At 43.8% G+C, this 64,270-nt stretch overlaps 2 protein-coding genes across 4 annotated transcripts in view; both read left to right on the top strand.

Moving 5' to 3' along the window:
* The first annotated feature begins 23,125 nt into the window (after nt 1–23,125).
* LOC135197895 (uncharacterized) lies at nt 23,126–42,078 on the top strand. The gene is made up of 3 exons (XM_064225113.1): nt 23,126–23,211; nt 23,477–23,588; nt 40,772–42,078. The coding sequence occupies exons 2-3, from the start codon at nt 23,477–23,479 to the stop codon at nt 41,218–41,220; spliced, it is 561 nt and encodes a 186-aa protein (XP_064081183.1). The 5' UTR covers nt 23,126–23,211; the 3' UTR covers nt 41,221–42,078.
* Nucleotides 42,079–58,676: 16,598 nt separating this feature from the next.
* The window catches only part of LOC135197894 (uncharacterized), a 12,045-nt gene continuing 6,451 nt past the window's right edge, over nt 58,677–64,270 (top strand). Inside the window, exon 1 of one of the 3 annotated variants that reach the window (XM_064225110.1) lies at nt 58,677–58,764. The gene's annotated coding sequence lies outside the window, so the exon portion shown is untranslated. Of the gene's footprint in view, nt 58,851–63,026 lie in introns of those variants that run through there. The other 2 variants (XM_064225111.1, XM_064225112.1) reach the window with 2 other exon arrangements.

Genomic DNA, 64,270 nt, shown 5'->3' with positions numbered 1-64,270 from the left:
CCAGTGCTTCCTATTCTTTCCTCTATTAACAGTTACAGCCAATTATAATCTTGCTAAATTCCTTATACCTATTCTGGAACCATTAACCAAAGGCCCTTACACCTTAACGTGTTCTACCGACTTTAAGAAGGACATTATCAAACAGGACTCCGACTTATTCATGGTTAGCCTGGACGTTGAATCCCTGTTCACCAATGTCCCTGTCGGGGAAACCCTTCAGATTATTTCAAATCAGTTTTTTCCTGTTGACGATGTCTTATTTCATAATTTCAACAAGAATGTTTGTTAAAAGTTTTTACAGCTGGCCGTGCTGGAGACAGCCTTCATTTTCAATGGTGTTTTGTATAAAGCGGTGAAAGGAATGGCCATGGAAAATCCTTTGGGACCTACGTTCGCCAACATTTTTATGAACTCTCTGGAAGAGCACATAATGGACAGCTGCCCCTTATCCTTCCTCCCTTTATTTTATAAAAGTTATGTTGATGACATGTTTGTCTTATTTAAACGAGATTTTGATACAAACTCTTCTTGAAATTTATTAATACCCAGCACTCTAACATAATATTTACGCTAGAAAAAGTCTAACAGCAAACTTTCATTTTTGGACTTTCTTGTTTCCAGGAACTCAACAGGATTCTACACTGGTATATATCGCAAAGGTAGGTTTACGGGTCTGGGTATGAATTTTTATAGCTCTTTGTTATTTCAGTTTTGAATTAAATGCTGTTCTACCCTTCTCCCCAGGGCTTTTACTCTCTTATCTAATTGGCTGACTTTTCATGACGAAATAACTCTTTCAAGTTATTTCAGGAACAACTGTTTTCTATTAAAAGTATTCCTCAAACAGTTAAATAATATGTTGAATAAAAAGATGACGCCACTTACTCTATATTACACTGTCCCTAAGATGCATTTGTACGTGGCGTTCCTCTAAATACAAGATGACTCTTGCAGAAAGAAATTTCTAAACATCATCCAAAATGAATTACTGGCCTTCAACCTGAAACTCATTCGGAAGAATCCCCGAACAGTTTGCTCTCTCTTCAAGTTTAAAGACAGGCTCAGTCCTCTAATTACATCCAACGTTACATATAAATGCAAGTGCCCCAGATGTAGTCAGGGGATCTATGTCGGATGTACGAAGAAGTTATTGTGAGTACGCATTGATGCTCATAGAGGAGTCAGATTCAGAACCGGGAGCAGATTGTCCAGCCCTGAAGACTTTAATATCAGAAACCATTCCAAAATATGTAAAACTTTAATAGGCAATAAAGACTTCTCAATGATAGGACAGATACAAAAAGAAAACGATTTAACAATAGTTGAATCTATTATTATCAAATTGACCGTACCACCGTTAAACTCCCAAACATCGTCCACACAATTGTTTATTGCTTGATTGTCTTGTCGAGCTGTTTTTTTCTGTGTCTGCATGTTTATTATAATATTTCTCTCTCTCTCTCTCTCTCTCTCTCTCTCTCTCTCTCTCTCTCTCTCTCTCTCTCTCTCTCTCTCTCTCTCTCTCTCTCTGTGTGTGTGTGTGTGTGTATGTTGTCACCAGCCAGTTGATTCTTTTAGTAAATGTTTTAGTCATTGTGTTCTGAATGCTTTAATTTAATTATATTTTGTAATTATGATTTTATTAGTTGTTACCGAAGTTCAAATTGTACCGAAAGTGTTTGTAGTACAATACTGCGTTTTATAAGGAGTGTTTGGATAGTCTAATGGAGCGAAGAATTTCCTTTAAAAAACGCCGTAAGGAAATTCTGAAATTGCAAGTGAAAGTCGCTGAATGAAGCTGTGTCTATTGATTTTTATGTACTGAAAAATGAAGGAAAAGGGGAGATGACCAAATTTTGTAGCAACATACTGGAAGAGCACAAAAGGAAAGTTTCGAACTTGGGTGTGGACGCTGAGTGAACATCAAGCGACCCTTGTAAAGACCTTCTGTACCCACTGATCACGATCTTGTATCTCATCTAGATTGTAAAGACCTGTGTCAAGACCTTCGTTACCCACTAATTAAAATCTTGTATCTCATCTACCTAAGAAGCAAAAATCACATGTATATTTTTGTATGTAGGTTTCTGGCCTTTCTGCCGATATATAATTCATCAATGTATGTCCTTTATGCCCTTTGTTATTACAATTTTACTGACTGCTAAGAAACAAATTCTTCTCTGTGCGAGTCGCGGGACCCGCTAAATCTAAAACAACACAATCAATCTTTTTTTACGGTCTGCTCTAGGAGCAAGAGCCCGTGCTGGCACAAGGCCAGCTAAATCTAAAACAACAACTAATAAATCGATTACGGGCTGCTCTATGAGTAAGAGCCCTTGCTGGCATAAGGCCAGCTTAATCTCCAACAACGTAATAAATCTTTATAGGCTGCTCTGGGAGCAAGAGCTCGTGTTGGCATCAGGCCAGCTAAATCTAAAACAACATAATAAATCTCTCATGGGAGAGTTCGATATAAGTAAGTTCCTGCTCACCTACGAAGAGTTTTATGGATTTATATATAGAGCTACCTACTGTCCCTCTTTGGACGGAAGAGCAAACGATATCTGCAATCTGCCACGAAGTCCAAGATATATATGTATATATCATATATATATATATATATATATATATATATATATATATATATATATTACACACACACACATAGAAATTAGTCTCCAAAACGGTATCCTCTCACCGATTTATCGCTATAGAACCAGAACCACCTGTAATCAATTGTTAAATATTGGGTTGGCAACTATGCACTTTTTCCACTACTAAACAACCTTCTTTTCCCCTCCGTTTTCGGCCACCTCACGTATAACGACAGAAAATTTTCAACTGTCACTCAAACTACCGCTTAAACTGTTGCTAACTTCTGTTTAGCTGTTTCTAAAACAGATCATTTTTCATTTTTCTTTCATCGTTTTTCTTTTCTAGCTTCAAGTAATGAAAAATGGTACTTTAACTCCATAGAGTTTTGCTTTTTTCCGTTTTTCTGCGACGATAATTATTTCATTTCCTTACTGGCTATCTCTAACTCGCCAGTACTCGCTGCTATCGATCTCTTTCTGCTACCGATAGGTACCGTAGTGTTTAAAGGGGTTTGTAACCTTGCCTGTTCACCTTTCATTTCACTTTGCAAACATATCATTTCACATGCATATTCATTATGATCATGACAAAGGCTCACCAGATATCCTTAAAACTCACCTCTCACGGGCTGCTCTCTGAGCAAGAGCCCATGCTGGGATAAGGCCAGCCTAATCTCCAACAACATAATAAATCGTCAGTACCCAGTTCTGTTTCATTGAGACCTCACACGTACCCTTCGAGGGTAGTTTTTAATTTTTCTAGTTACGAATTATGAGAGAGGAATTTTTACTTTTTTTGTCTAAATTTTGCTTGCCAGTAATTAACAGACTTAAATTCACATGATATTTCTTTTCTTTTGACTCTCTTGTTAACAGATTGAAACAAGTTTATTTTATCTAGCGGTTATAGGAGACAAATTAGTCAATAACTTAATTTTTTCCAAAATTCCAAGTCTGTGCTGTGCCTGATTTTTACTAGACGATATTAATTTACTAAAGAGTTTAGGAAATAATTGTTTTCTGGTCATTAGCAAACTTGACAAAGGAAATGGCCTAGTCATTCAAAACAGTGGATTATAGTTAAATAATTATAACTACTGTAGTGTTTCATTATTTTTATTTATTTCCCCTTATGGCTAATGCCTTCTTTGTACTTTAAGTGAGACTAAGTTATCATGTAGTGTTTTTTTCATTTTGAATTTTGCTTCGTATGGTTAACGCCTCTCGCGTACTTAAAGTGAGACTCTCTATAATTATTGTTCTATGGACGTATTATAACCAGAGCCACACATAACCCAGAATGGGTTAGTGCCTCTTCCGTATTTTAATTTTTAAGCGAGACTCTCTATGTTTGTTTACAAATAAAGTTTCCACCGCGTAGGTTGCCATGTCAACCGCGCAGGGTTTGTTTCGAACAGTTTGCTGAGATAAGGCTCTACCGGATTGAACTTGCAGACCGGGTAAACAATAATATTTAAAACGCATAAAGCATAATGGGCCTGCGTAAAATAAGCGATGGTTCATATATGTACACAAATACGAGTGTTCCAGATGAAATCCTACTAATGTTATTGAGGGACAATACTGGATTTTCTGTCAAGGTAAGGATTAGCTAACTCGACTAAGGGTAACCTATAGAATTGGTGTAGACATGTCCTACACTGCTTCTTAATAATATAACCTTAACCACTTTATTTATTTATTTCTAATTATCCTAATCGATGTCTTCTAAAACTGATGAAAAGTGTTCATTTATGAGACCTTTTTGGTCATTTCCTTTTAACATTCTTGTTAACCTTACCTACTGCAGCCCCAAGTATCAAAGGGCAATGAGTCCCCCCCCCCTCATCCTCCACATCGTAAAGCCTTAGTTATTGGGGAGAGGGAATGATCGGAAGTGAATGAACACTACTGATAGTAACTAACCTAACCTGACTTAGGACATGGGTCCAACTTTGTGCAACTTGCTCCCTCTGGAAGGTAGGCTACCTAGCCTATCCCTAGGTATGTTTTTTGGCACAGGATATTGGTACGGCAGCTGTATCCCTTATTGCAATAGATATTGGTACGGCAGTGAACTGCGCATGCGTCAATTTCAGACTTCATGCCGCACAAATAACATAGTGTATGTCAGATTCTGTCATGGTGCCGTATTGCGCTATTGACTTACTGAAGGTACGGCAGTTTGCTTATCATGCAGCAGTTAACGTACACTGTTGCTAAGAGCTATAGGTATGGCACTAGAAGATCAGCAACAGTAGTAATAATAGTCGAACTGAATTGTTTCGCTGAAAATGTTCAATTCAAAATGTCCAAGTGAAGCACCATACTGTCATCACCAAAGCACCAAAACATTTTGACAGTAAATGAAAATATAAAAAAATCACAATAATACTTAAACATACCTAGATTTTGACTATATATAGATGAAAAATAAAACTAAACTAATCTATCTGCGTGCTTAAAATCTTCTTTAAATCTCCTCTGAACAGTGTAATAATACATAAGTCTTTGCCGAAAAGCAGATGTTTTCAGGTTTCAATGAGCTGAAAAAAGCAATAGACGTCTACAAAGAGTCAAACTTTCAGAAATTGTATAACCGTTGGTTACGAACGATCGAATAAGTCATGAAAAGAGCTCCGAAGAGGAGATTCAAAGAAGACTTGAAGTACACACAAATCGTGCTCTACTGTATTCATGGTAGTAAGAAAAACTACCAAGGTCGATCCTCTGGTAAACGGCCTAATCAATCGTAAGTAATCATTCAAATCAGGTCTATATTAACAGCATGTTTCCCATATTGGACCCACTACTGACTGCTGCAATTTTACTAGCTAAGCTTCAAATCTTCTTTGAATCTCCTCTTCGTAGCTCTTTTTAGGGCCGATTCAATCGTTCGTGACCTACAGATAAACAATTTCTGGAAGTTTGACTCTTTGTAGACGTCTATATTGCCTTTTTCAGCTTGTTGAAACCTGAAAACATCCGTTTTCCTGCGAAAACTGATGTATTATCACACGGTTTACGTTGCTAGATTGTCATTTCCTTGCTGTCACTGATATGCCAGAGGCGGTAGACAAGGGTTCGCGCATGCGCAATTCACAGCCGTACCAATACCTATCGGAATCAGGGATACGGCTGCCGTACCAATATCCAGTTCGATGTTTTTTTCAATAAACCTTTACAATGGAAATGAAAATCAAATTACTTTATCTTTTATGTAGGATTAGTTGGTAATTCCCAAATATGTTTTTTCATTGCCTGTAGTCTGTCAAGCATAGTACTTTGTCAAAAGAGGGTGTGGCAAAGGATAAGCAACATTGCCAAACATGCTTTCCTTATTTAGCAAATTTACTGAATATTTGAATGTAAAAGAGGAATTTGTTTGAAAAATCTGTGAAATTATAATTGAGGGCTGTATAGTAGTATTAATATATACGTTGCCAGAAGTAGCCTATGGGAATATTAGGAATTAAGACAATGAGATACATTCCTTACATGTTGCCAAATCTGCATTTACCATAAGGGGATGGTGAGGAGAAAAGGTTATATGGGTTTGGGTTAATATCTCGGGGTCACTCCTTTTCATTAAAGGACCCTGTAGTTTACAGTCATGGCAAACTTTGCCAATATGTAAAATAGGTATAAGAAAAAACCAAAAACCTTAATTATTAGAAGAAGACCAACAAACCTAACAATCAAGAAAAATTACATAGGTTATGTAAAAAAAAAAGTAGAATTATGAAAGAGAGAGTTAACTGGAATTTGGGACTTGTGGCATCTTCTGAGAGTGAGAGAGGTGTTTCACCATCTTCCCAGCACAGATGTGACTCTTCCCTTCAGTACATGATCGTGTTCCAGTCCGTGTTGATCTTCCCTCACATCAGAGTTCTTAGGCTGGTTCTTAGTCTCATCGACCTGTTTGAGTTCGTTGCATGATGAGATGGCTCCAGTTTAGGGGGAGAAGATGAATACAGCCATGTACATGTTTCGTCGCACTCCGTGTACATGATGGAGATCCTACTCTCGCTGTTCATCTTTCAGAGTCAAGTTTGAAACTTCTAGGCAAAAAAGTGATCTCCTCGACTTCCTTACTTGGTTCATTTTACATATCACGGCTGTGTTCATGATTCGTCGGACGTCCGTGTATGTGATGAAGGTCCTACTCTCGCTGTTCATCATCCAGAGTAAAGGGTCAAGAGACTTCTAGGCAAGGGTGGTCTTCTCCCTGATGTTCAATGGTAGATCGTTGTTCTACATCACATGGACGTTTGCATGTTATTACTCATCCATGGACTTGGTTTATCATATGACTAAGTACCTGACCCATCGCATGTCCATGTACATGATTCATCACACATCCAACTGTGTGATTCATCCCACGTCCATATGCATGATTCATCTCACGTTCATGTATGAGGTTCATCACATGTCCACATACTTTGTTCGTTGCACTGTCGCATTCCAGTGTCTTCCTTAGAACTTTGATGTTGTTCTCTGATAGATATCCTGCCCAGTTTTGAACTCAAGCAGTCAATTTCCCTGAGGAACTTGACTAGGAAGACACTTTTTTCCTGGTAGCTTTAGCAACAGCAAAAAGAACCAGTGAGATTTATGCCCTGAATAAAAGAGTTGGAAATGCAGTATGTTCTTTTTTCCTTGGTTCTTGGTAAAGATCAAGACACCATCTAAAGCCTGGCCTCACTCATTTACCATTAAAAGCTTGACTGAGATATTGGGTCTAGATGAAAAAAAAAAAAAGGATTCTCTGCCCTTTAATTGCTCTTAAGCATTACCTACATAGAACGAAGGGAATTCGTGGGACTTTGAACAATCTTTGGTGTTCAGTGAAGAACCCTAACATTTTCCTCAGAGACATATCAGCAACACACTCCTTATTAGAAAAGTTTTTTACTTTGTGCAGAGGTCAAGCTCATGAAATAAGGGCATGCTGTGATAAGCATGGGAACATCTTTTGAAGATAAGACATTTACAGATGAAGACCCTTTTATCAACGGGTTTATTGCTAACCACTACATAAAACATTTTAATTCAAAACTGACATTGTGTGAACCCTAATGCTCTGCTTCCTCTTCATAGCCAATGTCCCTCTGGATGTTTCAGACTATGGCACCTATGCAGCGCAGGCAGGAGCAACATTGCAAGTTTAAAGATCAAGGAGGTTGGTGCAACTGTCCGTTGAATTTGAAATAAACTATCAACACATGAACCAGCACTTCCATGATGGATTATTATCTTCTCAGGCTGGCCCCCAATTTTAAATACCCTTCATAAGAAAAATTCCTCTCCTTTAAGAATTTTCTTAGCATAAGGTATGGTATGCAGGTGACTTAATCCATCAGTCAGTTGAATTCAGCCAAAGATCCATGGCAATACCTACAGAGAGGTCTAACTATGGTGGCTAATGTAGGCTAGTCATTCTTTTCCTCACCACAGTCTCATTTAGGTACACAGTCTGTGTCAGTGAGTTAAGTAATCCCCTCTGTGCAGCAAGTATCTTTGTCCATTGTTAATTTGATACATCTTTGTGTCATCACAACCCTCAATATTGGAGGTTTGAACATTTTTTTAGAGGAAAATGCAGTCTCATTATATAAATAGCATCTAAATCCTCTGTTACCTTCCATACTTTTCATAGAACTACAGTAATGTTAACTGATCTGTTCACCATTTCTCAATTGTTTTACTGTGTTACAGGATTGGTATTCAGTTGCTTATTATAAATAATTATCCATTTTGTTCAATACTAAGAGATTGAAGTCTTGTTGTGTGGTCTGATAAAATAGTATTATAATTAACTTATTTGTTCTTTACTTGCTTATGTCTGGAGTGTTTCTTAATTCAGTTCTATCTGTGTATATTGGTATGGGTATCAGGTTATTTATCTGCATTTTTGTGACTTATGGAGTGACTAAGTTTGTGAACTGTTTATTTAAATGTTTGTTTAAAGACTGCAAACTTCCACCAAGGCTGAGCAATCCATCCTGTAAAATGCCCCTTCCCCTCTAAAATGACATTCCTATCTACCACTCCAATCACATGTTGTGAGTCACAAGGCCTATCTTGGGTAAAATACTTTTCTCTTTTTTTCATATAACTGTTGCACAATCCTGGTAACAAACCCAGTCAAACAAACCTCCTTGTGAAAATTTGACAATTTTGTACATGATGTGTGCTCAGAATTATTATTTGTTCATTCGCGAACAAACCCTCGGTCTTAACAATAGGATCATTTCTAGCGCCTAGCTGGATCCGGTTAAAAAGCAAATGAAAGCAAGGAATCTTGTGATATCTGGCAACGCATGCGTAGATTGGGTGAAGAGTGGTCAAACGCCGATCATCTACGCCAGTCTTTTCTTAACCGCCTGGACGAGAGTTGGGTTTTTCCCTCTCTTGGCCTTTTCCCGGTTCTTACCCATTTCGTTTCCTTTAGTGTGTGTGTGTTTTTACCTGGTATTATGGCTTCTGCTCCTTCTCGACATCAGCGTTTGTGCCCCGGAGTTCCTGGGTTCCCGTGTTCTCGGTTTTTGGCTTCGTCAGCGACAGACCCTCACATCACATGCAGTAGGTGTCATTCGAAATTTTGTACAATTACGAATCCCTGTACGGAATGCCGGGCATGGCCTATGGAGCAGTGGAGGAAGTTTTATGGTAAGAGCAACATCAGAGAGTCTCCACTCTTCCTACTTGGGAGGGCTTTGCTCCTATTCCCGATGTTTCATCTTCCGCAGTAGTCAACCCCCATAGTAGCGTTGTCCCTGCATCTCCTTCCTTTTCTTCCCTTGATTCATCGATGGAAGTATCAGGAGGTCGCCAGGGTATTTTGTAATATAGCCCTCTCTTCCTTGGGAGCTTTTTCAGTTCCCGAGAAGGGTGAGGTTTTTTTCATCATTCTCTTCTTCTTCCAGAGTCGGAGGCGTCCAAAAATGGCGGCAATTTGGAAGAGGCTTGGGCTAGGGGGGTACCCCATCCTTGGAGGGGTTGCTAGCCCATTTTGTGGAGGCTCGCACCCCCCCTTCCCGGTCCAGCCAGGCCATCCCCTCTCCTCCCGTCCTCATCTCTGCAGGTGGGAGCAGTCGGCCATCTTGTATTGCTCCACCGGAGTCTGCCCTCGCCTTGTCTCAGAGTGACGCTGCAGTGTCAGCCCCGTTGTTGTCATCACGGAGCCCATCTTCGTGTATTCCTCCGCCAGTGGCGTCTCTTTCCCCCTCGCTCAGAGGGGAAGCCGTGACGTCACCACCGCTTGTGACGTCACTCTCAGTCGCCTCCTCCGATCCGCCTCACTTAGCCGCGACGTCATCTCTGCTGCCAGTTCCAAAACATCTCCCTTTGTTCCTTGTCTTTGGAGCCTTCTCTGGCACATCAGTCTGAGGTCATATGCCAGGCAGTGCTTCAGAGGCTGGACTCTGTTTTGGATGTGAAGTTGGCTGCCTTATCGGTTGGGAGGACTGGTAGGAAATGCGTTGCTTCATCCCCGCCTTCCAAGAAGAGTGCGCATAAGAAGCTAGTGCTGTCTTCCTCTCCCTCTTCCCCCTCTACACCTCGTAGGCGTATTAAGCGTTGGAAGGCTAAGGACTTTGCCCTTCCTTTGCTGCTGAGGGAGGAACAGCATGGACATGTTCCCGAGAATACTGTGGTTTGGGGCAGTGTTAGTGATGTGTGTTCTGCAGGGGTTGCTTCGCCGCTGAATCTCGTACGTGCAACCCCAACCCCCCCCCCCTTCCGTCCCTGCACATCGCGAGCATGTTGCAACCTCCCCCTGTCCGTGCACATGATGGTAGTGCTCTTCTTCTCCAAGGCCTATTCGTTGCCGTAAAGATCTGAAGGCACCTGTCAAGAGGTCGAAGGTAGTGAGCACAGAGGTGGTGCAGCCAGAGGGTTTGCCTGCCTCTCTAACTGGTACTTCCAAGACTTCCACTATAAGGGATTCTCCGTCAATCTCGAGTGCTCGAGTTTCCCCCCATCTCACGTACGTACGGTTGCCACGCCCATGTCTGTTCATGGACGTCTGGAGTCACCTGTTGAGGTAAGTGATGTGCCTAGTGTTATAGTGGGTCCGTCTTGGAGGCTGACGCTTGGACCCAGCGTAGATAGGTTAGTAGGGGTTTCAGACTTTTTGGCTACTAACCCTTCTGTGAATTTTGGTGAAGAAGCACGTTAGAAGAGCATACACATCCTTCTCGTCGTCAGTCGCCGGTGCCAGAGCAGGAGGAGGGAGACATGCAGGAGTTTCGGTCTTCCTTTTTGGAAGTTGTTGATCTCATTCATGGGTTCAATAATTTGGAAAGTAGGACTCAGGCTTGGTCGTCTTACACTCCTTCTTGCTTGGAAGCCTTGGTGGGAGCTACTAAGGACCCCAAATCATCTCTTCAGCCGCCGTTGTCGGGGCACGTTCAGTCGGTCTTGCAGAAGGTTAACGCCTCTGTTTCTGACCGGGACGGTTCATTTTGCTCTAGAGGCTCTACCAAACTACTACCCCCACCTCTCTCAAGACATAGGAAGTACTATGCTACGAGCTCTGCGTTTTTGTTGTCATGCCACCTTAACCCAAACGTCATTCGCCTGAAGCCGGGTTTGACTTTGGAACAGGTGAGGTCAATGGCTCCGTCCTTGTCTCCACAAGATGCCTTAGCTTTGGAATCTACGGCGGCCTCCATGTTGCAGACAGTTTCTTGGCTGGACCTCTGGTGTGTGGTGATTGCCAAGATAGCTTCTGACAGGTCCCCTGAAGGGTTGGTGAGTGCCTCCTCGCTTGCCAGTCTTTTGCAGTCCAGGGGCAAGGCGTTTTCTTATTTGGCTCACCTCAGTGCCAATTTATGGGCTAATCTCCTTCTGGTTAGGAGGGACACGGCTTTGTCTAGGATGGAGAGGTCACTCGACACCAAGTCTTTGCTGGCCTTGAGGAATGGTGATCTGTTGGAGTCGCAATTCTTGTTTCCACGGACAGAGCTCGAAAATGCGATAGACCGACGTCAGGCTGACACCAAGGACCGACTGGTGCACCAAGCCGTGTCTAAATCAGAGTCCCGCCCTTGGAGACGTCCGGCCCCTCCTCCTCCCCCAGTCCAGCAGCAGTCGAGGAGATTGTCGCCTGGTAAGCCATCGATGACCTCAAGTTTGGCAGGGCCTTCCCGATCGACACAGCCCAAGTCTCAGGATCAACGCCCCTTTCGCTCTCGTTCCTATAAACTAAGAAGAGGCCCCAGGGGCAAAGGTCAAGGGGGCCATCGGTAGGTTGGGCGCCTCTTCCTCCTCCTGCGCCACGAGTTGGGGGTTGCCTGGCTGGCCATTGGGCCAAGTGGCAGAGTTACAGGGTGGAGAAGTGGGTTGTAGATGTCCGTTCGAGTGGGAGATACCTGTTGCCATTAGACTTCTCTCCTCCTCTGTCGGACAAGCCGCAGCTCAGGAAGACGTATCCCCCAGATTCTCTTAAGTTCTTGGCTCTTCGGAGGAAGTGCAGAAAATGCTGGACAAGGATGCGATAGCAGAAGTAGTGCATCCGTTCCCGGGGTTTTACAGTCACATCTTCTTTGTGCCCAAGGGATCGGGAGGATGGAGGCCTGTGATCGACTTATCCACCTTGAATCGCTTCATCAGGAAGACACGGTTCAAGATGGAGACCCCGCGCTCGGTGTTGGCAGCCGTGAGGGAAGGCGACTTCATGCTGTCGATAGACTTGAAGGACGCATACATCCAAATCCTTGTTCATCCCACGTCCAGGAAGTTCCTTCGCTTCTCTCTGGCGGACAAGATCTTCGAGTTCAAAGTCTTGTGCTTCGGGTTGACCACAGCCCCTCAAGTGTTCACAAGGGTCTTTCTCTCTCGTGTCAAATTGGGCCCATGCTAATGGGATCCGTTTGCTGAGGTACCTCGACGATTGGTTGGTCTTTGGCGCAGTTTTCAGGGAGAAGCTGCTGCAAGACAGGGATCGTCTTCTTCGGTTTCTGTCTGGACCTGGGCATATTAGTCAACCAGGAAAAGTCGAAACCTCGTACCCACTCAAAGGATTCTCTACCTGGGCATGGTCATCGATACGACAGTGGCAAGTGCTGTCCCGTCAGATCAGAGATTGGAAGAACGTTTGCGGGCGGCTGTGGCGCGCAACTTCCTATCAAAGTCGCATCAGTGGGCTCATCAGTGGCAGGTTCTTCTGGGAGTGCTATCTTCCGTGGAGAAGCTGGTCCCTCATGGCCATCTTCTTCTTCGGTCTCTGCAATGGAGACTGGGGGAATTCGGGTCTCCGGCAGGGACTCTCCCCTGTTTATGGTCCCTACTGTCTTTGGAAGTGAGAGAAGACCTTCGTTGGTGATTGGGACGACCAGAATCTATTGAAGGGCATCCCTCTGCGTTCTCTCCCTCCGGACTTCCTTCTGTTCTCGGACACCTCCCTCGCAGGTTGGGGGCGCGCACTTAGGCAGCCCTCATCGCTTCAGGCATTTGGGGTTTGGGGAGGGACAAGCAGCAGCATATCAACATCTTGGAGTTGAAGGCAGCTTTTGTCCTGGGTCTGAAGGAGTTTCAGGGGATGGTAGAGGTCACTGTCGTTTCTCATGTCGGACAACACCACGGTGGTAGCCTACGTGAACAAACAGGGAGGCCTGGTTTCTCAGCATCTTCATGCCTTGACCGTCGAGCTTCACTAGTGGGCAATCAGCAATTCAGTAGAGCTCTCAGCCAGGTATATCCCAGGGAAATGGAACGTGGTCGCAGACAAACTCAGTCACCAGGATCAGATCTTAGGCACAGAGTGGTCCTTCAGCAAGTGGTGGCAGACAAGCTTTTCCAGATTTGGGGAGACCCATGCTGGACCTTTTTGCGACACGCTACAACAGGAAGCTGGAGGTGTTCTGTTCAGTGGTCCCAGATCCCTTGGCATTGGCAAAAGATGCATTCCAACATCCTGGGACAACCTGGAATGTATGCCTTCCTGTCCGTTTGTTTGATCCGTCAGGTTTTGAACAGGCTGTTTGGTTCACAGGGTCTCAGAAATGTCTTTGGTAGCCCCTCTGTGGCCTCAGGCAGAATGGTTTCCAGATCTGCTGTTGTTGTTGTCGGAGATTCCGAGGGAGATTCCCCTTGGTGACATCTCCTGTGTCAGCCCCATGCAGAAAAGGTTCCACCAGTCAGTAGAATCCCTGTCTCTCACGGTTGGAGGCTATCACTATCTCCTCCGAGAGAGAGGCCTTTTCTCAGAAATCAGCTGGGCACATGTCCAAGCAGTCTTAGGAAGCCCTCAACCTCCGCAGTTTACCAAGGCAAATGGGTGTTGTAAACGGGGTTTTTACGGGGTATCATTCACTTCCCTGCCAGATATATACTTAGCTATAGACTCCGTCGTCTCCGACAGAATTTCAAATTTCGCGGCACACGCTACAGGTAGGTCAGGTGATCACCTCCCTACCGCCCTGCCCTGGGTGGCAGGACTAGGAACCATCCCCGTTTTCTAATCAGATTCTTCTGTCGCCGGACCATCAACATTGTTGTTGGTTCTCTCGATTGGTTTTTCTTTTTCACCGGCAATTGATCTTCTTGACCGACTTTTGGTGACGTATCTGGATTGTTGGATTGGGCATACGTACGCTTTTGTGGACTGTTTGTGGACTTGATTTTGGATTTTCTTTAAATATGTCTGACTCTGGTATGGTGTGAGACGTTGTGTGAATGTAGGCTGTAAGGTGAGGTTGCCGAAAGCTTCGGTAGACCCGGCCTCACACGGTATGCAAGAGGTGCAGGGAGTATGAATGTTCTTTTACTAAACTTGTAAAGAATGTGAGAACTTGAGTGAGAACGAATGGAAGAATCTAACTAATTATTTGAAAAAGTTAGAAAGAGAGAGAGCGAGGAAGGCTTCTCTATAGAAGTTTTTAAGTAGTTCTATATCTGAACTAATTCCAAGCTTGGGATCTTCCCCAAGGGTAAGTATTGCTACTTCTCCTTCCATTGCAGCCCCTTCTCCTATTGCAGAACCTGTAGATCCAGCGAAAGAACTTGCAGATCTAAAAGCAGCCTTCAAAATAATGGAAAACAAAATGGCTGCCATACAAGGTAAGGCTAGTGATTTGTCATTAGACAGTGATATAAGTGTCCCCAGTGTAGTGGAGGGGGCATCTGGTCGGCTCAGCAACGCTCCTAGGTCTAGACCTCTTCAAAGCTCACATGCCCAGAGGAGAAGGAATGTCGAAAGCCGAAAGGAGGTTGTGGAGAATCCCCACCGATCAGGTGTCCCTTCGGCGGTTTCTGTGACACCCCAGACTGCCAAGGACAGCTATTGTAAAAGCGTCCTACGTGAGTGTTTCTCGTCGTCGGGATCTTCATCACCGAGACGTGATTGGAGAGATTCCGATCGATCTCGGCCTCTCAAGAGGAGTTGGAGGGCGCCGACTATTGACTCGAGCCCTGAAAACAAACTTCCCTGAGGAGTCTCCATCGGAGTTAAGAAAGGCGAGAAGAGCCATTCTTCCAACCAGAGTTTGAGAAAGGGAGGCAGGAGGTTGGTGGGCTATGGACTCCTCCCCTCCTCCTTCCCCTCCTCCCGAAGAGGATAAAGAGGAGGCTACAAAGAGGTTCATGATGGCGATGCAGGAGCAGATTTCGTCATTTGTAGGAGTCCTGTCAAAGGAGCCTCCTAGAAGGAAAGACACTTCCCTTCCTATTAAAAGATCCTCCAGACGTATGGAGGTATCTACCTCCAGGATCGATTACTCCTACCCGAGGTGAGGTTTCCTGTACGAACCTGGATGAAACAATCAGACGTCTGGCACCGGCCAGGAGTGAGGAGTCACCCAGGAGGCAGGAGCCAAGAGCCAGGAGTGAGGAGTCAACCAGGAGGCAGGAGCCAAGAGCCAAGAGTGTGGAGGCATCCAGGCAGAGGCAAGAGCCAGGAGGCTAGAGCCAGGAGGCAAGAGCCAGGAGGCAAGAGCCAAGAGGCAAGAGCCAGGAGGCAAGAGCCAGGAGGCAAGAGCCAGGAGGCAAGAGCCAGGAGGCAAGAGCCAGGAGGCAAGAGGCAGGAGTCAAGAGGCAGGAGCCAGGAGCCAGGAGGCAGGAGTCAAGAGGCAGGAGCCAGGAGTCCGGAGTCCGGAGTCAGGAGGCAGGAGTCCGGAGTCAGGGAGGGCAGGAGTCAGGAGTCAGGAGGCAGGGAGTCAGGAGCCAGGAGGCAGAGTCAGGAGGCAAGAGTTCAAGAGCCAGGAGTCAAGAGTCAGAGTCGGGCACTCGGTCCTGGAGGTTATGACTCTTCGCCAAATGGGAGCTCCTCTCCTTCAGAACATAGGAGGTCTTGGAAGGACTCTTCCTCAAAACGGGAACGTTCTCCTTCGTCGGATCGAGGGTTAGACGAGGTTGTCTGACGACGATCCTCCTGCTAATGAGGGACTTTCTAGTTACAAAGTCTTGGCCTCTTTACTACTACAAGAGTTTGGAGATTCCTCTTAGTCCTGCAGCTCCTCCTTCCTCCTCGTTCGCTCTTTTCGAGCTCAGCTACGGCTATATCGTCGGCCTTCTTGAAAATGAAGCCTGCGATATCAATGAAGAAGGCACTCCATTCTTTAGATTCTTGGATGGACAAGAAGAAGGAGTTAGGAAAGACGGTATTCTGCATGCCTCCTTCCAGATTGCACGGGAAGAGAGGTATTTGGTATGGGACAGGAGAGACTATGGGTCTTTCTTTACCCGCCTCTGCAGATGCCGACTTTGCCAGTTTAGTGGAGGCCTCTAGACGTCACTCCTTAGGATCGGTCAGAGCGACGTGGAGCACTTCAGAGTTGAACCACTTTCTAAAGGGACTTTTTGTCACTTTAGAGGTGTTCAATTTTCTGGATTGGTCGCTCGGAGTTCTGGCCAACAAATCTAACGATCCGGAGTTTGTCTGAAGAACCCAGAAATTCTCCATAGCGTGCTGTCCTGCATGGACAAGGCAGTACAGGACGGTTCAGGTGAAGTGGCTTCACTTTTCGGTGCTGGTCATCCTGAAAAAGAGATCAGTGTATGGTTCCCTTTTCTTTATCGAAAGGGGTTTCTCCGAGCCAGAGGACTGCCTTACTGTTCGCCCCGCTATCAGATCATCTGTTTCCTTCTCAGTTAGTCAAGGATATATCTCGCTCACTAACTGAGAAGGCGACACAAGACCTACTTACTCAAACGTCCAAGAAAGGACGACCGGTAGTGGCGACGGTTAAGAAGGAACCTCGTCCTACTCAGCAGCCCTTTCGTGGAGGTGCAACGGCTCGTCACCTGCCAGAAAGAAGAGCTCTGAAAGAGAGGAAGGTCTTCATTTAGACCATTCAAGAGATCTAAGTGACTTGTTGCTCCTCCAAGCACCAGTGGGCGCCAGACTCCTGAATAAATTTGCAGGAGTATGGGAACAAAGGGGAGCCGACCCTTGGGTCAGTGTCGGTCCTGAAGAAGGGATATGTAATCCCCTTCGACGACAAACCGCCCCTAACATCTACGCCTCGGGAACTGTCAGCGAGGTACAGAGACCCGTTAATGCGAAAGACTCTCCTTCAGATGGTGGAGCAAATGTGGGAAAAAGAGGCCATCGAACTGGTACAAGATCCACACTCCACCCCGGGATTTTACAATCGCCTTTTTCTAGTACCAAAGGCATCGGGGGGGTGGAGGGGCCATGTTCTGGACGTAAGCGCTCTGAATCGCTTCGTACAGAAAAAGAAGTTTTGTTTCGTATGGAAACGTCCGCCTCTGTCATGTCGGCGCTTCGCCCAGGAGATTGGATGGTCTCTCTGGACCTGCAAGACGCCTATTTCCACGTTCCCATTCACCATCAGTCAAAGAAATATCTTCGCTTTGTGATAGGAGACAAGATCTTTCAATTCAGGCTCTGTGCTTCGGTCTGTCTACAGCCCCACAAGTATTCACCAACCTGATGGCGAATGTAGCAAGATGGCTTCACCTAGAGGGGATAAACATCTCCCTCTACTTGGACGACTGGCTGATCAGGGCCAAGTCGAAGAGTCAGTGCTTGGAGGAACTTGGAAGTAACAAGGAACATGATAGATTCGCTAGGGTTGCTCGTCAACCTCGAGAAGTCACAACTGATTCCCAGCCAGAACTTGGTCTATCTGGGGATTCAGATGGATTCTCGGGGTTTTCGGGTATATCCTTCGCAAGAAAGAATTACTCGAGGTTTTGTCGAGAATCTCAAGCTTCTTAGAGAGAAAGGACAGCTCAGCGAGGGATTACCTGAGCCTATTAGGGACCCTGTCCTCATTGGAAAAGTTCTTCCTCGCTAGGGAGACTTCACCTTCGCCCTCTTCAGTTTTTTCCTCAAAGAGGTGTGGAACTGGAAGACGGGTCAACTCTCGGACATCTTCCAACTTTCACAAGAAGTAAAAGATCATCTGAGGTGGTGGATCCCTCAGCTTCAAAAGAACGAAGGCTTATCGCTTGCTCTGCAGAACCCAGACCAAGTGTTGTTTACCGACGCTTCGGAGTCGGGATGGGGAGCGACGCTGGGAGCAAGGGAGGTGTCAGGCACCTGGACAAAAGGAACAGGTGTCCTGGCACATCAATTGCAAGGAACTTGTGGCCATACACCTAGCCTTAAAGTCCTTCGAAAGATAGTCAGAGACGGGGTAATACAGATCAACTCAGACAACACCACGGCTCTGGGCTTACATAAGAAAGCAAGGAGGCACGCACTCGTTCTCCCTCTATCAGTTGACAAAACACCTGTTAACCTGGACGGAAGAAAGAGGCATAACTCTTCCTCACAAGGTTTGTTTCAAGGGAATCAAAAATGTTGAGAGCGGACAGAACTGAGCAGGAGAAACCAGGTCCTTCCCACAGAATGGACTCTTCACGAAGAAGTGTGTCGAAGTCTTTGGTCCCTGTGGGGGAGACCTCACATAGACCTGTTTGCGACGTTCCTCTCCAAAAGAATAGAGACCTTTTGCTCTCTAGTAGAGGATCCGAGAGCCTTCACAATAGACGCGTTTCTCATGGATTGGTCGGGTGTGGACGCTTACGCCTTTCCCCCGTTCAAAATCCTGGGGGAAGTGCTCAGGAAGTTTGTAGCTTCGAAGAGCACGAAGTTGATACTCATAGCCCCAGTTTTGGCCAGCACAGGAATGGTTCACGGAGGTACTGGAGTGGATAGTGGACTTCCCCAGATCGCTTCCAAAACAGACACGATCTACTCAGACAACCCCACTTCGAGAGGTTTCATCACAACCTCCCAGGGCTCGCTCTGACTGCCTTTCGACTATCGAAAGACTTGTCAGAGCGAGAGGCTTTTCTCGCGAGGCTGCGGGCTCTATCGCTAGAGCCCGCAGAGCTTCGACGAGAAGAGTATACCAGTCGAAGTGGGAAGTCTTTAGGAGGTGGTGTAAGGTTCAGAAGCTGTCCTCCTCCAGTACCTCTATAGTGAATATTGCCGATTTCCTCCTCTTTCTGAGAAAGGAGTCACACCTATCTGTCTCGACAATAAAAGGATACCGAAGCATGCTGTCTTCGGTTTTCAGGAATCGAGGCCTAGACATTGCTAACGACAAAGATCTACACGATCTAATTAGATCTTTTGAGACGTCGAAAGCAGCTACTCCTAGAACACCTAGTTGGAATCTAGACGTGGTCTGAAATTCCTTTCATCGGGACAAATTCGAACCTTTACATCTGGCGTCATTCCGCGACGTCACTAGGAAATGCTTGTTCCTAGTGGCTCTCGCTACAGCCAAGAGGACGAGCGAATTACACGCTCTGGATCCACGGTGGGGTTCAAAGGAGATACTGCCATCTGTTCTTTCCAGACAATGTTTCTGGCAAAGAACGAAAACCCATCAAAACCTTGGCCCAGAAGTTTTGAGGTAAAAGGCCTATCTAACCTGGTAGGCAGAGAGATAGAGAGATCTCTCTGTCCAGTGAGAGCTCTTAAATTCTATTTAGAGAGGAAGAGACAGATGGGAGCTTGTCAACAAGGTCTTTGGTGTGCAGTGAAGAACCCCAAACGACTCATGTCCAAGAACGCCTTGGCTTTTCTTTGTGAGAAGCGTTATTACGGACGCTCACAAGAACTGCTCGGAGGAATCCTTCGGTCTTCTAAAAGTCAAGACGCATGAAGTAAGAGCAGTAGCAACGTCTTTGTTTTGGCGTTCCAAAAGAATATGTCTGAAGAATATCATCGAGACTACATATTGGAGGTGCAATTCAGTGTTTTTTGCATCTCATTATCTGAAGGACGTGAGAGTGACCTATGAGAAGTGCTTCTCGCTAGGTCCTGTTTTGTATCAGCAGATACAGTACTGGGTCTTGGAGCAAAGACTGATCCTTAATTTTGTGTTTTTTTTTTTTTATCGTACATAAACCCTCTTGTCAGATATGTGCTTGGTTTTCTAGTAGCAAGCTCACTACTGTCGCACGGGAGCAGAGTGTCATTGCTGGTAGGCGATCAAGGGTATGTATGACCTAGTAGGGGAGTACAAAAATTTTTTTTTTTTTTATATTTTGTAATGAAAGTGTAATTATGTTTCGAGTTTTGGTTTGTTTGTGAGGAGTTCGGGGATGACTCCTTACAATCTTAGAACTAACATGGATGTTAGGATCAGGTGATCGGGATCGGTTTTGTGCTCCTTGAACAAGGTGTATGTCATGTAAGTGGAAATATAGCACCAATGACAAAGGCCTTAGGCTCTGCCGAGTAAGTGGATAAGACCCCATTGGCAGACCCACAAGAACTCTTAGCCATAGATCATTATCTCGCTGAGGCTCTTGAGGCCTAAGCAGACTACAAGGCAGTAGCCGCGAAGTCTTCAGCCTAATAAGGTAGGAACCAAGGTTTATAAATACCTACAACATATGTTGTTTACCTGTCTATTCAGTAGTTAGCTGTCTCTTACCCACCACCAATGGGTGCTAATCAGCATAAGTAAATATCTCTGGCAGGGAAGCTTTGAATGTATAAAAAATGGATGTTGTCAGTTACAATAAAAGTTTTTCCTATACATACTTACCTGACAGATATATACGATTAATAGCCCACCCAGCCTCCCCGCAGGAGACAGGTGGAAGAGAAGAATTCTGATTAGAAAACGGGGATGGTTCCTAGTCCTGCCACCCAGGCCAGGGCGGTAGATCACCTGACCTACCTGTAGCGTGTGCCGCGAAATTTGAAATTCTGTCGGAGACGACGGAGTCTATAGCTAAGTATATATCTGTCAGGTAAGTATGTATAAAACTTTATTGTAACATGACAATATCATTTTTCTCCACTCGCGACCTCTATTCAGCAGATAGCAGACTTTTTAACCTTCCTTTGGCAAAGCACACTTACTAGCAGTTTTGCTTGTCATTTCGCCCCTTTTCCTTTTTTTTTTTTGATTGTTGGATCTGCCGGCCGTGCCCGGCCCCACACTTGCTCTGAGTTTGGTGTTTATGCCTGAAGGGTATCAACATTTTCCTCTTCCTGGGAACTTTCCCTCCTATTAAGGGGTTCGAGCAGTCGACTTCTCCTAGAGACCTCAAGCCTCCAACGTGGGATGTTTCCTTGGTGCTTAAGAGCTTGACTAAGTGTCCATATGAGACCTTGCGTCATCTCATCTGACAGGAACCTGACGCTCAAGACAGTTTTCCTTTTGGCTTTGGCATCTTCCAAAAGGGTAGGAGAGCTCCACGGTCTGAGTTATGAGGTGAAGCACACCAGGGGTTGGAAGTCAGTGTCCTTCGAATTTGTACCGGAATTCATTGCCAAGACCCAAAATACCTCGGTGCATGATGACAGGTTCGCTTCGTTTTCTATTCCCTCACTGACTGACCTTGTGGGTGGTGATGCTCAAGAGCTTTTGTTGTGCCCTGTTCAGGGCCTGCGTTTGCTATCTTAAAAGGACTCGGCACCTTAGACCAGGCTGCCGCAGACTTTTTGTCAGTACAGGCCGTACAAGAAAGAGGTGTCTAAGAATACTATCTCTTTTTGGATCCGGGAAGCCATCAGACAGGCATACTTGACTCTTGATGATTCCATCACCACGTCTGTGCAGGCTAGAGCGCATGACATTAGGGGTATTGGTCCCTCTCTGGCTTTCAAAAAGAACTTGGTTGTACTTAGAGCCCTGAGTGCTGGTACTTGGTTACGCCAGTCCACGTTTTTTTTTTTCACCTCCTTCTATCTTAAGGATGTTGCCTACATAATCTTTATGGACCCCGAAACGTTTTCCCTGGGTCCTCTGGTGCTGCCCAACGGGTTGTGTAACTCATAGTTGCCCTTAACGGGGCACCTTTGTATCTTACCTAAGATGATTGTGTGGATGAGAGAATAAGTGAGTTGGCTGGCCTCCTTCTTTCTCTTGTACCTTTCCTTCTTCCTTCGGGCGGTTTAAGGCATTTACACATCATTTGCTGGACTGGTCTGATACAGGTGAGTGAGGTAGTCATACTGGTAGTGTGGTCGTGCAGTATACAATATCTTACCCACTATTTAGTAGCATAGGCTCCACTCCTTGGCAAGGAGTCGGAAGTACTACAAACCCTAGTGCCTTGGTTTGTTATTGGACAGTCAAATTTTCTCTTTGTTTCCCTACATAATGGTTATCCCATATATTAGATATTAGTGTACTATCTAGCTTCTTAACGGGCTTCAGTACCTCTCCAAGAACTATTTCTTTTGAGAGCTGAACTGGCGGGTAGGCCCCCAGCCAGTCTAGGATGTCTTATGCCTCTCTCCAAGTACGAGGTCTATCCTATTGTTAAGACCAAGGGTTTGTTCGTGTATGAACAAATGACAAATTTTCTAAGACAATTTGTATTTTTCATAGCTACAAATTTGAGGTCTTAACGTTATATACTGCACCTCTAGCCGCGCCTCTTTTTGTTAAGTCATCCTGAGTTGGGGAAAGACTGGGCGTAGATGATCGGCGTTGACCCCTCTTCACCCGATCTACGCATGCATTGCCATATATCACAAGATTCCTTGCTTTCATCTGCTTTTTAACTGGATCCAGCTAGGCGCTAGAAATTATCCTATTGTTAAGACCTCAGGTTTGTAGCTATAAAAAATACAAATTGTCTTAGAAAATTTGTCATTTCTGGATATTAAAAGATAAAATAGTTTTCCTGTCACAAAGTTTTGAAGCTCTGACTGCTTGTACCCTTTTTTTCCTAGTTCCATAATTCAGTTGTGTAGACTAGTAAAGTGAATAGTGTTTATTAATGTACTTGTTACACTTTAGTACAGTAATATCTTATTCAAGAAAACCTGATGAAATTATGGATAATATACGTATGTTTTGTTGTAATTCCAAACAATATTAGTATTTATTTTCTGGATAGTGATATGTTTCTGCTATCTCATTTACCTACCTCATAATTTTGTTATCACTGGTTTTATGTAATTTCAGCTTGGAACAGGTAGTGATTCAGTAAAAAAGTGGTGTAAGAACCTCCAGAAAAGCCCTGATGAATATATGGCTTTATTGCACAAAGCTGTTGAGTCCTGCTCTGTAAACATATAAGTGACAGTGACGAAACGAGACAAAAGAATGAAGATGTTTTTTTTTTTTTTTTTTTTGAATTTCAGGAAGACTGTCTTATATGGAAACAGTTTTTCCCTGACAAAAATGTTTATGGTAAAAGAGGAAAATTTACATTAGAGAAGGTAAAGTAAATGCATTTATTCTGTTTCATTTAAAGAAAAATATTTGTTAAAAGTACATTATAGATATTGGTTATATTTTTTTATCACATTCGTTTGGGAATCATTCAGACAAGTTTGAGTGTGTAACTCATCTATTTGTGTCACTTACAGCTTGTAGTTTCTTTCCATGATACTAATTGGTAGGAAAAACTAAGAAAGTAATTTTATATCAACAGTACTGAAAAAATTATACCTTGTTTTTATTTGGGTACAATTCTTGTTCCAGATGAATTTTCAAGATGCTGTAGAAGAATTCTTGAACGGAGCAGTAAAGGACTCGGATGCAAAGTCAAGTAGAATACAAAAACTCACTGATGATTTGGGCAAAAAGTCTAAAGGTAATTTTAAACTGTAGTAGGTTAAAATTCATATGACATCTGTACTACTACGGTAATATGTATACTGATCTTGTTTTTATGATAACTTAGTACAGAATTATGAATACTTTGTCTACTCTTCAAGGTTTTGTTTTTATTTATTTCACAGAATTCCTTAATAAATGAGAAAGACATTACAGTACTATAATATTTTTATATTTATAGTACTTGGTATTTATTATGCATAATTTGATATTTTTTTAATATTCATGTATAAGCAAGAATAGGTACAATAATGAATAATTTTATAAGCCTTTCCTTAAGCATTGTGTGTTATTAACGCTAACTGCTGAATTGTATATGAACTCCCTGTGCAAGAAAATTCCACATTAGCTGTTTCACGCTCTTGTGCAGAAGGCTCAAGAGCCGTCTGTCAAGCTTCAACACACTCTACACTATTCAGGCCTTATCTTGCGCACACACTCATTCTTCCTGATGTTAATACCCTTTATTTTTTCAATAACTTTTCTGTGTTATCTCTTTCCTAACACTGAAGATTTACCACATGATTTTTTACTAACCTATCATTTTCCATTATATTTTAACCAAAATAAACGATCTCAAATGACTCTCCATCATTTTCACATTCTCTTAATATTTTTACTTCTTATATACATATATCTTCAGTTTTTACACTAATGTTCTACACAAAGTTCATCTTTACGTTTTCAAATTTTTATTTCATTTACTCTCAACCTCCATATTTTATTCACAGAAAAGGTAGTTGGTTCAATCATAGGAGGCGCTGTAAGACTTTTCACCATCTTTTGCACACTCCCTACTGACTCCCTACTTTACACATTTGGTGACTTCCATCTTTTATCCTGACATTGTTCATTACATATACTCTTTAATATGCATCATAACTTCATATCTTCATTGCCACTATATTCCAAATGATCTAATAATCCCACACTTCATTCATGACCCATTTTACCCATAACTCCCTGCGTACTTCTGTTGGCAGCATCCACTTTTTCTCCTGCTGCTGCCTTGCACACCTACATCTAACTGACAGCATCCACTCTTTTTTTTTCTTTTTTTTCTGCTGCCTAGTTGTTGTGCAGATGTCGCCTGGAAAAACTTCATATCATGCTGTTGTTGAAGCTTCTTTAGTATTTTCTGGTTTAATGGTTGATAACTACAGCTTATTTGTTGATTGTTCAGCTGGATTGTTGTAAGAATGCTGGTGCTACATAATTTTTTCTCTTAGAAAGAATTTACCAGTCTAAATGTCCTGGGCATGATTGAGCATGTGTTACATCTACTTTGCCTGTGACTAGTAATTGTCATTTTTTTTTTTTTGCTTCCTTCAGAAGCAAGGAATGCTTTCCATCCTTGGAGCTATGTCAGTTGTGTCTTGGTTGCTCGCCCAATGGAAGTATTATTAGTCAAGGAGGGAACCCCATAGGCCCAGAGAAGCCCAAACAGCTGCCATCTTGTTTGATTGAGAATCTGAAATAAAGAAAGCAGAAGGCATAGCCTCCTCCCTCACAGGCAAGGACATTGTATCCCGTGGGAGAGAGGGCTATATTAACATAATCTCGGCCTGTGCAATTGCCAATACTTCCAACGACAAATCAATGGAAGAAAAGGAAGGAGACTGTGGTACAACCAACACAGAGGGAATGTTCTGGAAGAAGGGGATGCTGAACTGTCCAAATGAGGAGGCGAAAAACCCTCCCAAGAAGGACAAGTAGATACTCTACGATGTCCCTCTTCTTGTAGAATGCCCTCCACTGCGACACAGGCCGGGAACAACATTCCCACGCAAAGGAATTAGTAACGGTACAAAAAATTAGATTGGACACTTACTGCATGTAGTATAGGGGTCTGTAATGACAGCGGCCAAAAACATGGAGCACAGAAATCCCTGAATGCCTGGGCACATGTGTTGACGAGGCCTAGAGGAATTGGAGGACTCCATGATAATCAACAAGGCACACACAAAAGCACATTAAAAACAAAGAAATCATGGGCAAACAAAGTAACCAGCTTTGGAAGGAGAGCGCAAAAGTCTCTCCTAGGCAGTCAAAGCGTCACAGGGTTCTATGCCTGGTCAGTGACCAGCTTCCACCTTGTATACACAAGTTGCCAGATGCCACAGATTCCTTGCTTTACAATCTTTAATTGTTTTTAACTGGTTTCCAGCTGGCGCAAGAAGATTATGATATTGTTAAGACCTCAGGTTTGTTAAGTATGAAAAATACAATTTTGTTCATGAAACTTACCTGACAGATATATATATAGCTGTATTTCTGACGTCCGACAGAATTTCAAAATTCGCGGCACACGTAGTGGGGCGGGCCAGGTGGTAGTACCCATTCCCGCCGCTGGGCGGCGGATATCAGGAACCATTCCCATTTTCTATTCATATTTTTTCTGTCGCCGGTGCTGCAAACATCTGTTTACAGTACCTCCGTCTAGGATTTTTTCATTATCTCGCATAATATTATCTGGATTGACTTTTGGTATCGACTTCTGGATTGTTGGATTGGCACGCGGAATAGTGGATTGGTTTTTGATTTTGGATTGGCTTTTCTAGATTTCAGTATGTCTGGATCAAGTTCGGGAAGTTACAGAGTGTGTGTGAGGAGTGAATGTAAGGTGAGGCTTCTTAAACCTTCAGTTTGATCCTCACCACAGTTTGTATGGATTGCAGGGGGCATGTTTTGGGCGTGGAGCTGATGAATCGGTGCAATGAATGTAAGGATTTGGATGATGATAAATGGAGGATGTATGAGACCTATCGGCGTAAATTAGAGCGCGATAGAGTCAGGAGGTCTTCCTCTAAGGGCAGCTCTACTAAAGGTAAGGATAGTAACATTTCTCCTCCTCTAACACCAGTAGATTTTGCCCAACCTAATCCTGTGTTGTTGCCTTCGGGCCCCAGTGCTGTGTCTGGAGAAGGTAACACCCACCCTTTCTCTGATTCTAGAGTCTATTCGTGCTCTCGAATCTAAAGTGTTGGCCCTAGAAACCGGCCAGTGAAAAGTTTGTGTCAGTGCCCCTAGTGTTGTGGAGGGGGCGTCAGATCGGCCCACCTAATGCCTCTAGGCCTAGACCTCTAATCGGACTCCCAGGACTCAGGGAGTGGGTATGTCGAAAGCCGCAGGAGGGTTACGGGGGCTCCCCACCGATCTGGCGTCCCTTCGGCAGGCCTTGTTGCTAAATCCCAGGCTGCCAAGGAGCGCGCACGAGCGCGTATCCTGAAAGATTGCTTTTCGTCCTCCGAAGCGTCCTCCCCGCGCAAGGGGTGGAGCGCTCGGAGAGACTCGCGTCCGTTGAAAAGGGACTTTTCGCTTTGAGGGGGGGGGGGACGCTTCACGTCCTATGTCTCCTCTTTCGTCAGAGGACGCTTATGACGCCTTTCCTCCCCAGAAGAGAGGAAGCGTTCTACGATGAGGACGTTAGTTTCCAGCACAGGCGTGTTCACCTGAGAGGCAGATAGCTGTACCTGCTAGAAGGAAGGAGGCGTCCCCTCGCCCCTCGCCTTCTCGCAGTCTCAGTCCTGCCCCTTCTTTTGCTCCTTCGTCACCTACGAAGGATATCCTTGTGTCCCTTCAGGACCAGATTACGTCGCTGATGGCTCAGAGGACTTGCCCAGCAGCAGTCGAGTCTAGGCGTAGGAAGGACGTTCGGCTGCCCGTCAAAGAGGACGAAGCGGCCTTCATTCTCTCTCAGCTCGCTCGTCTCTCTCTCCGCCTCCGGATCGTCAACGTTCTCGCTCTCCTAGCAGATCTTTACTCGCCTCAGGGAGAGGGGACGCTCGTCAGGACGCTCGGCGTGCGAAGCAGGACGCTTTGCGCTCCTCGGCAAGCAGCGGTTTGAGGACGCTCGGGCAGGACGCTCGGCGTGCTAGACAGGACGCTTTGAGCTCTGCTTCAAGACTCTTTGAAGGACGCTCGGGTCAGGACGCTCGGCGTGCGAAGCAGGACGCTTCTGGTCGATAGTGCAGGACCGCTTTTGGAGGACCTCTCACGGATACGCTCGCCGTGTGAAGCAGGACGCTTTTCGAGCGAAGCAGGACGCTTTGGAGCCTGCAAAGCAGGACGCTCGCTCTTCTAAGCAGGACGCTTTTGGCGCTGCTCTTCAGGAAGCTCGCTCTTCCTTTCGAAGGGGAGCTTCGGTTAAAACAGTTGACTTGACTTCTAAGGATGCTTCTCTTTCGGAAGATGTCCGTGCATCTAAAGAGCAACGTACGGCTGCTTCCGTACCTGTAAGGGATACCTCCAACCAACGGAAGTCTTTATTCAGGATTGAGCCTAAGGGACTTACTCCCTCTCCTGATAGGCGTTCTCCAGTTCCTCTTAGGGAGGAAGGGGAGCATAGTAGTCCGGGGAGTTCCGTAGAGGAAGAACAGCCGGTAGCTTCAGCTGTCTCGGACTACAAGGTTCTTGTTAGGCTGTTGCGTTCAGCATTCGGAGACAAGTTCCAGCCTACAGCACCTAGGTCTCCTCCCTCACAACTTTCGTCGTCCAAGACCGTAAAGACCCCTGAATTCGTCGAAATGAAAACGTCTCTGTCGACCAAGAGGGCGTTTAAGAAACTCCAAGACTTTATGTCCAGAAGGAAGGATCAGGGCAAGACCACTTTCGCCCATCCACCCTCTAGACTCGCAGGGAAAGGAGGAGTTTGGTATGAGACCAAGGAGGATGTCGGGATAAAGGTCCCTTCGTCCGCGTTGGGTGACTTCTCCAGTTTAGTGGACGCCCAGAGGAGGTCTTCCTTAGCGTCGGCTAAGGTGACCTGGACTCCAGTTGAGACTGACCACCACTTGAAGGGTCTTCTTCGTACCCTTAATGTTTTTAATTTCCTAGACTGGTGTCTGGGAGTTTTGGACCGTCAGTCTAGAAGTCCTGATTCTCTCAGTCTGGGGGAGCTGTCCAGCGTGTTGTCATGTATGGACAAGGCCGTCAGGGATGGTTCGGAGGAGCTAGTTTCGAATTTTGGAACTGCTTTCCTAAAGAAAAGAGCGTTGCTGTGCAATTTTACGGGCTAGGTGCGGATAATCTTCTCCAGCTCAGAAAGCGGATTTGCTCTTTGCGCCTCTTTCGGACCATCTCTTCCCCCAGGCTATGGTAAAGGATCTTGCACAGAGTTTGCAAGAGAAGGCGACCCAGGACCTCTTGGTTCAATCTTCAAGACGTCCAGCGGTTCCTTCCACGTCAACTTTCAGCAAACCCCCGAAGAAAGTCAAACCCTTTCGCGGGGCACCCCCCTCGAGAGCAGCTCCCCGAGGGAGAGGTTTTTCAAGAGGAAGAGCTTCATTCAAACCGAAAACCAGCAAGTGAAGATCTCGTCCTTCAGACACCAGTCGGGGCCAGACTGGAATTCTTTGCGGAGTCTTGGAGGCAGAGAGGAGCGGACCCTTGGACCTTGGACCCTCAAGATAGTATAACCGGGGGTGGGTACAAGATCCCTTTTCTTCATCCTCCCTCCTTGACTTCGACTCCCAGAGACCTCTCTCCTCATTATCAGGGAGAGAAGAAAAGGGTTCTTTTCGATCTCTTAGACCAGATGGTCGAAAAAGAGCGGTGGAACAAGTCCTGGACCTAGAGTCACCCGGGCTTCTACAACAGGATTTTCCTTGTGCCAAAGCAGTCAATCAGGTTGGCGCCCGGTCCTGGATGTGAGCAGGCTAAATCTTTTTGTAGAAAAGATAAAGTTCAGAATGGAGACGCCTCAGTCGGTGCTGGGAGCATTGAGACCTGGCGACTGGATGGTTGTCTCTAGACCTGCAGGACGCATACTTCCACGTCCCAGTCCACCCTCGTCAAGGAAGTACCTGAGATTCGTCTTGGACAACAGGGTTTGGCAGTTCAGAGCCCTTTGTTTTGGTCTCAGCACGGCCCCAATGGTTTTCACAATGATTATGAGGAATGTAGCGAAGTGGCTCCATTCGTCAGGAATCAGGATCTCCCTCTACCTCGACGATTGGCTGATCAGAGCGTTGTCGAGGCAGAAGTGTCTGAAGGACCTTCAGTTTACGCTAGCCCTAGCAAAGTCTCTGGGTCTGTTGGTCAACACCGAAAAGTCCCATCTGACCCCGACACAGTCCATCGTGTATCTGGGGATTCAGATGGATTCAGTGGCTTTTCGGGCGTTTCCATCCCAGGAACGTCAGCGACTGGGGTTAGAGAAAGTCGCAGCCTTCCTAGAGAGAGAAGCTTGTTCGGTAAGGGAGTGGATGAGTCTGCTGGGCACCATTTCCTCACTAGAAAAGTTTGTCTCGCTGGGAAGACTGCACCTCAGGCCTCTTCAATTCTTCCTTGCGGAAGAATGGAAGTCGAAAGGGGACCTAAATAAAAATGCGATCCTAAGGATCTCCAACGATGTAAGAGTTCACTTAAGATGGTGGCTCGACCCTCAGAAGTTACGAGAGGGCCTCTCCTTAAATCTTCTGAGCCCCCGACCTAGTGTTGTTCTCAGACGCTTCCACTTCCGGTTGGGGAGCAACACTAGGGGGGGAAGAAGTGTCAGGCTCCTGGAGAGGGGAACAGGTTAGCCTGGCACATCAATGTAAAGGAACTGGCAGCGATATTCCTGTCGCTGCAGTTCTTCGAAGAGAAACTGTCAAGCAAGGTTGTTCAAGTCAACTCGGACAGTACCACAGCCCTTGCGTATCTAAAGAATCAGGGAGGGACTCGCTCCAGATCCCTTTTTCTCCTGGCGAAGGAGTTCACTATGGGCAGACGCAAGGCACATCAAGATCCTGACAAGATTCGTGGCAGGGGTTCAGAATGTCAGGGCGGACCTTCTCAGCCGCCGGAATCAGCTGCTGCCAACAGAATGGACCTTGCACAGGAAGTCTGTCAAAAGTTTATGGAAATTGTGGGACGTCCCTCTAGTAGACCTGTTCGCTACATCGAGGACGAAGAGACTTCCTCCTGTATTGCTCCCCGGTTATGGACCCGGGGGCAATTGCAGTGGACGCGTTGCTCTGGAAACTGGACAGACCTGGATCTTTCTTTACGCCTTTCCCCCATTCAAGATCATGGGGGACGTAATGAGAAATAGTTCGCAGCGTCAGAAGGGACAAGGATGACTCTGATTGCTCCAATGTGGCCAGCAAGAGAGTGGTTCACAGAGGTCATGACGTTCCTTGTGGACTTCCAAGAACGTTGCCCTGGAGGAGAGATCTACTCAGACAGCTCACTTCAAAAGGTTTCACCAAAACCTCTCCGCTCTGGCCCTGACTGCGTTCAGACTATCGAAAAGCTGGCCAGAGCGAGAGGCTTTTCAAAGGCAGCTGCGAGAGCAATCGCTAATGCTCGAAGAGCCTCTTCAAGATCTGTCTACCAGTCTAAGTGGTCTTCCTTCAGGGCATGGTGCAAGAAGGAAGGAATTTCCTCTTCCACGACCTCTGTGAATCAGATAGCAGATTTCTTTCTCCATCTAAGAAATGGTGCAAAAATTGGCAGTTCCTACAATCAAAGGTTTATAGGAGTATGTGTCTGCCGTTTTTCGCCACAGAGGAATGGACCTTTCCGACAATAAGGATCTGCACGATCTCTTAAGGTCGTTTGAACTAACCTACCAAAATTCCACAAGCAAGACCGCCCTCATGGAATTTAGATGTGGTATTGAAACATCTGATGCTTAGTCCCTTTGAGCCTCTCATGAAGCTTCTCTAAGGACTTAACGAGGAAAACGCTTTTCCTAACTTCTCTGGCGACGGCGAAGAGAGTTAGTGAAATCCAAGCGTTCAGTAGCCTAGTGGGGTTTCAAGGAGACAGCGCTGTCTGCTCGTTGAACCCTTCTTTCTTGGCTAAGAACGAGAAACCCGTCTAATCCTTGGCCAAAGAGCTTCGATATCAAAGGAATATCGAGTCTCGTGGGTCAAGAACCAGAGAGAGCCCTGTGCCCTGTCAGGGCTCTCAAGTTCTATGTGAATAGGACTAGAGAGATAAGAGGTCCCTCAGGGAATCTCTGGTGCTCGGTGAAGACCGGATTTACCAATTGTCGAAGAATGCTGGTTGCTTTTCTTCTTGAGGGTGACGTCATTAAAGAGGCTCATTCATCTTGCCAGAAGACTGATATGAGCCTCTTTTTAAAGTGAAAGTCACGAGGTCAGAGCCGTAGCTACCTCTCTTGCCTTCCAAAGGAACATGTCTATCAGAGATATTCTTGATAGCACCTTCTGGAGGAGCAATTCCGTATTTCGCCTCACATTACCTCCGGGATGTGAGGACGATTTACGAAGAACTGTAGTTTCTTTGGGTACCTTACATTTCGGCAGACAACAGTTTTGGGGGCTTGAAATGGTAGACACTCTCTCCCTATCCCTTAGCTTAGTTAGGTTAGTTTTTTTGTGTTTTGTGGTTGATGGTGAGATCTTCTGTGAAAATCTCCCATTCCATAGTGTTAATATCAGGGGTTTTTTTTTGCGTTAGTTGGTCAGGTGGTGGTCGGTTGCTGTGTTACGGCCATATGTTTGCCTAGATGGTCCTTGTCACATTGTGGTCACGCCCCCGTTGACAGAGCATCCAGAGAGCACCAGCACTACAGGTCAACACCTGGCTGGCAACTCTGATAAAGCATAAGCAGGCTTTTGGTGCAGTAATTCACATAGTCTACTTTGCTATCAGGTAAGGAACCAATAAGATAATCTTTTTATTTTATTTTAAATTTCCTAAAAATCCTAGTCTGTCTCTACCCACCATCCGAAGGTGTGATTCAGCTATATATATCTGTCAGGTAAGTTTCATGAACAAAATGTTATTGTTATAATACAATTAAGTTTGTTCATACTTACCTGGGCAGATATATATACTTAGAGTGCCCACCCTCCTCCCCTCAGGAGACAAGGGCCATGAATAAATATGAATAGAAAATGGGAATGGTTCCTGATATCCGCCGCCCAGCGGCGGGAATGGGTACTACCACCTGGCCGCCCCACTACGTGTGCCGCGAATTTTGAAATTCTGTCGGACGTCAGAAATACAGCTATATATATATCTGCCAGGTAAGTATGAACAAACTTAATTGTATTATAACAATAACATATTTATTAAATATTTGTCATTTTAGTTGTGCAGAACTATCTTGATTCTCAGCCTGAGTTTGTTTGATGGTGCAGGTCACCCTGTGCACCATTTGGTGGTGCTCTAGGGACAAATAGTATATATTCCTGTTGTCCTTTATCAGGTAGCAGGCATGCTTGGCTGGTTCAACTTCCATTTCTAGTCATGAAATCAGTGAAGTTGATCATGTTAGATCACTTTTTGTGCCTTCAAACCGTGAATCAGTGTCTTGGACTTGTAGACATTTTTCCTGATCATCTGAAAGGGGACAAGTTAGGCATATCTTCCATACTTGAGTAGAAATTCCAACTTGTCCTACCATGGATTTTGCTGGATTTAGCAGCTCCTTTCCCATAGAACCCTTGCATGCTGAGTTAGAGAGGCTTTTTTTTTATAGATAATTGGGTTCATTTATGAGCAAAATGGTCATGGGGGTCATCAGTAAGAACTAATTGTCATCCTCAGTTTTTTTGTAACTCCATTTAGTGCACCTTGGTTTTTGCCCTAGAGTCTGCAGTGTCCTTTTAGTTGCCCTTTGTCCCACCTACACAGGCATTATGGGAGGAGATAGATTCTCAGGTCTCCAGATCAAAGGAATTCTTCATCCTCCATTCTTTATGCCAAACTCCTTCCCCCACCTTTGTCATGGGAATGGAAATATTATGTCCCAGAGGATGCTGAAACTTACTCCATATAGGAGGACCTGTCAGTCTATACAGGAACAAATTCACATGGAAGGAATTTCTTTTGCCTCCTCCAAAGCAGTAGTCGTGGAGCTGGTTGCCATGGCTTCATTCCAGGTTAACATCATGGTTGAAATTTTTGCTTAAAATGATGACAGACATTCCCTTTTCTGAAGTACAGTGGTTCCCCCCTATTTGCGGGGAATGTGTACTAGACCCCCATGCAAATAGTTGGAGCCCGTATAAAAATGCTGAAAGCAACCTATTTTGTTGGTTAAAACTCAAGAAAAACCCACTAAATATTTTTATACTTGCTTTTTTAAGTTTTATCACAAAAAGTGCATTATGATGAAATTAAAAAAAAAAAACAGGAATTTCTGGATATTTCACATAGAAAAATACCGTGAATAGGCGAATTTTCCGCAAATAAGGGGTAAAATGTTCCAAGAGAATCCGTAAATGTGTAGTCCGCGAATCCTGAGAACGTGAATCTGCAGGGTCCACTTTATCTTAGGAGGAGGAGGAGGAGGAAAAGTCCCAAAATTCCCCTTACCAATCTGGAAACCTGTGGCTTAACATGGTCTCAAAAAAGGTATGATGGTGGTGTTGGTTCATTTCAAGGCAATTTATGATCAAGACGAGTTTCATTCTTTTAGGAACAGATCAGTTCTAGGTTCTGTCTTTATTCTTTTATTGGTTAAGGTTGAGATGGTGTTTGAAAAACCAGGAACTAAAGCTCAGGACTCCATTATCCAATTTGCATTTTCCCCAGTGGTTCCTTTGGGATCCATGAAGTTTTTTTTTACTGCAACCAAGGCTTTTTGTGGGCAGCTACATAATCAACAATGGCATTTGGAAAATGGTAAAATGTAGGACCAATCATATTCCCAGGATCTCTCTTGGGATCAGAAGTCCTCGTGTCCCTTTTCTTTTCCAGCCGAACTCCTTAAGCTGTATTGAAAGATATCTTCAAATACCCTTGGGACATCCTCAACAAAAGCGTTTGTTGTATAAAAATGTTGGTGTATTTTAAATGTAGTTATACAACAAATTTCTAATAATGATAGAAAAATTAATAAATTTTTTTCATCATGTCCCTCCAAGTATTTTGTGCCCATAAATAATTTTCAAGAAGTTATTTATATTCCTGTAATTTTCAGAACTCCAAAGCGCAAAGGATTAGCAGCAAAAAAGTTGCAAGAAAAAAGGAGATTTTTTTTTTTTTTTTTTTTTTGAGAAGGAGATATACGGGAAGTGTGCTTCTATTATTAATACAAAGAAACTTCGGATTAAACATCTAATGAGTAGCCAGCCTTGCCAGCCTTCAACATCAGGCATGTATCATTGAAAAATATGTTTATAGGTTGTAATATCACTATAAGCACCACTTCTCTTTCATCCTATCAGTGTACTGTTGATAAACACAGATATGCCATTTCATTGACAAAAGCAGTTGTATTAATTAATGAATGTTTGTGTTCAGTTCTTAGTGCATTATCAGTACAGAATTTTTAAAATCTCGTTCTTGCTCATTGTGGGTAAAAAATTTTTGTCACATCCTCTCCTACAAGAAATGCTAGTTCTTGGTTCCTTATACTATGCCAAAACAAAGAATCCAGGAACCTCCATAGCACCTCCCTCTCTACTGGCTAGAAACCATGTCAGTCCCACATGATAGCTTCTTTGTGTAATGTCTTTAGCCCCCAAAGAATCTCTGTAACAGGTCCACATTGTGCAGGGTGTGAAGATGTGAGAATTAGTACCATTTGGATTTTTTTTTTTTTTTTTTTTTTTTTTTTTTGCCATTCAAGTTGTGTGACAAGTACTATTTTCTGTAAAGTCAAAACCCTAGCTGAACAAAAGAAGGTGGCAGCATTTCTACTATCGCCCATTTTGGTGTTATCTTGAGCCAATGATCATGATTTAGAGAGAAATCTTAAGGGGTATACCATCCAAGCTAACTTATCTTAGTAATATTCATGAACAGATTAAGAAAACAGTAAGTATTTAGTATGAAACAGGGTAGATATTTTTTGTTTTAATCTATCCACAAAGTGAGCATGAATGTGATATGATTAGCTTAGAGGCTCTTGTGCTGTGCTGTGTTGGGGGCAGTGTGATGATGATGATGTTAAGTACTGAGCAGAAGACTTTGCTAATGCTTTAGTATGATGATATTGGTCTATGTCATTGTAAGTTTTCTAGATAGTATCTATTGAACTAGCTTTATTAACAGTTTTGTGGTGGTTTCATATACGCACCTGTTGTTTCTAAATAAGAACTGTACTATATTAGTACTAGTATGTTTTGCTTGATCGTTTTCTTAATGGTTGTATAATTTTGCAATTTCCCCCAAGGCAACATTATGGGTAAGTCAGATTAGGTTTAGGACTAACATAGGATACAGTTTTGTAATGGCAGATGTGCAAGTGACTCAGTCATGTGCATTACACTTTGGGTGTCTGATTGATCCACCTATCCATGTAGAGATCCCTGACAAAATTTACCACCATGCAGTCAACGTTAGTTGTTAATGACAGTAATGTTTGCAGGAAAGTGATATTCTAAGTCTCTCATGGAGAAGCAAACAAGTATTAGATGACTTAGGTCCCTGATTAACGGGAATTCTTGCATGCATGAATGACCATCTTCTGCTATGTCCGCTCTGTTTCATCACCTTCGACATTGCTAGTATTTTTCCACAGAGATATTTATTGGACTCTTTCTTTTTCTGTTTACCGCCCTGTAACGGAAGTCTGTAATAGTCCACCGCTGCTTCGCACTAAGTTATGAGGAATGTTTTCTTCAGACATCGGAGTTTGTCTGCAGAAAATTTCTCGTATTCCTAGGTGTGCAAGTTCTTTGTTCACCCCGAATTAACAGATGTATCGGAAGACATCGCCTGTTCCCCTGGACTGACAGTTCTGCTTTCTATATTCAGCCCATGAAAAGCAGTTCTGCAGGCAGTACTTCCGGAGTTTTTCTTTGCTGAAAAACGATCAGCTTTCATAGCTAACGACTTATCATCGGACAGCATCGATTTAGAGGTTAGCTTTTTTCAGTCCTTGGTAAGCACAGGTTCAGAATTTTGAGAATCTTTCTCGATTCGACTGTGAAGTAAGTTGCTTTTCTCTGTCCTCCTTCGTCTTCTATGGCCAATATAGTGTTGTTTCTCCTTAACTGAGATTCAACTACTATGAGAAGGTTTTGCCTTCAGGAACCTCGGTCTCTTGAAGGCATTTGACTTTCTCCTGTGGGGCTCATGCCTTAACAGAATCGTCACCTTCTCCGTCCGACATCGGTGACAATCAGATATAGTCTTTCGGCTTAACCCTTCAAATATGATGGTCAAGTGACTTGCTCGGATATGAATCTTCGTCTCTTCTTGAGCAATTTTCCTCGATACTGTACGCAGTCAGTCGGCAGCTGTCAGAGCGCCCGAGTCAGTAGCGCGACACGGTGTAGGCCTAGTGTTGTTCTCTGACACGTCAGAGTAGCGGGGGAAGCAGCACTAGGGACGTATGAAGTGTCAGGCATCTGGAAGGGGGACCAGGTTAACTGATACTTCAACGTGTTTCAACTGTATGCAATCTTTCTGGCTCTTGAGTGGTTTCAGTATGAAGTCAGAGACACGGTGGTCCAAGTCAATTCAGACAACACCACGGCTTTGACATCCTTCAGAAAACAAGGAGGACACATTCCTTCTCCCTTTAGGAGGTAACAAGAACCCTTCTTTTGGACGGAGGAGAGGGATCGCGCTCCTTACCAGATTTATTCAGGGAGAGAGAGGAATGTGAGGGCGGACCTGTTTTTGAGCAAGAGGAACCAAGTCCTTCCTTTGGAGTGGACTCTCAATCTCGATGTGTGCCTAAGCCTATGGGCCCTGTGAGGCAGGCCACATGTAGACCTGTGCGCCGCATATCAGAACAGAAAGATTGGACAACTTTTGCTCCGCATTTGATTACCCGAGAGCAATAACATTCGCGCTCTCCTACTGGACTGGTCAGGCATCGAGGCGTAGGTCTTTCCCCCCACTCTAACTGGTGGGGGAATTGATGAAAAAGTTCCTGTCCTCTACAGGGAAGACTCTAACCCTTATCGCTCCCTTTTGGCCCGCTTAAGAATGGTTCTCAGAGGTTCTGGAATGGATAATGGACTTCCCCAGATCCCTTCCACTAAGGAGAGATCGGCTCAGACTACCCCACTTTGAGAGCTTTCTCAAATCCTCCCCGCTCTCTGCCTGACTGCCTTTTCAACTTCGAAAGACTCGTCAGAGCGATAGGATTTTCGCAAAAGGCTCCAACATTACGGGTGTACCAGTCCAAAGTGGGAAGTCCTTTTCGGGACGATGGTGCAGGTCGAAGAAGCTGTCCTCTTCCATTACCTCGTGACCGACATTGCTGATGTTCTTCTCTTTCTGAGAGAAGAATCTCCCCTACCGGTATCCACAATAAAGGATATAGAAGCATGCTCTCCGCCTGTCTTTAGAGACAGAGGTCTAAAGATAGCGGAGGACAAGGATCTTCATGATCTCATCCGGTCCTTAGAGACCTCCAAGAGAAGTCCTCACTTTCACCTAGTTGGAATCTGGACTTGGTTCTCAAATTCCTCACATCCAACAAGTTCGAGCCTCCCCATCAGGCTTCTTTTAGAGACCTGACGAGGGAAGGTGTTTTTCTCTTGGCCCTCGCAACTGCTAAGAGGACAAGTGAACTTCATGCCTTGCACTCGTGTCTCGGATTTTAAGGAGACTCGGCAATATGTTCTTTTTAGCCATGATTCCTGGCAAAGAACAAAAACCCCTCAAACCCTGGCCTAGAAGCTTTGAGGTTGAGGGACTCTCCCCCTTGGTAGGGATGGAGATTGAGAGGTCTCTTTAAGCCAGTCAGGCCCCTTAAGTTCTATCTTCAAAGGAAGAAACAGATTAAGGGTAGCCTAGAGAGTCTCTGGTGTGCGGTGAGGGACCCAAGAAGACCCATGTCTTTAAACGCCCTGGCCTTCTTTGTGAGAAGTGTCATCTCTGAAACACATGGGGCGTGCGATGACGACTCCTTCAAGCAGCTTAGAGTAATAGCGCATGAGGTGCGAGCCATTGCAACTTCTTTATCTTTTTGTAGGATTTTGTCTATGAAGGACATTCTAGCTGCCACGTACTGGAGATGCAACTCTGTCTTGCATCCCACTACCTGAAGGATGTAAGAGTGACTTACGAGAAATGCTTCTCGCTGGGTCCATACGTATCTGCGGATTTGGTGCTGGGACAGGGAGCTGATGCCGATCCTTAATTAATTTTTAGAATTTGGTGTGGGGTTTTTTAGGGTTGTTTGAAAGAATGTTCGGGGTAACTTCTTTCAATCTTTTTGCTAACCCGGGTGTTAGGATCAGGTGGTCGGGATCGGTGTTGTGCTCCTTGATTATGCCTTTAGGCAAGGTGTTTTGTCATATAAGTGGATTAGCACCCATTGACAAAGATCCTCAGGATTCTGTCGAGTAAGCGGATAAGACCCCATTGACAGATCCACAAGAACTCTTAGCATAAGGTCACTACCTCGCTGAGGCTCTTGAGGCGAAGCAGACTCCTAGGCAGTAGCCATGAAGTCTTCCGCCTTACCAGGTAGGAACCAAGGTTTTTTATGTTTACCTACAACTTATGTTGTTTTCCTGTCTATTTCAGTAGTTAGCTGTCTCTTGCCCACCACCAGGGGTGCCAATCAGCTAAGTATATATCTGACAGGAAAGTTCATGTACAAAAATGATATTGTTATGATACAATAAAGTTTTGTACATACTTACCTGGCCGAATATATACTAGGAATGGTTTCCTAGTCCTGCCACCCAGCGGCAGGGCGGTAGATCACCTGACCTACCTGTAGCGTGTGCTGCGAAATTTGAATTTCTGTCGGGAACGACGGAGTCTAAAGCTAAGTATATATCTGCCAGGTAAGTATGTACAAAACTTTATTGTATCATAACAATATAATTTTTAAAATATTTCTGTCCTTCCACGGGAACTTGTAAATTAATATTTCCCACCCCTTGCAGGCCTCTTTTCCCCATGGCAGTCGTAAAAAAAAAATTCCACTAATTTTTACAGTTTATAAGCAATTTCTTTCTAATCTTTTTTTTTATTTTGTCAAATTGAAATTATGTACAGCTTTAATAGTATCATAAAAAGATAAGAAATAAAAACTAGGAACAAATTCTTAGCATATTTATTTAAAATATTTACAATGTATCCTTGGATGGAAATTTCTCAGCTCACACTCTTATAGGATGATCTGAAGAGTTGCCAATGGTGATATATATGGAACTAGGAACATTTTTCCCACAAAATTCATTCAAACTGTATGGCGCCAGCCAAATCTTGATCATATATCTACGATACCAGTTCAGTACCCCAAAACTGTATGTGGACTGGCATGGCATCACAGAAGGAAGCACATGATGTTTGTCTATCTCTTCACCTTTTCAGTAAGATGCCAAGTTTGGAGAGCCACGGGTGGTACAATGTACCTGCAGCACCCACCACTGCCAGTGGATGGGACATGGTTTTATTTCAGTGTAGGTGTCATTGTTTTCTTGGTTTTTATTTGGTACTATGCCCAAGGCAACGACAGGTACCTTTCATGCTTTGCTAGCAATCAGAACACTTCCCCAGCTGCAAAGTTCCCCCTGAGTAGGAGGCAACCCATGGTATTGCTCTTCCACTTTGAGTTAAGTTGAGCACCAACCACCAGGCAGTATCCATCTGCAGTAACACTCTTAACTGATAATTAACAACAAGCAATGTTTTCGATGCTAGCGGCATTTCTATTTCATTTCACTTCATGACTTAATGTTTTGGAGTAGAATATGTCCATGATCCCACCTCCTTTCAATTTGGAGTCAGCTTTGTAATTATGTACTGGGTAAGTCACTTATACAAAAATGATATTTTTATAATAAAGTAAGGTTTTGTATATACTTACCCAGTAATTACATGACCAGAGCCCCTACTTCTCCCCTCTGATAGACATAATGTGTAAAACAGAATGAGGTGATTAGCTAAGTCGTCTTAATATTGCCGTTAGGGGTTGGCACTATATACATACACTGAGAAATCGAAGCGCTACCTGCAAAATTTTAATTTAGGTTGCCATTACAGGGAAACTATAGCTCTGTAATTACTGTGTAAGTATATGCAAAACCTTATTTTATTACAAAAATATTATGTTCAGTTTAACTTTCATTTAGGCCATCCCTGTGAGAGTGAAAGTATTTGTCTGGATGATTGTTTGAACTACGTAATAATAATAATCTTTTTATTAAGACTGGTATATACAAGCTGAAAGACTGAACCCAATAATGCAGCTTGTTTTTATGTTCATACTCCTTGTATACATTACCTACAAAAGAATTAATGATTTCATACTTATTGATATTTTATGTTTTCCAGAAAAGCATGACACAGCTGTAAGGAAAATACTGACCAGTGCAGAACCTGTAAGTCAGTCAAGCATACCAATGAAGTCAGATTGTCAAGGTAGTGATGGTTATAGTTCAGACACAGATGTTGATGACCCTGATAAGGAAGATATTGATACTGATGAAGAGAAATTGCAAAGGACAACAACACAGAAACACAAGGTAACAAGGAAACGTGTAAAGCTCCATGAACAATTTAATGACTCACAAGATAGCTTGTTTAATGATAGTCTTGAAGCTGAGCTATATTCGACAGATAATGCAAGTAAAAAGCAAAAGGTGATAACAGAAAAACCAAGGAAGAGTTTAAAGGAGAGAGGTTCCAATGGTAAAACAATTCATTCTTTGCCTGAAGTTTCATCATCATCAAATGCTGTTGGAGCTGACACACAACAAATATCTATTGAAGATATATTCTAAAGTTACCTAATTTATTAGGATACTGTGTATCCAGTCTTAAGATTATTCCTTTATGGGTACTAATCAGTTATCCAACCCAAATAATTGTAGAATACCTTTACTCATGCATCAAAAGTTTACTGCATCCAGATTTCTTGATGCTTACCCTGTTTAAAACCAATCAGTTTGCAATTGTGGAGAATTGTAGAGATCATGGTAATTATGCAATGCACATCACTGCCAATATACATAATAATTATGGATGCCAGTTTTTAAGAATGGTTTTGTTTTACAACTAAGAGATTTATATGTATGTTAACCATAGGGTGGTAGTGCCGTCAGTGTACTTCATGCAGTTTGTTTTACGATGAAGAGATTTATACAATGAAGAGATTTATATGTATTTTACCCATAGGGTGGCAGTGCCGTCAGTGTACCTCATGCGGGCACTGTAGCATTACTCAAGGTTCTTTGCAGCATGCCTTCAGCCCCTAGCTGCAACCTCTTTTATTCCTTTTACTGTACCTCCTGTCATATTCTCTTTCTTCTATCTTACTTTCCAGCCTCTCCTAGCAGGTGTTTCCTAGTGCAACTGCGAGGTTTTCCTCCTGTAACGCCTTTTAAATCTTTTTGCTGTTAATTTCTTTTTCAGCACTGAATGACCTCACTGGTCCAGTGTAGCCTTTGGCCTAAATTCTAAATGTATTTTAGATGAAAAGTTATAAGCATTTGGATACTCTTTTATAAGAAATGTACTATAGCTATCATAGTTTTAATATAAACAACTTTGTTAGTTACAAAACTGTCATGTACTAAACTTTGAAAACCCGAATCATAAAATTTTACAGAACTTAATAATAAAGTTATTTTTTGATCTTTGCTCACTTCCTTCATATTTAATCTCCACACTTTTATGTGACCCATTTTATCAGTATCTTTGTCAGTCTGCCCGCACATGAGACACTTTTAGTGGAGGGTGGCTACCATTAAGAGGTCAGCCACTTAGTGGCCAGCTGATACTATCATCTCATACTGTACCTGTAGACAAAAAGTTATTTGTGGCAGCCGCAGATGAATTTCATAACAGTTTCATCATGGAAACCTTTGAAATTTCATGTGTCTGCACTATGCTACTGAAGAGAAAGGAAAAGAACAAGATACGTAGACAGAAGTACTGGATACATCCAATAATTGGCGAAAGACTGCTATAGGGAGAGTTCCTCATATTTGAAGACCTCGAGTCTTGCCCTGAAAAATTATACAGCTATTTCAGGATGACTGAAGAAACATTAATTTGATTACTGTAATTGGATCTTTAATATCCCATCAGGATATGAGCATGAGGAAATGAGTGTCAATAGAGGAAAGGCTGTCGGTAACTTTAAGGTAAGCACAGAGGCCTAGTTGCATATTGTATATTTTTTCTTATTACATAATTCAGCATTCTCTTGAAAATTACTTAAACATTACATAGAAATCAGGCTGTATTTATGTAAATTATTTTCAGAAAGAAGACTATGAAAATACTACAAACCATTATATCTAGCTTAATTTCAGTGTACAATCTACTGGGATTAAGAAACAAACCATAAATTTTCATAACAATGCTGCAGTAGCATCTGGTTGATTTTTTCAGGTCTTTGAATTGTAGTGTTATTTGAGTACAGTAAAGTTTAGAACTAATAAGCAAATATATTTTGCTTCAGTTTTGGATGATTTTCATAATCATGAATTTGATTTCAGGTTACTTTATACCAAAGTATTTTGGAGTGAAAAAGCTTTTGATACTGTATGTTTTATAAAATGTACAGGCCGTTATTCTTAGTACATTTTATAGTTTTCCCTCTGAAAAGCTAAGTACTATTTTTTCCCAATGAGAAGGTAAATAAATGAGCAGCACCAGAAAGACTCATCAAGCTAATGGTGTTACTGTTTGTTCCTACACAAATACAAACAATTGGTCTTAACAGAGGAATTACCTTCAGTGCAAGCTTGAGCAGGCTATTCTAAACAACAAGGTTGTTTGGTAGTTGAATTGCTGGTGGGAGGGTTTAACCCCTTACCAACTCCCTTTGCTTAGTTGAGCAACTGTTTGTCTCTTAGCCTACGTCCAGAGCGAACACATTCCTCAACCCACACACCGTTTGCACAAAATGCCATAAGTATGTGTGATATGACTGATCCTTGTTCCGAGTGTTGTGTCTGGTCCCCAGAGCAATGGATGAGGTTCAATGAAGAGAGGAAATCCAAGAAGGCTGCCCACCCATCCCCACTGGGTAGCTCCTTGTCCCTTCCCATGCGGCTCACTTTGGCTGCTACCTCATCTAGAGGAGAGGTTACTCCTCGTTCCCATTGCTTCTGCGATGGGTGTTCTATGTGGACAGATGAGGGCCTATCACGATCTCTTCAGGGCTTCTTCCATTTTCTGGGGGGGAGCAGTCTCCCCCTGAGCCAAGGGAGGCAGCCTCTGATAACCCATCTTTTTCAGGTCTGGGAAAGATTGGAAAGACCTTTCAAGATCTAAGGAACCTCTGGCCATCCCTAGGTCATCCTGGAAAGCCATCAGTGCAGGGCTTGATCGTATGCCTTAGTCCCTCTAGTCTCTACTACTTGATACCAAAGTATTTGGTGTGAAAAAGCTTTAGTTACAGTACTTTATAAAGTGCACGGGCTGTTATACTAAATACATGTTATAGTTTTCCCTCTGAAAAGATCTTTTTTTTTTCCAATGAGAAGGCAAATAAATGAGCAGCACCAGAAAGATTTGTCAAGCTGTGGTGGGATCACAAGCTTAAATACAAGCAGGCAAAATCCCCCCACATAACTTTATCAATCCAGCTCCCAAACTCACCCTCAGTCACACTTTCCTCTTCACGCTACGGAATACACGCAGGACAATTGACCTACACAACCCAAAAACAAAAAACTCAAAACACATGTACTTACCCAACTCCAGACACTGGGCTATGCTGTGCTGGTTGAGGTCGCTGAGAGACTAATAACTACAAGACAAAACAAAGAACCACAACACAACAACGGACCAACAATTCAACAACACAACACCCAAGGACCTACAACCCCACAACACAACAACAAACAAGGAACACAACCACAACTCAACAACACAGCAAACAACAAGGAACTATAACAATCACATACAACCCTCAGAAACTCAAAAGCACAACAAATCCAATAGCACAGGCACAACAACTCCAAGCAACCAACATAAAACTTAACAAAACAAACAACAGATCAATAACAACTCAACTGACTTTCGATTCCTTCAAGACTTAACAGACCGCTGCCAACACTTATCATCACCAGCTCTCACCAAAGACTAAAGACTCAAAAACACAGAACCCTAACAGCTAACTCCAGCTGCACAGCAAGACAACCAGAAACTCACCAACAGCCAATTCAATCGTTAACTATCCATACAGCAATTACACTCTCTCTCTCTCTCTCTCTCTCTCGTCTCTCTCTCTCTCTCCTCTCTCTCTTCTCTCTCTCTCAAGGACACTGTCAAATGGAACTTCATAACTCCTCCTTATTTCCTCCCCCGTTACATTTGACAACGTCGACTTACACTCACAAACACCCACACTAAATAGCCTTTCCACAAACGCCCACGGATGCTCGGACACAGGCCCCCTGGATCTTGTTTGAGGGCCCTCATACACACTCAGTTACACCGCCCTCCACTTCTCCCAGACCACTTCCAGTCGGACTCCCCTTACCATCTCCCTCACTACCATCCTCCCAAATCCCACTCACTATCTCATCTAACCCTTCCAACTCTTGCCCCAATATCTCTTGTAACTCTGCCACCAAATCACTTACCTCACTTACACTCCTGCCAAACTCCCAAAGAGACTCATTCATACTGCCAACCACATCTTTACCACCTGATTCCCTTCCTGGTGAAACTTCACTAAACCCTGACAATTCAAACCCACACACGCTATATGTATCATTCCTCCCCGCAAAGGCATCTGTATTACATGCCTTATCTACCATCACTAACCCCTCTTATCATGCAGCTCACGTTTCTCCCTTTCATTCACTTTCCTTACCTTCTTCCGCCTTTTTCCATACTCAACCAACACTAACTGCCAATCTCCCAGACCCATTTGCTCACTGATGCTCGGCTCACATTTATTCACTTCAAACCACTCACTCATCACATTCTCCCGAACATACTGTCACATACTAGAGGATCCACCCAACTGAATCCCCTTTTCACTTAGTTTCCTGAATTCCTAGCCTGACTCATCCTCTTATGCCTACACACAATTGCCACATGACCTTCCATCCCACAGTCATCACCTTTTGCATGCTGTTCTTTACACATCCTAGCATAATGCCTGTTCTTCCCGCAGTTGCCGCAAACCGCGTTCATACGGGTACCTCAACATCCACTAGCTATGTGCCCTACCTGTCCACACCTGTAACACTTAATATCCCTATCTTTCTTACACTCACTCACCAAATGCCCCATTTGCCCACACCCAAAGCATGCTCCTAACACCCACCGACATTCATTCTTCTTGTGTCTCTGCTTACCACACCTGTAACACTGCTGCTCTCACTCACTACTAACTGACCCTACTCTTCCAACACCCGCACTCCTATCTCTTTTAGGGCTAACTACACTCACGTTACTTTCCCTAACGCTCCTATCAACCACTCACTCTGCTATTTGCCTGGGCCCTTCTAAAACTGCCTCCCTATAGCTCTTAAACTCTGGTACAACCTCATCTACTTCAGTCCTAACACTAACACTCCTACTCTCTTTCATACACCTCTCTAACTCGTAATTCTCTACTATTTCTAAAATGTCGTTCCACGTCAACCTTTCATTCGTCCATCACATTTTCTCCTTACGTTTCAGATTTATAAACTTGTATACACTCTCTGGTACAGTCGCCAACAACCTTTGCACCAACTCCTTACTCTCATTTATCCTAGCTAATGTTTCCAACCTGCACACATACATCGACAGTTACTCACCATCATTCATTCTTGCCTCTTCAAAATATTGCTTTCTCCTATATCTAACACTACTCTTAATCCTCTTTGCCTGTTCTACAATCCTGGCTTTCACACTCTCATACGACACATTCCCTACACTCATCATTACCCCATACATACTCAACAAAAATCCCGCCAAAAAGCTACCTAACTCTTGCCCAGACACTCTTGTTATCCCCATATTTTGCCTCACAATACCTCTCATATTCCTTAAAAAAGTCCCCTATGTCCCTACTACCATATTCCTCGTATTGTGCACATCGGGGTACCTCTCTCATATACACCACCCTTCCTTACTTCCTACTCGCTCTCACTCTCACTTTCGCTACTTCCATTCTGACCCTTCTTTCCCTCTTCCGAATACAGCGAGTCCACTTCCATACTCATACTCTTGACTATGCTCTTCTTACCCTTCTTCTCTCTACCTACCCGTTTCCATTCACCACTATTTAAATCACTCTCAGCCCTTTCCCCAATGTATTCTGTCCTAGTCTCATCCTGTCCGTCACCCTTACTAGCATTCTTTCCCTTAGTGTTCTTCTTTTCCTCAGCTTTCTTCTTATTCTTGTCATCAGGTTTATCCTTATCCTGTGTCACCCCCTTCTTTCCCTTACCTATCACAACCAATTCACCTTTGTCATTTGTACTCTCATCCACCTGTTCTTTCACTTTCTTAATCACTCCTGGCCCATCACAAGACCCAGTAGGCCTACCTCCTACAGCTCCTTCTCCCATGAATCCCTTCATCATTTCCTGCATCATCTCTTGCATTCCATTCATCATTACCCCAAAAAAAAAATTTTTTTTCCTCCATTTTCTCAACCATTCTCTCTTCCGCTCCTTTCACCTCTTCTTTCATTTTCACTTTCGCACTCCTTAGCATCCGTCTCATTTCTTCTAACTCGCTCTTCAGCTCCTCACACTCTACCCTTAACCTCTCATTCTCCACTTCCAATCTTTCCTTGGCTTCCCTCGCCAACCCTCAGCTCCTCTTTCAACCCTTCCATCCTCCTTCAGCCTCTCTATCTCCTGCAACCCTTCCATCCACACTTTCTCCACCAATCACACAACTCACTACCCCAATCGTCCTGCAGCTGCCACACCAACAGTCCCTGTTCGGGCGCCAAAAAGTAATGTGGTGGGATCACAAGCTTAAAATACAAGCAGGCAAAATCCCCCCCACATAAACTTTATCAATCCAGCTCCCATACTTTCCTCTTCACACTACGGAATACACACAGGACAATTGACCTACACAACCCAAAAACAAAAAACTCTCAAAACACATGTACTTACCCAACTCCAGACACTTTGAGCTATGCTGTGCTGTCCGCTGGTCGAGGTCGCTGAGACACTAATAACTACAAGACAAAACCAAGAACCACAGCCCCACAACTCAACAACACAACTGCAACCAAGGACCACAACTCAACAACACAACACCCAAGGACTACAACCCCACAATACAACAACAAACAAGGAACACAACCACAACTCAACAACACAGCAAACAAGGAACTCAACCACAACTCAACAACAACTAAGGAACACAACCACAACAAAAGACCACTACACAAACAGTCACTAACCCAAAAACCAACAACACCAAGGAATCACAACAGCCCCCAACAACAACCCTCAACAACTCACAACCACACCAAGAAACCACAACAGCCCCCGAACAACAACAACAACAACCACCCTCAGAAACTCAAAAGCAAAACAAATCCAATAGCACAGGCACAACACCTCCAAGCAACCAACATAAAACTTAACAAAACAAACAACAAGTCAATAACAACTCAACTGACTTTCAATTCCCTCAAGATTTAACCCGACCGCTGCCGACACTACTTATCGTCCCACCAGCTCTCACCAAAGACTAAAGACTCAAAAACACAGAACCCTAACAGCTATCTCCAGCTGCACCAGCAGGACAACCCAGGAACTCACCAACAGCCAAAAAAATTAACACTCTTCAACTCTCTCTCCTCGCTCTCTCTTCTCTCTCTCTCTCTCAGGGACGTTGTCAAATGGAACTCCATAACTCCTCCATAAAGCTAATGATGTTACTTATTGTTTTTTCCCTACAACGAATTCAAACCTGAAGCAGGTTATTCTAAACAACACGGTTGGTTGTTCAGTAGTTGAATTACCAGTGGGAGGGGCAAAGGGGTACCCACACCACCTCCCTTTGCTGAGTTGCGCTGCCACTTGCCATATAACCTTCGTCCAGAGCGGACGCATTCCTCAACCCACACACCGTTTGCACGAAATGCTGTAAGCATGTGTGTGATATGACTGAACCTTGTTCTGAGGGTTGTGTCTGCTCCCAGAGCAGTAGATGAGGCTCGATGGAAAGAGGAAATCCAAGAAAGCTGCCCGCCTGTCCCTGGGTAGCTCCTTGTCACTTTCCCACGCAGCTCACTTTGGCTGCTACTTCTAGATGAGAGGTTACTCCTCCACATTCCCATTGTTTCTGCAATGGGTGATCCTCATGGAGGAGTGGGAGCCTATCTCGATGTCTTGAGGGCTTCCTCATTTGCTTGGGGGGAGGGGGAATATTCTCCCCCTGGGCAAAGGGAGGCAACCTCTGATAAACCTCTGATAACCCATCTTTTTCAGGTCTGGGAGAGATCTAAGGAATCTTTGGCCATCCCTAGTTCTTCCCGAGAAGCCATCAGTGTGGGTTTGATTGCGCACTTTAGTGCCTCCAGTCTCTACTACTTGATATCAAATTATTTTGGTGTGAAAAAAAAAGCTTCAAGATACAGTACTTTATAAAAAGTGCACAGGCTGTTATACTTAGTAACATTTTATTAGTTTTTTTTTTTTTTTTTTTTTTTTCCCCTTTCCCCATTGAAAAGATAAGTATTTTTCCCAATGAGAAGGCAAATAAATGAGCATCACCAGAAAGACTCATCAAGCTAATGAAGTTACTTATTGTTCATACACAAATACAATCCATCTGTCTTTACATAGGAATGACCCTCAGCGCAAGTTGGAGCAGACTATTCTAAACAACAAACTTATTCAGTAGTTGAATTACCAGTGGGAGGGGCAAGTGGTACTCTCACCACCTCCCATTGCTGAGTTGCACAACCACTTAGCTTATAGCCTTCGCCCAAAGTGGACACATTCCTCAACCCACACACATTTGCACGAAATGCCTTAAGTGTGTGTGCGATATGACTGATCCCCAGAGCAGTGGATGAGGTTTGATGGAAAGAGGAAATCCAAGAAGGCTGCCCAGCCATCCCTTCCAGGGTGTCCTCCTCCAAGGACCCTGGGTAGACCTTCTTTGTGCCCGGGGTGACTCACATACACGGGTCTCCTCAACTCATGGTGCTGAAGGTTCTTCCGCCCAGGTTCCAATGGATCCACATGGCTACTGTAAGCATCCTAAGTCCCTGGACCAGGACTCAGCCTATGGAGAGAGTGTGGGTGTAAAGCGTGCAGGCGCAGCCCCGACCCCCGAATCTCCAACCCATGATGTGGCTTCCACAGCCTCTCTTTGGATGATCAAGTTTTGAGTCAGCGATGCCAACTGTAGAGTTCATAAGCCAGACAGAACAAGGAGGTCCCCCTTTCACTCTTCTTCCTCGGCCTCAAAGAAGAGTTCAGCATGTAGTTGTGATAACCCACATTCTCCCCCGGCAGGGCACGATTGTTCTCCCAGGAGCAGCTATAGAAATATCTTGGCAGAGTTCAAAAATTATAAAACCCTACATATAACTAAGGCAGATAAGTCCAACACATTAGTAATTATGGATAAAGAATTATATATATAAAAAATGGAAAAACTGTTAAGTGACAATGATACTTAAAAATAAACAAGAACCCCTTATAAAAAGTAATATTTAATTAAGAAGTATCCTGAAAAACAAATGAACTCACCTTCTTTTTTTATCTATATGGACTAGTAAAAACAAAGAAAATAACCCCATGAGACCAATAATTAGTTCTGTTGGTTCCATAACTTACAAACTCAAAATATCTAAATTATTTTCAATATTGTTAGGAAGTATTTCTGGTACCCATCTTGTTAATTCTTTGGATTTAACTAACAAAATCAATGGCATTACAATCAATCCAGATTCACAGTTAATAAGTTTTGGTGTTTGTTCCATATTCACTAAAGTTCCCATTGACACTGTGTTAGAATACCTTAAAAATGAATTGCATAAACTTGATTTGCCACTAACAATTAGCCTGGTCATAGAATTAATAATATTATGCATATGTGACTGTAAATTTATTTTCAATGGGGAATGTTTTAAACAAACTTTTGGTATGGCAATGGGAAGCCCACTTTTGCCTGTTCTTTCAAATTCATACAGGCAGTCCCTGGTTATCAGCGGACTCGGTTAATGGCGATCCAAAATGCGCCGACTTCCTGTTATGGCGCTATTACATACCTAATAGAGGTGCCATTAACTGGTTATCGGCGTCATAAATTCCATTGTAAGGACAACGCTTATTCATAATTTTCTCTGTATATAATTCATCATTCGCGTTGTTCTTACTTCCCCCTGAGAGAGCATTCAGCGGGCTTTCCGTCAGTGTATAAAGCTTGTATAACCACATATTGTGTACTTTTATATTTTGTATTTTATGTCTCTCAAGAAACACAAATCGGGTCTCGCCGACCCACTTTTACTCTCTCGCGGGTCGGTGACCACATTTCCGTCCGCATGCTGTATATTTATATTTCCCTTGACTGTAATAAAAATCAGTACACTTCTACCTGCCTCTTTGTCCACCTCTCACAACTGGTGACCTCCCGGTTTGGACGGTGACCCAAGCGGTTTTGGCTCAGCCATTAAGGGACTCACTACCGCCGCTCACCTTCAGAGATCTTTAACGGACTCATACGGCGCCTCAGTATAGATCTCTGAAAGCTCCTACCGTGGAAATAACCAACGCCTCTAACGGACTAAATACGGCATACCTGCCCAAGGTGTGTTCAGGCGTTTCCTCAAACGGTTTGGCCCGCCATTCACGACTCTGTCGACCGTTTTTGTGAGAGAGGACAATGGGCGCAAACAGTACCTCGCGGGAAACCTCGCGGGAAACCCGGCCTCCCCCGCCCCAGCGACGGACTCTGACACAGCGGCCGCTCAAGCTGTCAAATTGCCCCCCTTCACAACGCTGACCCGTCTTCCTGGTTGGTTCTTCCGAGCCGAAGGGCAATTCCGGATCGCGGGGCTCACAAACAAAGTGCTGCAGGCTGACCTCGTCGCAGCGGCTCTCCCGACAGAGGTGTTCGACCGAATATCTAACTGGCTGACCGGTCGAGCACGAATCGGACTTGTCACGCTCGACGAGATAAAAGAAAGGCTCTTGACAGCCTATTCCGTGCCTATCGCTGAAAGGGCCGCCCGCGCCCTCGACCTAGTCCCGCGAAAAACCCCATGCCGCGGCGCCGACACCCAAGAAAAAAATGCCTGGGACACTGTGATGGGGCCTCGTCCGTCTGGCCCGAAATAGGCCCCGATGGAAAAAAGGTAGAGATCAGCCTGAGCCGCGAAATATTCTGCGGCAACTCGAGCCGGACGTCCGAAAGCAGCTGACCGACGCGTACACCCTAGAGGACGACGAACTACTAGAGAAGGCAAAGAAGCTGACGTTGTCGAACAATGCCGCGAAGCTCGCCGCCCCCCCCCGATCCTCCGTGTGTCTGGCCGCAGAGAAGGAAGAAGACGACGACGACCCAACGCAAGAGATCGGCGCCGTATCCCAAGGGAAGTCCTCCCACACGCAGCGAGGTGAAAACTCCTGGTGCCGCTTCCACCGGAGGTTCGGGAGATTCGCCAGGAGGTGCGAAAGCCCTTGCACCTTCCAACAGTCAAAAACGGCGACGGCAAACAAAACCAAGGCCGCCCGTGGCAACGGCCGCGTCGGAACCACACACCGTAGGGTTCTACGTCCGCGACGCGATCTCCGGCCGGAGGATGTTGGTGGATACGGGGGCAATGCACTCGATATTCCCCCGCCCCCGTCAGGAAAAGACCGTAGCGCGAGCCCGACAAAACAACCTCCCTCTCGTCGCCGCAAACGGGACCCCCATCCGTTCCTACGGCACGAAGCCCCTCGAGATATCCATCTTGGGGCGAAACTACGTCTGGGAATTCACAATCGCGGACGTCAGGATCCCGCTACTTGGGGGCAGACTTCCTGGCGCAGAACGGCCTCCTGGTGGACGTGGGCCGCAAAAACGCCTCCTCGACACGGGGACATGCCTTTCCCTTCCACTGGCAGCAGGCCCGGGCGCCCCTACAATTTGTACCATCGCCCCCCACAATACGGCAACCTCCTGCAGGAGTTCCCCGAAGTCTTCAAGCCGGAACTTGTCGTCAGGCGGCAGGGACGCCGCCCAAGCACGGATATTTCCACCCAACCACATAGCCACCACAGGCCCCCCGACACACGGCGAAGTTCCGACGACTCCCTCCAGGTCCGCCTCCAGGAGGCGAAGCAGGCGTTCTCGGAGATGGAACGAATGGGCATCTGCAAGAAAGCATCGAGCCCTTGGGCGTCGCCCCTGCACATGGTACAGAAACCTGACGGCACCTGGAGGGCCCTGCGGAGACTACAGAAGACTCAACCTCGCTACAATCCCCGACCAATACCCCTTGCCAAACATGCAGGATTTGACAGGGGCCCTTCATGGGGCGAAGGTCTTCACAAAAATGGACCTCTTAAAATCCTATTTCCAGGTTCCAGTGCACCCCGCCCGATGTCCCCAAGACTGCCATCATCACGCCTTTGGCTCCTTCGTTTTCCATTACTCAACCTTCGGCCTGAGGAATGCAGGGGCCACCTTCCAGCGCCTGATGGACAGCATCCTGGGGGACCTGCCCTTCTGCGTCTGCTACGTCGACGATATCTTGATTTTTTCCAGGTCCTTGGAGGAGCACCTACATCACGTCCGAGCGGTCCTGAAGCGCCTGCAGGAAAACGGGCTGGTCTTCCGTTTCGACAAATGCACCTTCGGCGCCGAGAAGGTGGACTTCCTCGGACACGAGATCTCCGCGACGGGCGTGCGCCCCATGGCCTCGAAGGTAGGCGTGGTGCAGAAGTTCCCAACACCAACCACGGTCAAGTCCCTGCAGGAGTTCCATCGGAATGGTCAATTACTACCGCCCGATTCATCCCCGCCGCCGCCCGCACCATGTCTCCTCTAACACAGGTCCTGAAGGGGAAACCAAAGGCCCTAACGTGGGAGGCCGAACAAGAGAAGGCTTTCAACGAGACGAAGAGGGCCCTCGCCAGAGCGGCGACATTATGCCACCAAGACCCTGCTGCACCTTTACGCCTCACCACCGACGCCAGCAACGTCGCCTGCGGGGCTGTCCTCGAGCAGGTGGTCCAGGGCGAGCCCCAGCCACTCGCCTTCTACAGCAAAAAACTATCAGCCGCCGAGACGAGGTACAGCACGTTCGAGTCCGCGAACTCCTGGCAGTGTACCAAGCAGTGCGACATTTCCGCTACCCTCCTCGAGGGCTCCCCCTTTACGATCAGGACGGACCACCTCCCTTTGGTACACGCCTTCACCAAGGCGGGCGACGCTTGGTCAGCGAGACAACAGAGGCACCTATCAGCCATCGCAGAGTTCGGTTTTTTGCACCATCCAGTACGTGCCTGGCAGAAGAACCCCGTGGCAGACGCCCTATCGAGGATAGAAAATCAACGCCGTGCGTCTCGGGGTCGACTACGGAAGACCTCGCCCGGGAACAGGCTGCCGACCCGGAGACTGCCGCATACCGCACTGCTATCACCGCCCTCAAGTGGGAAGACGTGCCTTTCGGACCCGCAGGCATGACGCTCCTCTGCGACATCAGCACGGGCCGCCCGCGCCCGCTGATCCCAGCCTCCCGAAGGAAAGCCGTGTTCGACGTCATACACGGACTCTCGCACCCCTCGGGCCGGACGACCCGGTGGCACCTCCTGACGGAGAAGTTCGTCTGGCATGGAATTCGGAAGGACTCCCTCGAGTGAGCCAGGACCTGCGTGCCTTGCCAAACTAGCAAAATCAGTCGGGCACACGGAATCAGGCGTGGGGAAATTTCCGCAGCCGAAACGAAGATTCGGCCACATCCACATAGACGTCGTTGGCCCCCTGCCCCCGTCGGAAGGCGCCAGGTACCTCCTGACGGTAATCGATCGCTCCACCAGATGGCCCGAGGCAACGCCGATGTCGGAGGCGACCACGAAAGCATGTGCCGAAGCCACTCCTCGCCAGCTGGATCAGTCGATTCGGAGTGCCAGACGAAATCACGACAGACCGCGGACCAGTTTTCCTGTCGGAGTTGTGGACTGCCCTGGCCCGCCTAATGGGAACGTCGCTACATGCCACCACCCCCGCCTACACCCAGCAGCTAATGGCATGGTGGAGAGAGTCCACCGTTCTCGATCAAGGCTTCCCTGATGGCGCGCTGCACTGACGAAAATTGGAAGAGCCAACTACCGTGGGTCCTCCTCGGTCTCAGGACTGCCCCGCTGGCAAACGGCGAGGCATCACCCCCCGCGGAGAAGGTATACGGGTAGCCATTAACAGTCCCTGGCGAGTTCTTCCCGACCAATGCCGACGACGCTGACGTCTCCATCGCCAGGCTTCGGGAATCCGCCGGGAAGTTCACGCCCTGCGTCAAAACCTTCTCCGACAGAACCAAACGTTTCCTCCCGAAGGCCCTATCATCGTGCAAGCACGTCTTCGTCAGGGACGACGCCCGCCGCCCGCCTCTAACGAGACCCTACCGCGGTCCCTTCAGCGTCCTACGACGCACTGACAAGGCATATCTCTTATCCATCAACGGTCGCGAGGACTGGGTCACAATCGATCGCCTGAAACCAGCCTTCATCATGGACGAGGACCTCGCAGACGCGGATCCCACAGGGCGCCGCAATCTTCCTCGGAAAAAAGCGACTCCTTCGATCGCCAAACCTCCTAGCCGTAGCCGCGGCCGCCCTCGAAAGACGGTCGAACCCCCCGAGGATCACCTCAGGGGAGGCATCCCGTCCCCGGAAAACCCCGAGGATCTACACAACAACTAATATCACGCACCCGAGGGCACCTCCGCCGTCCAGCTCGCTTCCGCGAGTGACTACCCGAAGTACAAAGAAGTCAGCCAACAATCATACCTAATTATTGTCTAGGGGGGAGTATTTGTAAGGACAACGCTTATTCATAATTTTCTCTGTATATAATTCATCATTCGCGTTGTTCTTACTTCCCCCTGAGAGAGCATTCAGCGGGCTTTCCGTCAGTGTATAAAGCTTGTATAACCACATATTGTGTACTTTTATATTTTGTATTTTATGTCTCTCAAGAAACACAAATCGGGTCTCGCCGACCCACTTTTACTCTCGCGGGTCGGTGACCACATTTCCGTCCGCATGCTGTATATTTATAATTTCCCTTGACTGTAATAAAAATCAGTACACTTCTACCTGCCTCTTTGTCCACCTCTCACACATAAATCGCTGAGATTTGGTTAATGGCGGGTTTTGCCTATCAGCACCCCGCTGAGAACGGAACCCCCGACAATAACCGGGGACTGCCTGTATATGGATTTTTTGAACGCCTGTATATCCCAAGATTTTCCATTTTCCTGTGACATGGTACAGTTATGCGGATGATATTTTAACCATCATACCCAAAGATTTGGATGTAATTAACGTTGGCTCAACTAAATGATCAAGTCCCTTATGTGCACTATCATTCAGGACATCATATAAATATAAAAATGTAGTTTTTTCATTGTTTCTTCGACCCTTACGAATAGTTAGGCCTGAGTTTTTAGATCAAGAATTCGAAAACACTAGAAAAATAGGAACGGACTTTTGCCATCCATTCCTATCATGGATATTTATTTAATAAAGCTATTAAGACCATCCATGAAAAAAATCAGAAAGAACAAAAGAAGTCCCCTCAAACACCCTTTGTTTGCCACAATTTATTTGATTTGAGGCTGTAAAGCCTTTTTAAAATTGTTTAATACAAATGTATCTCACATATAATAACGTAAAAAACATGCTTATAAAAAGTAGCCCCCGAAAAGACAGCAATATTGTATATAAAATTTCATGTATGGATTGTGATTTATTTTACTTAGGTCAGACCAGTAAAGAATTGAACACCAGATTAAAGCAACACAAATACACTCGGGAAGAATAGGTCAGACAAGTAATGCTTTATTTTTACATTTAAGTGAAAAGTCCCACAGAATACATTAGATGGAGAGCCAAATATTGTCACGCTGTAACGAAACTATTTCAAGGAACTTGTTACAATGTGTTTTGATTCAGTTAACCTAGGTGAATAATTTTGACCCGGTCATAAAACACATGTTCCAGAAGGAACTGAACGATAGAATAAAGAGAATTGCCAATAAGTAAATTTCGATTTTAATCTGTTGACTGCTCTGTGACCTCCCAATCTTTTTGTATTCCCTTATGACCTGTACCTACCCACCTTTTATATAGCCCCTTGCTTCTGTATATCTTTAGTTACTGTGATCATGTCTTGGTAATAAGACAGAAGTACTTAGTATTTCCAGTGTTTCAGTTTTCCTTATTGGTGGTAACTGTGTGTGTTATATATATTATATTATCTATATATTATTATGTATATTATAAATATATTATTATCTATAATATTGTATATTAATATATATGTGTGTGGTGTGATATATATATATATATATTATATATATATATATATATATATACATGTATATTTGTATGTATGTATATATGTATATACTGCCCTTTCACATTTATTTTACAAAGTGCCATAACATCCATGCATTTTAAGAACCAGACACTTTATATTTAATATTTGTTATTTTAATCAGTACAGTAGTATAGGGTCAAATCATTCCCCCGGGTATTTTATAGTTTAGTCAAAAGTACTATTATTTTCCTCTTCCAACATCTTGTGGTATTGAAAGTGTGATTGCCTTGTCCCAGGAAAATTCATTGTCATTCAGAAGCATTAAACACCAAGAAGTCCACACCCCACACTGGGTGTTCTTCCACCTTGAGTTCATATCTATCCCAAACCATTAACACTTACTAGGACAGTGGTGTCCCGGCTGGAGCTTACATTTATCATTGAGGGGTGCCGTTGATTCTCGTAAGCATGTGTACAAAATCATTTTTATTGCAGATCCTAAGTAAATGGGGAAAAAAGTCTTAAAAATCTCGTTATTATATTATGAAGGTATTACACACTTTTCCCATACTATTAAAATTGGGGAAGTCATCATTCTAATTTAGAGTTGAATGTAGTTTTAGAAAACTGTAGGGACATTTTCTGTTCAACGGTAGAGTTGTACCAGAACAAGACCAGTGATTTACTGAGAATGGATTTTATTTTCAGTTCTCAGATATAAGTACTTTTATTCTGATTCCTGGATGTCATTGTGGGAAACTAGAACATCATAAGGGTCACTGAAAGCTGTGGAGAAGACGTAGTTGACTGTAAGAAATCGTCAATGTAAATTAACCAAGTATATTTCGTCGTTTTATTTTCTTTTCCTTTAATAATACAGACTTGTTTTTGTACGGATCATGTAAACCTTAAAGAAATTATTCCCACTTTGGTTAAATCGTAAGGTGGTCAGATCCTCACGTGATATACACCTCATACCACTCCCGGAACACCTTCATTGGAGTGAGTTTGTCCCCTTGCATGCTATTTTCCGACTGTTGTCATTATCTTAACAGGATGTTACTGGTTGAGCACGGGATCCACTAATTGGTATTGACTGAGAGGTAACTTCGAGTTAAGCTGAAGTGGAAGGATTGCCTTGATATTACTTAACCGTAAGGGTAACGGTTTAGTCTTCTTCGGTGAGATGAAACGTTTGTAATCTGAAAGTTTCATAATAGATGCTGTCCTTAATTAAATAGCGTTGCTATTCCCTCAATTATACATGATGCAGATGTTGGTAGCTACCTTTCGGCTTTCGCAAATAGTTTGTAATGCTAATATTTTTCTGGTTAGTTCAGGATCATCACAATCTAATATTCGTCAGTGTAGTCGTTTTAGGGGTAGGATAAGCTCAAGGTCACTAGGACGAAACTTCAATGGGTGTATGGATATTAAAACAGTGAAGGCTGTTGCCTATTTGCTACACATAGTTGTACATGATTTTGCAATCTGGTTAGGCTTTGATAATATATTCTATCAATTGTAATTTAATAGGAGAAAAAGTCACAATTAGCATTCAGATGCATTAGGTGTGCAGGTGGCTCAATAATAATTTTAATTTTGTGTGAATTTTATTTACTACTATATCGTGGATAATACATTTAATACTCTATTTAATATAATTCCATATTCATGTGAATTACAATGAGGGTATAATCCTCGAATTCTATCATTATGGGAAATTACATATTATTTAGTAGTTGGAAACTTTTCCGATCTCCCAAGACATGGTCACACACCCCCGTCTCCCCGATAGTCTAAGACCACGTAACCGACTGGCAACTGGGTTCAGCTAGAGTTCCCCAAGGTTTATTGTAAGTCAAACTCAGCCTTTTTGGCCTCTATGCGTTGGACAGTAGTGATTCACAAAGTGTGTGTGGTAGACTATTACTGAAGTAAGGTAAATAGTGAATTATCTCAAGCACAATTGTTTGTTGTGTCCATATGTGTTTTAGCGGTCTTTTGGGAAATCCTGTTAACGCCGCTGGAGTATCTATGGCCTCGCTTTTAGACAAGGGAATTCCCAAAGGAGCGTACAATACCTCTCTTCTCTTAATGGACTGAAAACCGAATCATTGTAGAGACTGGGTTACTGTATGACTTTCCACTGTAAGTGATCATTTGATTTCGAGAACATTGTGCACCACAAGATGAGCTCTAAAGACGGGTTTTGCTTTCAAATATATCGATTGTGTATACGAAGTGAAGTGATAATCTATGTGTGAGAGCAGTTAACAGCAAACGTCCTTCATGCAGCCCAATGTCCATTTACTACATAGCAATGTGACCAAGTAGTAAAACAACGGTGAACAACAACGGACATTACATAAGAGTGACGTGTTTGTGGAGGAATGTGTCCGCAGAAGGGTATGGTGATTGTGCCCATTGCCCTCCAAAATATGATTCGATGTGTTTTGTTTGAGTTCCTTGACTTCTAGTGTTTTTGAGAAACGACAATAGTCGGCCGCACATTAAAGAAATGCCGGTGCTGATACTGTTTTTGGAATTAACCTGCTAGTTCAAAAGGTCAAAAGTATTTGTTTGATACAGGAAACTATCCGTTTAGGTCCTATGTACTAAGATTTACCATCCACCCGCCTAGGAAAATATGCTACGGCCGCCCCTGGAGACGATGAAACGTATAGAAGTGTTTTTGTGAATGGAAAGTTGAAGTCGTACAGTGGTACTTTTTTCAGCCCTTAATTAATGTATTCATGTCCATAATTACTTTCATTTTCTTGGGTTTTAAACTATTGACTTTCATCCCAATGCGAAAATACTATAAGATGGAGAACGCAGAACTTCCAGTAATGGTGTAGACAGCTCATCATGTTCCCAGTTCATTGCTGTTATTGTAGTATATATCATTGTTAGTGTAATATCACCATGCAGTTAATTCTTGTTGACCGCCAGGATGATGTAATCTGCAAATGAGTATTTTATTGCTAACACAAAACTTCTTTGAAGGTTTGGTTATTTGATTCAAGCTGTTCATAAAACGAATAATTCGGCTTGATGAATTAAGATATATGCATAAAATTCTGATTATATAATTTAAAACAAATAATTTATGGGAACTTGTTTAATAAAGTTTTTTTACAGTCTTGCCTCTCTCTCTCTCTCTCTCTCTCTCTCTCTCTCTCTCTCTCTCTCTCTCTCTCTCTCTCTCTCTCATACACACACAACATATACATACATACATACATACATGCACAATGGCTATAATCACGTGTTTCTTAGAAATAAATTTCTGACGCACATCGGGGAATCAAACACCGTCTCTCAAAGTAAAGATACACACACACACACACACACACACACACACACACATATATATATTATATATATATATATATATATATATATATATATATATTATATATATATAGATATATATATAATATATATATATATATATATATATATATATATATATGTGTGTGTGTTGTGTGTGTGTGTGTGTGTGTGTGTAAACCTTACACCTTGGTACACCTTGCTGTAACCGAGTAGTTTCTATTCAGCGATATTTTCTGATTGGTCAAGGTAAATTTAGTTTTCATGCTAGGATGCTGTTTTTGTTGTCATTGGAAAGCCAGATAGTGTTATTTTACTAAAATAGATATGAAAAAATCTGCGTTTCCATTTTGACCTCACTGACAAGCTACTCCAAGGGACAAATTTGAAATTGCAATTTCATCATCCTCCCAGATTGACTTTTGATTTGATAAGTTAAATAATGTTCCTAACCATTGACATTTTTTTCTTTAATGGACCCATACAACCACACCCCCATAGGATCAGGTGTAACGACAGCTTTTTGTTTTTTCCTTGCCTAGACCTTTCATTTCTAGCCTTTCCATTTAGAAATAAACAGAAACACATTGAAATGTTATCTTAACGCTGACCTTAGTTAAGCATTAGCTTAAAACCCTCCTCGTAGATTAGTACACGAGCAAAAAATTATGTAGATAAGCAGGATAAGATTTACACTACGATAATATTACAACTGTTGGACTAAAATTTGAAAAATAACAGAGCATTGAAATTTCACCACCTTGTGGTAGGGTTGTAAGAATACTGCCACCGTAGGTCCTGCTTGTCGTAAAAGGCGACTTAAAGAGGACAACTGCTGCCTTGCAGTCTTGCGTTTTCAGTAAAAGGCTAGGCCCACCGCCAATAACTGTGGAAACTGCTGCCTTCCAGGTGGACTTTTTAGTCTAAGGCTAGGCCCACCGCCGATAACTGTGGTTGATGACAGCAAGGGCATGCGGTCGTAAAAACTTCTTTGCCAAATAATAAACCATGCCTGATGTTGTAAGAAAAGGCACATCAGGCAATCAACCCCTTAGTGTAGGGATAACGGTGGGTAAGAAGAGAGCATTGAAATTTCAGTATCTAAACAGATTTGTGTCTTAGTTAATAATGTTGCAGATGTAGATGTGCAGTAAGATCATTGCAGTAGTTAAACTAGAACCTAACTTGGTAACATTGACCTGACCATGTCAATACTCAACAAGAACCATGTCTCTGGATTCTCAACCCAGAGGCGAATTGAAATTTCACAATCGTGATGCTGACCGCATCGTTGCATCACGTTCCAGGCACTCTGCCGATATATTGTAGATGTACATCATGTTGATAGTAAGGGGATAATCTCGTCAGTGAACCTCATGCGGTGCACTGTAGGCATTACTTAAGGTTCTTTGCAGCGTCCCTTCGGCCCCTAGCTGCAACCCCTTTCATTCCTTTTACTGTACCTCTGTTCATATTCTCGTTCTTCCATCTTACTATCCACCCTCCTAACAATTGTTTCATAGTGCAACTGCGAGGTTTTCCTCCATTTACACCTTTCAGGCCTTTCGATTATCATTTTCCCTTTCAGCGCAGAATAACCACACAGGTCTCACCGCTTGGCCTTGGGCCAAAATTTATATATTCCATCATGCTGTTAGTAGACCTTTCAAACTAAAGGTTTAACAGAAACAGCAAGATACTGAGATTTCAGCATCTGAACGCCGATGTTGTCATTTCATTGCATAGCCTACTCATGAATCTGAACCCAGTGACAAATGGGGCAGGCAAGGAGTAGTAGGTGTGTCCCATGTTGATATTACGTTCATTAAACTAAAACTTGGAATGAAACAGCATTTCAATATCTCAATGGAAAGAAACAGTATTTCAATATCTCAACACTGTACGTGTGGTAACAGGTCTTTGCACGAAAGTCCAGGCGAGTTAGTAAAGAACATTTTGAGTTTTAAGGTAGGAAAAAAAGATGATTTTACTATAGGAAAATGTTTTCCAAAAGCAAGGCCAATTGAATTGTAAAGCAAGAACAAAAAAAAACATGCATAGATTTTATTATCTTTTGTCAAAAACTCATTCAGCTAATTTATCTTTCGCCGTTTAGTGTTCATACAAGAATATTGACTTTTGGTGCTATTTTAAATCAAAGTAATTCCACTGGAAGGAGCTACATCAAAAATGTACATCATCCCAATTAGGTCATAAATTTCTATGCTGCGCTGGAAAAATTTATTTGCCTCTAATTGTAACATATAGTTAATGGCTTACACGACGCAAAATTACGGTAAATTGCCTTTCCAGCGATACACGGTATAGTAAGAGTGGGTTGACAATGATATTTATTACACCCTTTGCCCTGTAAAGTAAGATGCTGTCATTTTCTTTTTCATTTACATTTTGGGCACTCCAGTGCATATCAATAATAGTGTTAAGTAATTGCGCCTTACGGCAAAGGTGATAAGATCTTATCAAAGTTATTATCAATGAGTCACGAGTGAACACCATAAACGGAATTTGCTTTTTTTTTTTTTTTTTTTTTTTTTACCAAGCATGACAAACCAGCCACGTTTGGTACCATGAGTATTATTATTATTATTATTATTATTATTATTATTATTATTATTATTATTATTATTATTATTATTTTTGTTGTTGTTGTTTTAACAACAATGGGTTTAACCGAATAACTTAGGAATAATTTCCCGCGTTTATCCTAGCTAATTCAGATATCATGAGAGTGATCTTCAATCTCTTAAAAACGAGGCAAAGCATTTGGTTCAGGAGAAGTATGTTAGCTTTGATCTTGGGTTTACTTCAGTTTACCATCGGTACCTAACTGATAAGGGACATCAGCTAATACCAGAGGCGCGAAATCACCCGCATTAGTTGTGATTCAATATCCGAGTTGAGTCGTAAAAGTTATCAAGATTTACGTCCCAAGATTCCTTTTAACCGAAGCCATGTCGGCCTGTAGGCGTAAACAACACGGCGTTAATTCAACGTTTGGAAATAGCCAAAGTTATTTTATTAGATCAAAAATCTTATAAATGTATACGAGAAAATAGAATAAATACTACTGTAATATTAATACCCCTTTGTGTAATTGTTTAATCTTTGAGGTAAGAATAAAGATGAATAAATGTGAAAAAAAGTCAATCACTTCTCTGTCGACATTTATTCAAAGGCTGCAGTTTATGAGTCGACGTTGGTACGGTCACGGCAATATCTGGCGACGTTAGTAAATATACGGCAATTTTTGTAGTCAATAATACACTGTATTTTTAGCTGTCGTCTTTAGTACACTCTCAGAACATTTTGTGTCGTCACTAATACCCTTACAACATTGTCGTCACTAGTTAAGCGAACTGGGGTAAAGCGCTGAATGGCCTTAGTTGTCTCAGTGCTCGGCATGTATGCCAAAATGTCTATACATCAATAAACCATAAGAAAATATAATTTAGTTTTGTTTTATCGCAGCTGACCTTTCCCTCGGCACCATCAACAGTCTTGTTTCCGACGGATCAGTCACTGTGAACTTTGCCTTCGGTTAGGCCGGGCTTCTTCATTCCCATAAACTTCAGAGCTTCTTTTATAAACGTGTTTTAACCCTGGCGTCATATATATGTATGTGTATATATATCTATATATATTGTAATGAAACAAGGATTTACCACTTCTATCTTTTTCTTCGAAGTCGAACCTGTTGGTATTTCCCACACCTCAGTAAGACGCAAGAGTGGACTTCCTGTGTGTGTGTGTGTGTGTGTGTGCGTGCGCTTTAAGCCTTGTTGGTGTAGAGTCGTGTAATATTCTGTAGGCACGGGAGGTCACCTTTTGCAGCAAAATCTTTTCTTTCATATCTATGAATTTATTTTCATTGATTTACTACTTCCAGAGTATTGCTTTTGACTTACATCAGTGACTGCCGAGAACACTGATAGTGAACTGAAAATGTCAGCGTCAGAAGGTCCATTTTCAGTTTTTTTTTTTTATAGATAATGCAAAATTGATGAC

Source organism: Macrobrachium nipponense, chromosome 21 (assembly GCF_015104395.2).
Source record: "Macrobrachium nipponense isolate FS-2020 chromosome 21, ASM1510439v2, whole genome shotgun sequence".
Lineage (NCBI taxonomy): Eukaryota > Metazoa > Arthropoda > Malacostraca > Decapoda > Palaemonidae > Macrobrachium > Macrobrachium nipponense.
The sequence above is the reverse complement of the archived record's forward strand: the minus strand, read 5'-3'. Positions and strand labels throughout refer to the sequence as shown.

Coding starts and splice junctions, on each gene's coding strand:
- LOC135197895 (XM_064225113.1), top strand. CDS start 23,477: ATGAATTTTCAAGATGCTGTAGAAGAATTCTTGAACGGAGCAGTAAAG. Junction 23,589..40,771: donor TTTGGGCAAAAAGTCTAAAG/GTAATTTTAAAC, acceptor TATGTTTTCCAG/AAAAGCATGACACAGCTGTA.